Consider the following 52037-nt stretch of genomic DNA (forward strand, 5'->3'; position numbering starts at 1 on the left):
CCATTCCACTGCCACGGATGTAACCAACCATTTGAAACAATGCATCCTTTGTCTTAAATTTTCTACAGATTTTTCAATGGTCTTCTCTGCATGTAATCTCCCGTGGGCAGATTCTGCATGTAGACCAAGGGTACGTGCTATCGCGGACCCTTGGGACGTCCCTACCCTATTGCAGTTGAAATGTTAAATGGTTTAGGGTAGGGACATCCCAATGATTCCGTATAGCACTGACCGTATACCAAGGGAGTTAATTGCGCAGTTGACCAAATTATGCGAGATTTTACTTCTAGGTTACCGCGATAGAGAATGATAAAGGTATCTAGTGGCCAAAATGCCATATTTGAATGGGCAGCACCATTGAGGGCTTCCACCATTTTAATGTAGTCAACTGGTTGGGACTTCCAACTTCATTGACTGATCCCTCCTGGTGACCCTGTTGGAGATGTACCACTGGGTCATCAGGAGGGATCAGCCAATCGTGAAGAAAATGGACTACTTCAAAATGAAGATTGCTGTCACAGGCACTATAATGGCACAGATCCAAAGATGAGTCCTCTATCATCTATGGTTAACACACCCTTAGCGGAGTTGCAAGCAACCTGATGCATCCGGTTTTCAAGGCAGCTAGATTCAACCTACAGTAGCTTTCTTTTCCCGCTGAAAACCAGATGTGGGCAGTCTCTTTTTTACGCATGCTGCAGAGATTACTCTGCATATAATAAGGTTTTGTTCCACTAATTTTCCTAGTTCAAGATCTTTTATTGACCATTTTTTAATTAATTCTTGAATAGAAATCTAAGGAAAGGAAATCGGGAAATATATAGTGGTGCTCTCTAGATTAGAAGATATTCAGTTTATATTTCATGCTTAGAGAGAAACTCCCCGGCACACATCCTGTAAATGAGAGACCATTTCACAACGCATGAATTAGGCCACAGTGATAAAGGTAGATTTATTTTGTACCATTCTGATTGTAAATGTCCTGACTTGGGTCAAATAGCTTACATATCTCAAATATATTTGAGGTGCGCTTGATTTATCCCTTTTGGGATCATGTTCCATTGTAAGCAAACTACTGTAAATCAAGGGCAGCACAAGTAACATGTATTTGACACACAAATGCAAGTAGGATGTCTGCAAGATCGATTTACCCACCTGACATTGAGAATTGAGGCACATGCACAGACACAGCCATAGATGCACTAGATGTCTCTGCCAGGTCTTGTCACACTAATGGCTTCATCTTTGCCCAACCTTTCATTTGATAAGTTATTTATAGAGCCTCTTTTGTGATCTCTCTTTCCTCCCATGCAGACCTCCACCTGGCAGCTGAGCTGGGGAAGACCCTGCTGGACAGGAACAGAGAGCTGGAGCAGGGTCATCAGCAGATGTACTCCACCAATCAGGAACAGCTACAGGAGATAGAGGTAAGGGTTTTAACCAGTCAAGCTGTAACTACCAGGGTAACGATAACTCGATTTGACCAATCAGAAGTATGTGGACACACAGTCCCTAACTGCAGCTAAAGGCACTTTCGGAGAGCTATTGTAGTGTTTGCAGGCTTTTGTTCCAGCCCAGCAGTAGCACACAGTATCCAGGTAATCAAGCACTAGTTGGCAAACCTGAGGCCTTTCCGTTAGGCATCAGTGTGTTCCTTGCGTGTTGAAAACAATAGAAACTCACCTCAGATTTCTGCTCCTTTAACTCCTAAATAAAATCAAGTGTTCCAGATTTACAAAAGGCAGGCTTCCATTTTTTTTGTTTTATTTTACCTTTATTGAACTAGGCAAGTCTGTTAAGAACAAATTCTTATTTTCAATGACGACCTAGGAACAGTGGGTTAACTGCCTTGTTCAGGGGCAGAACGACAGATTTTTACCATGTCAGCTCAGGGATTCAACCTTGCAACCTTTCAGTTACTAGTCCAACGCTCTAACCACTAGGCTACCTGCCACCCCATTAACTTCCTTTGAAGAAGAGATTAGTGGGTCGGATCCTGATTAATTACTTAATCTCTCTGCTGGGCCTGTTGCTTACCATGGGTCCATGTAGGGTATGACCCTAGAAGCACAAAGGTCATGGAATAGAATGTGAAATGTATAATGCAGACGTTTTGACTGAAATGGTTTTGTCAAGACTGCAAAATCCATATACGAATCCTTGTCTTTCGATACTGTAAAGCCCCAGGGAATAAGTCTTTTGTTTTTCCATGTACAGGATTACAACACCACCATTATCAGACAGTAGAGGAACAGTGGGGCTCTCACTCCTTTGAAAACAACATACTTCATTGCTTTTCACCTTGTCCAGTGAACTTTCAGAGGACTAGGAAAGATAAAGATGGCCCATATCAGTTGTCCTCTTTTTTTTGGGGGGGGGGGATATACCTTTGAACCTTTGACACACTCACATAGTCACCATTGAATTGTTGTGATTTATAGCAACTAGAGATTAAATAGCCTCTCAATGCTAGAGAATCTAAATATTTAACCAGTTATGTTGTATTTAAATATCACATTCACAGTCTTTGTGGTTTCTCTCTTATATCACCAGTGAAACCATCTTGTATGGTCAGCAGCAGCCATTCACTTCCATATGAGCTCTGGATTTAATTTCCTTGAGTAGGGTCAACTCCTAAATCCTTCCCCTCATCTTTGAAACTGCTGACTACCAGAATGAATCTCTCTAACGTCGCCATCCATTTCATGACCTGACTGCATGTAGAAACAGCCTGATGCTGTAAATTATAACATTATCTTGCCTTTAGAACATTGACCTCTCTCACTCTAGGAAAAACACTATAGATAATTGCCACTTTTTTATAATTGTATGATTAACATGCAGAATTCCAAAGAATATGTTGTTCTGTAACTGAGTAGCATTGCAAGATAATGTACATCTCCCATTTAGTGTAGTAGTATTGGTGTTTTAAGTTTAGCTTTCTGTGACTGATCAGGATCTTAATGAGCTTAAGGTTCACAGCGTTCTCCATAGATAGAACTGTTATATTGTCTATGGCATTCTCCCTGTTTTACCCTGATAAGATTGCCCTTTTCCATTGAGAACAGGTTGAGCCAGAGAAGAGCAGGATAGATGGAAAGAAGAGTATAGGGAGAATGATAGTTATGTTATACCAGCACCACTGTGCTCGTGTCTTTAGCACCTCAGTATGAATCAACTTGTCTTAATAAGAAGAGCCTGACCTTTACTGTGTGTTGGTGCCGTTCTATATTCCTCATCAGAGGTGTTGCGCTCTTACAAATACTAATTTGGCCCAGCAGAGGCTAGTACAGACATGTTGCTATCAAAGCAATAATAGTCGCCCAGACAGGAGGTAGTTGTCATTGATTCTTGCAAGTTTGATCTCGTTCATGGTTTGATAAGCAACCAAAATAAATCATGTGTATGCCTTGGCTTAAAACCAATCGTATTGACTTGAACAAGTACAATGGTGTAATCTTGATTCAATGTAAAATTGTGAAGTTGAAGGTGGGTTATGTGATGATACTATGTCCTGGTTTTCTACTCCATCTTCCTTCTCCAGTACCTGACTAAGCAGATGGACCTCCTGAGGCATGTGAATGACCAGCATGCTAAGGTCTACGAGCAGCTTGACCAGTCTTCCAGAGAGCTGGAGCAGAGCAACACCCGCCTGGTACAGGACAACAGGGCCGCCCAGCACAAGATCCAGGGGTAAGGCTGTTGTTGGGTTTAAAGCCTGAGGCTGTGTTCCAGTTCTTCACCCTTCTCGCACACTTTTCTCACATGGATCTAACAATGGTGGAAACTCCCTCCAGCCAATGCTTATGCTAATCCTATTCATCTAAATCCATGGCGGTTTGGAGAATCGGGACGCAGTCTTTCTCCAGATAATTAGAGATGGAATGGAAAACAACATGTGTTGGTGAGAGGAGAGCTAAATGTGTGAGGATTATTTTCTCTCTTCAGGCTGACCGAGATGATCGACGCTCTACAGACCCAGATAGAGGATCTTCAATGTCAGGTAGAGGATCTGAAGACCACCCCTGCCAATCCCAATAGGAAACCCCTTACAGAGGCATGTCGGCCCTACGGAGCGCAGAGTGTGTACTGCCTGAATGACCTGCAACCCACACAGAGGTGAGATCACTGCACTCATGAAATACAAACATAACCCACTCAACACACTGATTTTTAGATCTGGACAATCTGTACTGTTCCTTGAGCTGGAATAGACACATACTTTAACAAGTGGGCCAGCACTGGTCTGTCGAAGATAGAATCTGTGCTCTCCTCTTACTGGAGCTAGTGTCTGGCTACTCTCTGTTACTTCCTGTCTGAACTCTCCTCTATACCCTCTCCTTCACCTAATCTTCTGACGTAATATAAAGCTATATAGATCAGTCAGGTCTGCATGGGGTTAAATAGACATGGCACAATAAGGTCAGATTCATCAAATGGAAAATGATGCTAAATTGATTAACATTTTATGCATTTAGAACTCAATAGCTTGTGCATTAATCATTGTTTTTAAGCTGTAGGTAAAAAACTTTTTGTTGAAAATACGTAGAAAAGACTAGCCCACCTGAAGTTGCCATTAGTTCTGTTCTAGATGGCCTAAGGCCCTAAACCCTACTCTAGATGGCATTCATTCAATTCCACTTTGACTTCCAAAAGTCCCTCTTGGTCCTGCTCTAGTGGTGTGATTTGGCTCTGTCTCTGTGTGTTACCTCTCTTGCCGTTCACACTGGTTAAGGAGACTAGTACTACTGCTAGTACTCTAGCCCTCTTCCTGCCCTCTGAGGCCATAGCAGTTCAGACTGTGTAATCCAGTTAGGGTTGGGCCCCTCCTTTAATCGAGGCCAAAGCTCGTAGGTCACTGATCAAAACACATGCCAAGCAGACTATAGTACTCTCTCCCTACTGACTTCACTGAAACGTGGTCACAGTTGTCACCCAAAGGTCATAGTCCACTCGTAAGGACACTAATCTCTGCCCTACACGAAAGATCACTTCTGATTAGTCTGTTTGATACAGGATATCTTGCTACCAATTCATCAAACGCATGCTTGAATAACTTGTTGGCAGTTTATCAGTAACTTAATAAGACTAATTAGGTGTGTAACTGCTGGTCTAGACTGAAACAAAAGTTGATTCCCAATACTTAAAAAACAAAGTTCGATTTTCCTCTGACCCCTCTCAGGTACTCGAGTTACAACTCTGGCGACCAATCTGATGACCGCTGGTCTCCCTCTGACCTCTCGTGGCTAGAGGAGGAGCAGGAGTCGCTACGGCAATCGCTCCGCTCTCTACAGACCCAGCTGGCCAATGAACGTGCTCGGAGGGAGGGGGCGGAGCGAGATGCAGACCTGCTAGCCAATGAGAATGTGGTGCTGGAGCAGCGCTTGGGAATGATGGCGGGGTGCCAGGTGAGGAAGAGAAGCAACTCACACAGAGCATAATTTTAAGCCAATGCAATCTGTTTGCTCCTACTGTATGTAGTGAAATGGTAGTTACGAGTTACATTACTGAATCCTCTCTGTCTCTCTCTGTCTAGGCCAGACTAGCGGAGCTGGAGTGTGAGGCTGAGGAGCTTCGTCAGCTGTGGAGAGCCAACCATGCCACCAAAGCTTGGAGGTCAAGGGTCAGCCTGACAATGCTGCCCAATACCCTCTTCTTCCCCCTGAACCAGGAGAGGGGGATGGGGGAGGATGGAGAGAGCGAGGAAGACGTGTTGGACGTCAGCTACCTTTCCAACCCGAAAGGTTGTGACGTCTTGAAGAGATGCAACAGCGAGAAGCAGCTGAGGTCACCACGGGGTGATGGGTCAGAGGTAGACGAGAGTCATGACCATGAGCGTTCGTGCGTCCGCCATTCAGAGGTGGTGAAGCAGCGTGGGATCTCCCTCCTCAACGAGGTTGACGCTCAGTACAGCGCCCTGCAGGTAAAATATGATGCGCTGCTGCGGCTCTGCCACCAGGGGGAGCCGTACCCAAACCAGCAGAAAAACCACAAGGAGCTCCAGACACCCAGCGTAGCCCCGTTCGACTGCCCACAAAGCCCAGCCCCAGCCTCCCTTCGCAAGGCTGCAGGCACAGACACGAATGGCCAGGAGGATGAACTTCACCAGCCTGAGTACAAGGCCCTGTTCAAGGAGATATTTACCTGCATCCAGAAAACAAAAGAGGACCTGAGTGAGAACAGAGGAAAGCCCTGGCAGTTGGCGTAGTATGGCTTTTGTAGTAAACACGCAAAAATTGCTCTGCTTTTGCGCTGGACATGCAGTTGTTTCTTGTTGGAGGTGAGCTATTAAGCAAGTGCCTTACAAATTGTTTGTAAGGCCTGGTAACTGATGTACTGTGTCTGTATCTGGTGGAACTGCAGCTGAATCGATTACCATCTCTAAGGGCTCATCTCTATCTATGCTGGAGCAGCCAGAGAAAGGCAACAAACATCAGCTGATACACCAGCTCTTTTGCATGGCACGAACTGTGCCTAACATTCAGTCTACATCATTCTGCCTCAATCAACCAGCCCTACCCGAGCCATGTTGCCCTTAGATTAGCGTCTAGGGGCAATGTTCTTCTACTCAGGAACCAAGAACCTCTGGAAACTTTCTGTGGACTAGTGCTTTTCCATGGTACCTCTATGCACTGTTCAATCAAAAGCTACATATCCTTTTAAAGTGACAATGTCTGAGCCTGATGGTCAAAACGGTAACTTTGTATCATCTTTTTTGCCTCAAACGCCACTGTTTCTTACTCTTGGTGATGAGTAAAGACAAATTATGTGAATTTACATCTCAGATTTGTACTGTATGTCTTCAAAAAAGTTAGCATGATCCTAAAATGTAAAAACTAAAGTATTTGGGTATGAAGACTGAGTTGTATGTACATGATTGATGTAGTAATTAGCAATATAATCTAATGAGGCTATACCAGAACTCAGCTATGTGCTATGATATTAGTGTGCTTTCCAAATACAATGTTGACATTTCATAAACTAAGTCTTTTTCCAATGGTTTGTCAAACGGTCCGGTTAATTGTTTTTGCTGCCTAACTCATGCTATCCTAATGTATCATGATAAACACCCCCTTAGTTGACATCACTGTAAAATCACATTGTAATGAGATGCACTTTAGACTTGCACAGGGATGTTATTTTCTGACACTTTATGTAGCTAGCCACTGTACTGTATAAGAAGTGCTGTTAATAATTCCTGTTCAATGTATTAGATACAGTACCACTCAAAAGTTAACACATCTACTCATTCAAGGGTTTTTCTTTATTTGTAATTTTTTTTACAGTGTAGAATAATAGTGAAGACATCAAAACTATGAAATAACACACATGGAATCATGTAGTCACCAAAAAAGCGACGAATCTAAATATAGTTTATATTTGAGATTCTTCAAAGTAGCCACCCTTTGCCTTGACAGCTTTGCACACTCTTGGCATTCTCTCACCCAGCTTCATGAGGTAGTCACCTGGAATGCGTTTCAATTAACAGGTATGCCTTGTTCATTTGTGGAATTTCTTTCCTTCTTAATGCGTTTGAGCCAATCAGTTATGTTGTGATAAGGTAGGGGTGGTATACAGAAGATAGCCCTATTTGGTAAAAGATCAAGTCCATATTATAACAATTCAAATAAGCAAAGAGAAATGACAGTCCATCATTACGGAAGACATGAAGGTCAGTCAATGCGTAAAACATCAAGAACTTAAAAGTTCAAGTGCAGTCGCAAAAACCATCGAGCGCTATGATGAAACTGGCTCTCATGAGGACTACCGCAGCAAAGGAAGACCCAGAGGATAAATTCATTAGAGCTAACTGCACCTCTGATTGCAGCCCAAATAAATGCTTTACCGAATTCAAGTAACAGACACATCTCAACATGAACTGTTCAGAGGAGACTGTGTGAATTAGGCCTTCATGGTCAAATTGCTGCAAAGAAACAACTAAAGGACACCAATAAGAAGAAGATACTTGCCTGGGCCAAGAAACACAAGCAATGGACATTAGACCAGTGTAAATCTGTCCTTTGGTCTGATGAGGCCAAATTTGCAATTTTTGGTTCCAACCTACGTGTCTTTGTGAGATGCAGAGTACAGAAAGTGAAAGGCTGATCTCTGCATGTGTGGTTCGCACCATGAAGCATGGAGGAGGAGGAGGTGTGATGTTGTGGGGGTGCTTTCCTGGTGACACTGTCAGTGATTTATTTAGAATTCAAGGCACACTTAACCAGCATGGCCAACACAGCATTCTGCTGCGATACACTATCCCATCTGGTTTGTGCTTTGTGAGCCTATCATTTGTTTTTCAACTGGACAATGACCCAACACACCTCCAGGCTGTGTAAGGCTATTTGACCAAGAAGGAGAGTGATGGAGTGCTGCATCAGATGACCTGGCCTCCACAATCACCCAACCTCAACCCAATTGAGATGGTTTGGGATGAGTTGGACCACAGAGTGAAGGAAAAGCAGCCAGCAAGTGCTCAGCATGTGGGAACTCCCTGTTGGAAAAGCATTCCTCGTGAAGCTGGTTGAGAGAATGCCAAGAGTGTGTAAAGCTGTCATCAAGGCAAAAGGTGGCTACTTTGAAGAATCTAAAATATATTTAGATTAATTGAACACTTTTTGGTTACTATATGATTCCATATATGTTATTTCATAGTTTTGATGTCTGCACTATTAGTCTACAATGTAGAAAATAGTAAAAATAAAGAAAAACACTTGAATGAGTAGGTGTGTCCAACCTTTTGAGTGGTACTGTAAATACATACAGTACATGTATAATCTTTGATAAATGCAAACTCAGAGGATTCTGTGTCACTATTGGTCCATTATTATAACTGCAAAGTCCCGTGGTTTGTCAAGGTGGTAGCTATTATTATCTATGTAATCTGAACAACGCGGTTCATACAGGGCGGCGGAGCATCATCATCACAAGACCGGGACACAATTCTCACTTTGCGACAGGGACATAATGGAGAGCACAGCAGGGTGGGAGATAGTGTGTTTTTGTCTACATATTAGTGACTGATTCACAGGTTAGGCACCTTATACAAGGGTTAAAGGTCAGGCTAGTCTTAATGTAAATGCCAAGTAAGACAAGAATCTGGAGATTTAGTACTTATCATTGTTTGATGGCATAGGCCTTACAAACAACCACACAAAGCAATCATCCTCTGTCTAAAAATGCTATTACGAATTGAATTTGCACTTAGATTTCTACCAGTACATAAATATGGTAATATGTCTTCTTGAGACTGGGGGATGGGGTTTAAGGTAAATTCAAGGAAACTAGAGTAATACAAAGGCATTTCCTCATGGTGTCATTTTTTATGCTTACTAATGATGGCACTGAATGTAATGTTGACAAACTTGTTGGTGAACAAGATATGGTTTCTCACTGAGAAATCAACTGCTTGAAAAAATATATATATATTTTTTCCTTTATTTAACTAGGCAAGTCCATTAAGAACAAATTCTTATTTACAACGCCAGCCTAGGAACAGTGGGTAAACTGCCTTGTTCAGGTGCAGAACGACAGATTTTTACCTCGTCAGCTAAGTGATTCGATCTTGCCTTTTGGTTACTGGCCCAATGCTCAAACCACTAGGCTACCTGCCTCCCCATTTGAACCATATTTGATAAGCAAATATGGTGCAAATAAACAAATGGTGAACTTCAGTGTCACTTGTTGCTTAAGGAGTGAAATATGACTGCAGGTTAACTTTCTGGTAAACCATTCATTCACTTTTAAGTCTTCATGTTTGTACTCATGTGCTTACTGTAGGCTGGTAATAGCAGGAGTCTCTCTGGGGGAGGAGAGGAGAGAAACCCTGCCTCCAAAATGAGTATTTCTGAGGAGAACAACTCTGATGAACCCATGGGGTGAGAGGAGTGTTTTTGATTGTGCTGGATTCAATTGAGTTTATTGCATGTTTTCTATGTATTGATAACATCCCCAAGTACCCTATCCTTCACTATTTATCATCATGGGAAATACATTTGTGATCAATAGTGTTTCTTTATTGTATCAAAGCAAAATCCAACTAGAGAGACCAGACTCACCTGTACCCAGATGTGTGTCCATGAAGAGTGAACCTATAGAGAGAACCTATAGAATTTAGACAGGGACCATTCTCTCCTAAAAATGGGTAAGTAGTTTGGTTTGGAAACATTTTAATACCCTGTATTTTCTTGTTTTTATTTTGTAGCTTGATTGCTGAACAGATGTCGATATTATGCTTTTGACAGGGATCGATCCAACTCCCCTGTACCTAGCTGTGTGTCCATGAAGAGTAACCAGTCCATTAGAGAACCTATAGCTTTCAGAGAAGGACCTTTTCTAACTGACCAAAGGTAAGTGCTTCAGGACCAGGTTGTCTCTCTCAAAATGTTGACATACTAACACAGACCCATTTTAAAAGTAAGTCTGTCTCCTGATTGAAGATGTCTGTTCTGGTGTTTAACAGGGTCCAGCAGGAGAGACCAGACTCCCCTGTACACAGTGGTATATCCATGAAGAGTGAACAGTCAAAGAGAGAGCCTGTAGAATTCCGGAGTGGAGACTTTCCTCCAAAACAAGAGTAAGAAGTCTTGTGTTGTCATTTTAAGAAATCAGTGCGATTTCCAGAGAAAAAAAAGCTAAGCAACGGTACTTGCCTTGTTCCTACACAGAGTTCCCAGAGACCAATATGAGAAGGCAGTCAGAAATTCCAAATGGTCAGTCTGCCCCAAGTCATGAAATGGACCTGTTCTCCATATTTAAGGTGGGCTGTCTTAATTTGCTCGTGCTGGAAAATGGCTTTGAAACCTCGATTCTTACCTCCAAGACTGTTGTGACTTAGTTCTCTATGTCATTTTGAATTGTTTGTTGCAATTGCTTGAATTCACTTTTGTGAAGAATGAATTGAAGAGGTTCCAGAGGATTCTTTGTAATGATTACACAGATAAACATACTGAGAATGAGAAGCAGGAGAGCAGTGCCAGAGAAGGGGCTCTGAAGATCACACTGCACGTACTGAGGAACTTGAACCAGAAGGAGCTGGCTGACTCGCTGGAGAAACGTAAGAATTCAAGTCTTTGTTGGTCGGAGGCTAGATCCTCTTTACCTACAGCAAAAAATCTGATGCATCTGCAGTTCTTCCCTTGAGCAAGGCAGTTAACCTCCAACAACAACTGCTCCTCTGGCACCGATGACGTGAACGTAGATTAAGGCAGCCCCCGCACCTCTGATTCAGAGGGGTTGTATTTGTATTTGAGCTGTGTCTGAGCTGTGTGCTAGTAGTTTAAACAGACAGCTCGGTGCATTCAACATGTCAAAACCTCTCACAAATACAAGTAGTGATGAAGTCAATCTCTCCTCCACTTTGAGCCAGGAGAGATTGATAATGTTAGCTCTCCCTGTATATTTTAGGGCCAGCCGTGCTGCCCTGTTCTGGGCCAACTGGTATTTTCCTAAATCCCTCTTTGTGGCATCTGACCACACGACTGGACAGTAGTCCAGGTGCGACCAAACTAAGGCCTTTAGGACCTGCCTTGTTAAAGAGATGGCAAATAGGAGTGGCAATATCATCCTCAGTCATTTTCCATCCAAGTTGTCAAACCCAGGTGGCTTGTTATTGGTGATAGACAACAATAAATGTTTCACCTCTTCCACACTCACTTTCCTGAATTCCAAATTACAATACTTGTCTTTCATAATTTGGTCAGTTATGCATGGTTGTGTGGGTTCAGAATGTGTTGTGAGCATGTTATGCCTAAGTGAGCTAACCTTGCCAATCATTAAAGTAGTTGGCATCAGTGGGTTTAGTGATGAATGAGCCACCCCCAATTATAATTGTATTTTTTACATTTTTTGGGACATTGTTCTGCGGGCCAACAAAAGGGCTTAGAGTGCATTCGGAAAGTATTCAGATCCCTTGACCTTTTCCACATTTTGTTACGTTACAGCCTTATTCTAAAATGAATAAAATTATTTTTCCCCCCTCATCAATCTACACACAATACCCCATAATGACAAAGCAAAAACAGGTTTTTAGAAATGTTTGCAAATGTATTACACATAAACTGATATCACATTTCCATAAGTATTCAGACCCTTTACTCAGTACATTGTTGAAGCACCTTTGGCAGCGATTACAGCCTTGAGTCTTATTGGGTATGACGTTACAAGCTTGGCACACCTGTATTTGGGGAGATTCTCCCATTCTTCTCTGCAGATCCTCTCAAGCTCTGTCAGGTCTGATGGCAAGCATTGCTGCACAGCTATTTTCAGGTCTCTCCAGAGATGTTCGATCGAGTTCAAGTCCAGGCTCTGGCTGGGCCACTCAAGGACATGCAGAGACTTGTCCCGAAGCCACTCCTGCGTTGTCTTGGCTGTTTGCTTAGGGTTGTTGTCTTGTTGGAAGATGAACCTTCTCCCCAGTCTGAGGTCCTGAGCACTCTGGAGCAGGTTTTCATAAAGGATCTCTCTGCACTTTGCTCTGTTCATCTTTCCCTCGATCCTGACTAGTCTCCCAGTCCCTGCCACTGAAAAACACCCCCACAGCATGATGCTGCCACCACCATGCTTCACTGTAGGGATGGTGCCAGGTTTCTTCCAGAAGTGACGCTTGGCATTTCTTCCAGAAGTGACGCTTGGCTATGTAGCTAGCTACATAGCTAGCTACATAGCCGTCTTTGTATCAAAGATAATTGTGTAGTCTAGAGCGATTTTCTAGGTTAGCTAGCCAGCTATTGTCGTTCTTTTAACGCAACGTAACGTAATCAACACTGCTAGCTAGCCAGCTAGCCCCCGAATAGTGTAGTGTTAGCTAGCTACTTAGTTGTCTTTGCTGTCTTCGTATCCAAGATAATTGTGTAGTTTAGAGTGTGTAGTTTTAGAGTGATTATCTTAATTTACCGAGGTTAGCTAGCCAGCTATTTGTCGTCCTTAACGTAGGAGACACTGCTAGCTAGCCAACAGCTAGCCAACGTCTACCGAATAGAACTTCCGCACTCAACAACCCGGTCGCATTCCGCTTCGCTCCACAGGTAGTATCACATTTTCATTTCATTTCATTACAGTACAACGGTTTGATTTGTTTGATCGTAGCTAGCTACATAGCTAGCTACATAGCCGTCTTTGTATCAAAGATAATTGTGTAGTCTAGAGCGATTTTCTAGGTTAGCTAGCCAGCTATTGTCGTTCTTTTAACGCAACGTAACGTAATCAACACTGCTAGCTAGCCAGCTAGCCCCCGAATAGCAGCACTGTAGAAACTATTACACTCAACGGAACGACTTGATTAGTGTAGTGTCAACAACGCAGCCACTGCCAGCTAGCCTACAAAGTCAACAACGCAGCCACTGCCAGCTAGCCTACTTCAACAGTACTGTATCATTTTAATCATTTTAGTCAATAAGATTCTTGCTACGTAAGCTTAACTTTCTGAACATTCGAGACGTGTTGTCCACTTGTCATTCCAATCTCCTTTGCATTAGCGTAGCCTCTTCTGTAGCCTGTCAACTATGTGTCTGTCTATCCCTGTTCTCTCCTCTCTGCACAGACCATACAAACGCTCCACACCGCGTGGCCGCGGCCACCCTAATCTGGTGGTCCCAGCGCGCACGACCCACGTGGAGTTCCAGGTCTCCGGTAGCCTCTGGAACTGCCGATCTGCGGCCAACAAGGCAGAGTTCATCTCAGCCTATGCCTCCCTCCAGTCCCTCGACTTCTTGGCACTGACGGAAACATGGATCACCACAGATAACACTGCTACTCCTACTGCTCTCTCTTCGTCCGCCCACGTGTTCTCCCACACCCCGAGAGCTTCTGGTCAGCGGGGTGGTGGCACCGGGATCCTCATCTCTCCCAAGTGGTCATTCTCTCTTTCTCCCCTTACCCATCTGTCTATCGCCTCCTTTGAATTCCATGCTGTCACAGTTACCAGCCCTTTCAAGCTTAACATCCTTATCATTTATCGCCCTCCAGGTTCCCTCGGAGAGTTCATCAATGAGCTTGATGCCTTGATAAGCTCCTTTCCTGAGGACGGCTCACCTCTCACAGTTCTGGGCGACTTTAACCTCCCCACGTCTACCTTTGACTCATTCCTCTCTGCCTCCTTTCCACTCCTCTCCTCTTTTGACCTCACCCTCTCACCTTCCCCCCCTACTCACAAGGCAGGCAATACGCTCGACCTCATCTTTACTAGATGCTGTTCTTCCACTAACCTCATTGCAACTCCCCTCCAAGTCTCCGACCACTACCTTGTATCCTTTTCCCTCTCGCTCTCATCCAACACTTCCCACACTGCCCCTACTCGGATGGTATCGCGCCGTCCCAACCTTCGCTCTCTCTCCCCCGCTACTCTCTCCTCTTCCATCCTATCATCTCTTCCCTCTGCTCAAACCTTCTCCAACCTATCTCCTGATTCTGCCTCCTCAACCCTCCTCTCCTCCCTTTCTGCATCCTTTGACTCTCTCTGTCCCCTATCCTCCAGGCCGGCTCGGCCCTCCCCTCCCGCTCCGTGGCTCGACGACTCATTGCGAGCTCACAGAACAGGGCTCCGGGCAGCCGAGCGGAAATGGAGGAAAACTCGCCTCCCTGCGGACCTGGCATCCTTTCACTCCCTCCTCTCTACATTTTCCTCTTCTGTCTCTGCTGCTAAAGCCACTTTCTACCACTCTAAATTCCAAGCATCTGCCTCTAACCCTAGGAAGCTCTTTGCCACCTTCTCCTCCCTCCTGAATCCTCCTCCCCCTCCCCCCCTCCTCCCTCTCTGCAGATGACTTCGTCAACCATTTTGAAAAGAAGGTCGACGACATCCGATCCTCGTTTGCTAAGTCAAACGACACCGCTGGTTCTGCTCACACTGCCCTACCCTGTGCTCTGACCTCTTTCTCCCCTCTCTCTCCAGATGAAATCTCGCGTCTTGTGACGGCCGGCCGCCCAACAACCTGCCCGCTTGACCCTATCCCCTCCTCTCTTCTCCAGACCATTTCCGGAGACCTTCTCCCTTACCTCACCTCGCTCATCAACTCATCCCTGACCGCTGGCTACGTCCCTTCCGTCTTCAAGAGAGCGAGAGTTGCACCCCTTCTGAAAAAACCTACACTCGATCCCTCTGATGTCAACAACTACAGACCAGTATCCCTTCTTTCTTTTCTCTCCAAAACTCTTGAACGTGCCGTCCTTGGCCAGCTCTCCCGCTATCTCTCTCAGAATGACCTTCTTGATCCAAATCAGTCAGGTTTCAAGACTAGTCATTCAACTGAGACTGCTCTTCTCTGTATCACGGAGGCGCTCCGCACTGCTAAAGCTAACTCTCTCTCCTCTGCTCTCATCCTTCTAGACCTATCGGCTGCCTTCGATACTGTGAACCATCAGATCCTCCTCTCCACCCTCTCCGAGTTGGGCATCTCCGGCGCGGCCCACGCTTGGATTGCGTCCTACCTGACAGGTCGCTCCTACCAGGTGGCGTGGCGAGAATCTGTCTCCTCACCACGTGCTCTCACCACTGGTGTCCCCCAGGGCTCTGTTCTAGGCCCTCTCCTATTCTCGCTATACACCAAGTCACTTGGCTCTGTCATAACCTCACATGGTCTCTCCTATCATTGCTATGCAGACGACACACAACTAATCTTCTCCTTTCCCCCTTCTGATGACCAGGTGGCGAATCGCATCTCTGCATGTCTGGCAGACATATCAGTGTGGATGACGGATCACCACCTCAAGCTGAACCTCGGCAAGACGGAGCTGCTCTTCCTCCCGGGGAAGGACTGCCCGTTCCATGATCTCGCCATCACGGTTGACAACTCCATTGTGTCCTCCTCCCAGAGCGCTAAGAACCTTGGCGTGATCCTGGACAACACCCTGTCGTTCTCAACTAACATCAAGGCGGTGGCCCGTTCCTGTAGGTTCATGCTCTACAACATCCGCAGAGTACGACCCTGCCTCACACAGGAAGCGGCGCAGGTCCTAATCCAGGCACTTGTCATCTCCCGTCTGGATTACTGCAACTCGCTGTTGGCTGGGCTCCCTGCCTGTGCCATTAAACCCCTACAACTCATCCAGAACGCCGCAGCCCGTCTGGTGTTCAACCTTCCCAAGTTCTCTCACGTCACCCCGCTCCTCCGCTCTCTTCACTGGCTTCCAGTTGAAGCTCGCATCCGCTACAAGACCATGGTGCTTGCCTACGGAGCTGTGAGGGGAACGGCACCTCAGTACCTCCAGGCTCTGATCAGGCCCTACACCCAAACAAGGGCACTGCGTTCATCCACCTCTGGCCTGCTCGCCTCCCTACCACTGAGGAAGTACAGTTCCCGCTCAGCCCAGTCAAAACTGTTCGCTGCTCTGGCCCCCCAATGGTGGAACAAACTCCCTCACGACGCCAGGACAGCGGAGTCAATCACCACCTTCCGGAGACACCTGAAACCCCACCTCCTTAAGGAATACCTAGGATAGGATAAAGTAATCCTTCTCACCCCCCCCCCCCCCCTTAAAAGATTTAGATGCACTATTGTAAAGTGGCTGTTCCACTGGATGTCATAAGGTGAATGCACCAATTTGTAAGTCGCTCTGGATAAGAGCGTCTGCTAAATGACTTAAATGTAAATGCCAAAGAGTTCAATCTTGGTTCCATCAGACCAGAGAATCTTGTTTCTCATGGTCTGAGAGTCCTTTAGGTGCCTTTTGGCAAACTCCAAGCTGCTGTCATGTGTCTTTTACTGAGGAGTGGCTTCCGTCTGGCCACTCTACCATAAATGCCTGATTGGTGGAGTGCTGCAGAGATGGTTGTCCTTCTGGAAGGTTCTACCATCTCAACAGAGGAACTCTGGAGCTCTGTCAGAGTGACCATCAGGTTCTTGGTTATCTCCCTGACCAAGGCCCTTCTCCCCCGATTGCTCAGTTTAGCCGGGCGGCGAGCTCTAGGAAGAGTCTTGGGGGTTCTAAACTTCTTCCATTTAACAATGATGGAGGCCACTGTGTTCTTGGGGACCTTCAATGGTGCAGACATGTTTTGCTACCCTTCCCTAGATTTTTGCCTCGACACTATCCTGTCTCGGAGCTCTACGGACAATTCCTTCGACCTCATGGCTTGGTTTTTGGTCTGACATGCACTGTCAACTGTGAGACCTTATATAGACAGGTGTGTGCTTTTCCAAATCATATCCAATCAATTGAATTTACCACAGGTGGACTCCAATCAAGTTGTAGAAACATCTCAAGGATGATCAATGGAAACAGGATGCACCTGAGGTCAATTTCGAGTCTCATAGCAAAGGGTCTGAGTATTTATATAAAATATTAGTGTTTTTCATTTTTAATAAATTAGCAAAAATGTTCTTTACCAGGGCCCGAGACTTTATGTCCGGACGTGCACCGCAGAAGTCATAGTAAAACTGTTTTTTATCTCACTCTAAAGTAGGAGTTGTGTTCTGATATTATGAGGGGGTCCCTGATGAATTTGCTATCACAAAAGGGGTCCCTGGTGCAAACCAGTTTGGGAACCTCTGACCTTGTCCATGTGGTTCCACAGATGAGAAGAGTTACTAACAGTCGCTATACATCTGTGATTGGAGCAGTCATAACCACCATATAAAATATCTTTTGACATGTAGCCTAAATGTTTTATGACTTGTTTGGTTTTTAGATGAGCTTGCTATGGTCTGGCGAGAAACTCAAATCTACCTTGAAGAAGAAGTTTGAACATGTATTTGAGGGAATCGGGGGATCAAGGAAATCCAACAAGATGTCTCAACCAGATCTACACAGACCTCTACATCACAGAGGGTGAAAGTGGAGAGGTCAACAGTGAACATGAAGTAAGACAGATCGAGACAACATCCAGGAGACAAGCAACACAAGAGACACCAATCAAATACAACAACATCTTTAAATCGTTACCTGGACAAGACACACCAGTCAGAAGTGTGATGACCAAGGGAGTAACTGGCATTGGAAAAACAGTCTCTGTGCAGAAGTTCATTCTGGACTGGGCTGAAGGAAAAGCAAATCAAGACATCCAGTTCATATTCCCGTTCCCTTTTCGGGAGCTGAGTTTGATGAAAGGAAACAAGCACAGTTTGATTGAGCTTCTTGGTCATTTTATCATGATGAAAAACGTTGATTCCTCTGACTATGACAAGTGCAAAGTTTTGTTTGTCTTTAATGGTCTGGATGAGTGCAGACTTCCTCGAGACTTCCAGAACAATAAGAGCTGTTGTGACGTCACAGAGTCCACTTCGATAGACGTGCTGCTTACAAACCTCATCAAGGGGAATCTGCTTCCTTTTGCTCTTATCTGGATAACCTCCCGACCTGTAGCAGCCAATCAGATCCATTCTCAGTATATTGACCTGCTGACAGAGGTATGAGGATTCAACAACCCTCAGAAGGAGGAGTACTTCCGGAAGAGAATCAATGATGAGAACCTGGCCAAAAGAGTCATCACACACATGAAGTCATCAAGGAGCCTCTTTATCATGTGCCACATAACAGTGCTATGTTGGATCTCTGCCACAGTTCTAGAGAGAATTTTGGATGAAGCAGTGAGTGCCGACATCCCCAAAACTCTGACTCAAATGTGCACGCACTTCCTGATTTTTCAGACCAAACAGTGGAATCAGAAGTACGTTGGAGAGCGAAGTGGAGATCCTCTGTGGATGAGAGAGAGCATCCTGTCGCTGGGAAAACGGGCATTCCAGCAACTAGAGAAAGGCAATCTAATATTCTATGAGGAAGATCTAAACGAGTGTGGAATTGATATCAGAGAAGCATCAATCTACTCAGGATTGTGCACACAGATCTTCAGAGAGGAGTCTGGACTGTACCAGGGGAAGGTGTACTGCTTTGTGTATTTGAGCATCCAGGAGTTGCTTGCTGCTTTGTATGTGTTTCTCACTTTCAAGAATGGCGACAAAAGTCCACTGGTCCAACAGAGATCCTTATCCAGTAAGCTTAGAAAATCATCATTTGGACACAAAACTTTGACCGACTTACACAGGAGTGCAGTTGATCAGGCCTTACAGAGTGAGAATGGAGATATGCACCTATTCCTCCGCTTCCTTCTTGGCCTCTCGCTGGAGTCTAATCAGACTATCCCACGCGGTCTACTGACAGAATCAGGAAGCAGCTCAACCAGCATGGAGAGAACAGTCAAGTACATCAAAAAGAAGATCAGAAAGAATCTCTCTCCAGATAGGTGCATCAATCTGTTCCACTGTCTAAATGAGCTTAATGACTATTCTCTAGAGGAAGAGATCCAATGCTACCTGAGATCAGGAAGTCTCTCAGAAGGCAAACTCACCTGCACAGTGGTCGGCTCTGTTGTTTGTGTTGCTGTCTTCAGAAAGGGAGCTAGATGTGTTTGACCTGAGGAAATACTCAACATCAGAGGAGGGTTTTCTATGGCTGCTGCCAGTAGTCAAAGCATCCAGAACAGCTCTGTAAGTACCAGATCAAAATCACAGAATATGAAATGATACTGGTGTTTTAATTACTTGCTCAGATTGAGTAACCCAATGTGTTTGTTGTTCAACACTATTTTGTATTTCAGGCTGAATCAGTGTAACCTTACAGAGAGATGCTGTGAAGAGTTGGCCTCAGCTCAAACTCCTCACACCTGAGAGAGCTGGACCTGAGTCGCAATAACCTGCTGGATTCAGGAGTGAAGCTGCTTTGTGTTGGACTGGGGAATCCACACTGTAAACTACAGATACCACAGTCAATATTCATTCAGTTCTGGGATAGATCATTATTTTTACAATATCTTGGTCATTTTAACAGTGAAAAACATTCCATCAACTATTTTGTATTTTAGGCTGAATCGATGCTACATCACAGAGAAATGCTGTGAAGCGTTGGCCTCAGCTCTCAGCTCAAACTCCTCACACCTGAGAGCTGGACCTGAGTCACAATAACCTGCTGGATTCAGTAGTTAAGCTGCTCTCTGCTGGACTGGAAAATCTACACTGTCAACTGAAGACTCAGAGGTCAGTACACATGGGATGTAAGATACACTCTGAGGTCTTGCTTTTAGGGAATATTAGTTTTACAGATTGTTTTACCTCTTGCAGGTTGACATGTTGCAATGTTACAGAAGAAGGCTGTACTTTTCTGGCTTCAGCTCTCAGTTCAAACCCTTCGCAACTAAGAGAGCTGGACCTGAGCTTCAATTACCCAGGAGACTCAGGAGTGAATCTGTTCTCAGCTTTACTGGCTGATCCACGATGTAAACTGAAAAATCGAAAGTAAAAATGAATGTGGTTGGGTGAATGAATTCGATTTTTGTAAAATAATATATTTCCCCTACCGGTTGCATGTGCCAATAAATCATTGTCTGTTTTTCAACAGAATGGACATTGCTGAAAAGAGCAGGCTCAACTTCAGGCTTAGGAAATATAAGTCATGTCTGATGTGGACAATATGGCTCTGAAGTCAGCAAAACAATAGTACAAACTGAGAACCAATTTGGTTGAATATCAGAAAACTAACATATTTTACAAGGCTATTTTTTTTCTCCTGTGGAAAACGATACATATTCGAGTTAACATTCAGTGCAGGGTTGAGTGGGAAAAAACTGATAGACGTTCTGTGAATGGTGTTTTTTTCCCTAAACCAGTTTCATATTTTCAATCAGATCACTGTGAGCTCACACTGGAGCCGAATACAGCACACAGACTGCTCTTGCTGTCTGAAGGGAACAGAAAGGTGACAAGGGTGAGGGAGGAGAAGCCATATCCTAACCATCCTGAAAGATTTGACCACTCAAAACAAGTGCTGTGTAGAGAGGGTTTGTTTGGGAGATGCTACTGGGAGGCAGACTGGAATGGGGAATGGGTCGTATAGGAGTGGCATACAAAGGAATCAATAGAAAAGACAAGTTTGATGACAACTGGCAAGGATGCAATGCCAAGTCCTGGAGACTGAACTGCTCTCATTATTTTACCCAATCAATTACTGGGAGGTTATATGTGGAGTGTGCGACTGTTTTTGTAGCTTAGTTTATTCACCGTTAAGAGAAAATTATTTTGTGTGGAGGTGCTGACTATGTATGTGCCAGCTCCTACTTTTTTATTATACTACACTGAACAAAAATATAAACAGAACATGTAAATTGTTGGTCCCATGTTTCATGAGCTGAAATAAGATTCCATATTTTTCTCATTTTGTGCACACATTTCTGTTAGTGAGCATTTCTCCTTTGCCAAGATAATCCATCCACCGGACAGGTGTGTGATGTCAAGAAGCGGATTAAACAGCATGATCATTACACAGGTGCACCTTGCGCTGGGGACAATGAAAGGCCACACTAAAATGTGCAGTTTTGTCACACGCCACAGATGTAAGAAGTGTGCAATTGGCATGCTGACTGTAGGAATGTCTGCCAGAGCTGTTGCCATAGAATTTAATGTTAATTTCTTTACCATAAGCCGCTTCCAATTTCGTTGTAGAGAATTTGGCAGTACGTACAACCGGCCTCACAACCGCACACTACGTGTAACCACGCCAGCCCAGGACCTCCACATCCGGCTTCTTCACCTGCGAGATCGTCTGAGACCAACCACCCGGACAAATTATGAAACTGGGTTTGCACAACCAAAACATTTCTGCAGAAACTGTCAAAAAACATCAGGGAAGCTCATCTGCGTGCTTGTCATCCTCACCAGGGGCTTGACCTGACTGCAGTTCGGTGTCGTAACCTACTTTAGTGGGCATATACTCACCTTCGATGGCACGCTGGAGAAGTGTGCTCTTCACCGATGAATCCCGGTTTTAACTGTACTGGGCAGATGGCTTCATGTGGGCGAGCAGTTAGCTGATGTCAATATTGTGAACAGAGTGCCCCATGGTAGCGGTGGGGTTATGGTATGGGCAGGCATAAGCTACGGACAATGAACACAATTTTAATTCAGAGATACCGTGACGAGATCCTGAGGACCATTGTCGTGCCATTCATCCGCCGCCATCACCTCATGTTTCAGCATGATGCACGGCCCCATGTCGCAAGGATCTGTACACAATTCCTGGAATATCCAGCAACTTCGCACAGCCATTGAAGAGTGGGACAACATTCCACAGCCTAAAACTATGTCCAACAATATTTGAACTTTTGTTGAATTAGCATCCTTTGAATTCAACAAAACGTAAATTTAATTCATCTCCCAGACATTCAATAACCGCAAACCAATCATTCTCAATAGTTTTTAATTCACATTTTCCATGAGTTCCACTTCCATGTGCTTCTCTGCAACTCGAAACAGGCCTTACCCGCCCTGACTGTCTAGTTTTCAACTGTATCAAATATAAAATAAATGTGTGAAAGTAAAATTCACCTCCACCTTATGGTAAAACTTTGGGTTAAGTTTCAAGGATTTGCACAAAAAACCTCAGGTCAAAACAGTTTTGTTTTAAATGATTGCGATCACTTCAACATCAATTCACTCCTGTAAGCAAACTCCTGCTTTTAGTTCACTCACAACAGTAGTTTAAAGTGCCTGTTGCTATATAGGTTGATCCAGCTATTGATTGATCGCTGTGCTGATCGCTCTGTATGGCCTTTATCAGTGACAGTGCGTGGAGTGAATATCAAACCAAAGTTATCATTCCTCCCTTCTCCCTGAATGAAAGTCAAGAAAAGAGGAACAAGAATAGAAAAAACTAAACTCAAACTAGCAATGTGCTACCCTAGTTAAGGCCTTAAACTGAATGGTAAAATGACTCAAATGTGTTTCTTTTTTCCCCAAAGGCCACCGTCAGGATAAAACTACAGGACTGAACTGAACTCCTTAGACTACCCTCAGTCTGGTAAAATAAAGTTAATTCAAAAACAAAATAAAGCGTCACTTTATGAATTCAAAATATAGTCTAGTTCTCAATGGCATAGTAGTGTTCCCTAATCCATTCTTCGAGTACCTCCAGGACTGCACATTTGTGCTCAGACCTTAACCAGCCCACCCACATTAGTTGAATCAAGTTGACCTGTTCTGGGCTAGAGCACAATGAGCTGTTCTTGGGCTACTAAAGTACAGATTGGGAAATAATAGCATTGTAAATCTAGTTTTTCAGTATTGTCTCACTCGAATACACAGACATCTGTGCTCCTGCTCCAGCCCTTGTGAATATGGAAGGTCTTCTGTCCACCAGGCCGCCTCCATTTGGACCATGCTCAAGTGTCTTATTCAGCTGCAATAACAAGCATTATGTTCTGACAGGAGCAGATGGACGTCTCAGTCCTCCAATCCAGGTCCTGAGAGCTGGGGGCAGGAGGGTTGCGATTGGTTCGTGTGTCTGACTGCCCTGCCTCCCCGTACAGAGCTCTCCCACTAAGCTCTGGGGGAGTGGGTTTGGTTGGGTGGTGGCGGCCACAGGGGCGTGTCCTCAATGTTGTCAGGACTGTTGGGTACCCTTGAGGTACCACATCCCACCTAAGCTCACACAGCACTCCTAAATAGACAGGACCAAACAGACAGTTTAACATTACCACATCTGATTCTTCAGACAGTTCTAAATGGTGTTCCTACAGCCCACTCAGCTACTCAATGCCAGTTCTAGAGCAGATTCCAGAACCGGTTCTGAAGATGGTTCCAGAACCTATTCTAAAGTTGGTTAACTTCTCTAGGGTAGGGGGCAGCATTTTCACGTTTGGATAAAAAACATACCCAAATTCAACTGCCAGTTACTCATCGCCAGGAGATAAGATATGCATATTATTAGTAGATTTGGATAGAAAACACTCTGAAGTTTCTAAAACTGTTTGAATCATGTCTGTGACTATAACAGAACTTAAGTAGCAGGCGAAACCCCGAGGACAAACCATTCAGATTTCTTTTTTTGAGGTCACTGTCTTTTCAATGAGTTTTCATTGGGACACCAGATTTCTAAGCAACTTGCTTGCAGTTCCTACGGCTTCCACTGGATGTCAACAGTCGTGAGAAATAGGTTGAGGTTATTCCTTTATGTAATGAAGAAATACGGCCATCTTGAAGTCGAGGCACTCCTGGTGTCCTAGACATGCGTTTCAATCAAACAGAAGGCATACTACATATCGTTTTAATCCTGTATTGAACACATATCATCCCGTCTTCAATTGTATCAATTATTAACGTTAAAAAATACCAAACGTTGTATTACATAAGTAGTTTGACATTTTTTGGCAAAGTTTAAAGGTAACCTTTGATATATTTTGTCGTCATGTTTGAGCAAGTTGGAACCGGTGTTTTTCTGGATCAAACGCGCCAAATAAATTGACATTTTGGACATATATCGACGGAATTAATCGAACAAAAGGACCATTTGTGATGTTTATGGGACATATTGGAGTGCCAACAACAGAAGCTCGTCAAAGGCATGAATTATATTTTTATTCTGCGTTTTGTGTCGCTCCTGCAGGGTTGAAATGTTTTCTCTTTTGTTTACAATGGTGCTATGCTCAGATAATAGCATCGTATGCTTTCGCTGAAAAGCCTATTTGAATTCTGACATGTTGGCTGGATTCACAACCAGTGGAGCTTTAATTTGATATCTTTCATGTGTGATTTAATGAAAGTTTGATTTTATAGTGATTTTCATAGTCATTCATTTTAATGTGGCGCTATGCATTTTCTCAGGCTTTTTGCCAATTGATACAGTAGCGTCTTGCCTAAACTCTGATTTTTGGATATAAATATGAACTTTACCGAACATAAAATACATGTATTGTGTAACATGAAGTCCTATGAGTGTCATCTGATGAAGATTATCAAAGGTTAGTGATTCATTTTATCTCTATTTCTGCTTTTTGTAAATGCTCTCTTTAGCTGGAAACATGGCTGTCTTTTTCTGTGACTTGGCTCATACCTTACATAATCGTTTGGTGTGCTTTCGTCGTAAAACCTTTTTGAAATCGGACACTTTGGCTGGATTTACAACAAGTGTAGCTTTAAAATGGTGTAAAATACTTGTATGTTTGAGGAATTTAAATTATGGGATTTCTGTTGTTTTGAATATGGCACCCTGCAGTATCACTGGCTGTTGATGAGGTGGGACGTTACCTAGAGAGGTTAACAGCCCATTCTAAAGCCAGTTCTAGATACTGTTCAGCAGTCTGTTCTACACTTTGTTCTGAGGCAAGTCGTACCTTGAGCAGGCGGTCCATGTCGGCCTTGGTAGTCTGGTCTCCCAGCTCCTGCGTCAGCCTGGTCTGGATCACGTTCCTCCTTACCCGGTAGTTCTTCATGAAGATCTCATACAGGACCTGACGGTGCTGGGGGGGATGACAACAATAATGAAGATCTTTTAAAATGTAGAGGCAGAAAAACGAAAAGGGAGCTCAAACACATCCACATTTCTGAAACTAAGTAAGGGAGGGCGTACAGTGCCTTGCAAAAGTATTCATCCCCTTGGCGTTTTTCCTATTTATTTTTATATTTAAAAAAAAAAATACAAAAATAAATATGAACCTTTATTTAACTAGGCAAGTCAGTTAAGAGCAAATTCTTATTTACAATGACCGCCTACCCCGGCCAAACCCGGATGACGCTGGGCCAATTGTGCGCCACCCTATGGGACTCCCAATCACGGCCGGATGTGATACAGCCTGGATTCGAATCAGGTACTGCAGTGATGCTTCTTGCACTGGGATGCAGTGTCTTAGACCACTGTGCCACTCGGGAGCCCATTTTGTTGCATTACAACCTGTAATTTAAATTGATTTTTATTTGGATTTCATGTAACGGACATACACAAAATAGTCCAAATTGGTTAAGTGAAATGAAAAGAATTACTTGTTTCCAAAAAAAAAGAGTCATAATTAAAAACAAAAGTGGTGTGTGAATATATGTATTCACCCCCTTTGCTATGAATCCCCTAAATAAGATCTGGTGCAACCAATTACCTTCAGAAGTCACATAATTAGTTAAATAAAGTCCACCTGTGTGCAATCTAAGTGTCACATGATCTCTAAATATACACACCTGTTCTGAAAGGCCCCAGAGTCTACAACACAACTAAGCAAGCGACACCATGAATACCAAGGAGCTCTCCAAACAGGTCAAGGACAAAGTTGTGGAGAAGTACAGATCAGGGTTGGGTTATAAAAAAATATCAGAACATTTTAAACATCCCACGGAGCACCGTTAAATCCATTATTAAAAAATGGAAAGAATATGGCACCACAACAAACCTGCCAAGAGAGGGCTGCCCACCAAAACTCACAGACAAGGCAAGGAGGGCATTAATCAGAGAGACAACAAAGAGACCAAAGATATGATCCAATGTCTCATTATTTGTTTAATAAATTTAAAAAAAAAGAGGACTTTTGTATTTTTGTATATATAATTAAAAAAAAAAATATTATGCTCATCTGTTACTGTCACTAATATCTTTTCATTTTTGTTTTGAATGTTCTTAATTGGAAAATGCAACAAACAAAAAATTTAAGAGACCAAAGACAACCCTGAAGGAGCTGCAAAGCTATAAAGCGGAGATTGGAGTATCTGTCCATTGAACCACGAAGCCGTACACTCCAGAGCTGGGCTTTACGGAAGAGTGGCCAGAAAAAAGCCATTGCTTAAAGAAAAAAATAAGCAAACACGTATGGTGTTCGCCAAAAGTCATGTGGGAGACTCCCCAAACATATGGAAGAAGGTACTCTGGTCAGATGAGACTACAATTTAGTTTTTTGGCCATCAAGGAAAATGCTATGTCTGGCGCAAACCCAACACCTCTCGTCACCCAGAGAACATCATCCCCACAATGAAGCATGGTAGTGGCAGCATCATGCTGTGGGGCTGTTTTTCCATCGGCACGGACTGGGAAACTGTTCAGAATTGAAGGAATGATGGATGGCGCTAAATACAGGGATATTCTTGAGGGAAACCTGTTAGTCTTCCAGAGATTTGAGACTAGGACAGAGGTTCACCTTCCAGCAGTACAATGACCCTAAGCATACTGCTAAAGCAACACTCGTGTGGTTTAAGGGGAAACATTTAAATGTCTTGGAATGGCCTAGTCAAAGCCCAGACCTCAATCCAGTTGAGAATCTGTGATATGACTTAAAGATTGCTGTATACCAGCGGAACCCATCCAACTTGAAGGACCTGGAGCAGTTTTGCTTTGAAGAATGGGCAAAAATCCCAATGGCTAGATGTGCCAAGCTTATAGAGATATACCCCAAGAGACTTACAGCTGTAACTGCTGCAGAAGGTGGCTCTACAAAGTATTGACTTGGGGGGTGAATAGTTATGCGAACAAGGTCAGTTTTTTGGTCTTATTTCTTGTTTGTTTCACAATAAAAAAATATTTTGCATCTTCAAAGTGGTAGGCATGTTGTGTAAATCAAATGATACAACCCCCCCCAAAAAAATATTTTTATTCCAGGTTGTAAGGCAACAAAATAGGAAAAATGCCAAGGGGGGTGAATACTTTCACAAGCCACTGTACAGGCCAAGACATGCAGACTTGTGATCAGAGTATTTCTGCATGACTTCAAAACACAGGTTACATCCAGTGGGTGCAGTGGGCATGTGGAATGATGAGTGAAAAGGAAAACAAAATTATTACAGACTTGACTAGAAGAAGAACCCTGACCCAGGTGTTGTTACCTTGTCGAAGGTCTCTCCTGTCTCCCACACAACAAACACCTTCTGCTCATCCGCAGCTGCCGTGCTCTGGGCTGGAAACTACAGGGAAAAAGAGACCAAACCGATGAAAATACATGGAGAAAGACAACTGATGAAACTGCAGGAGAGGGGACAGGAGTGAAACCACTGCAGTGACCCGAGTCTTATAGCACTGGGCTTTACAGACACGGGATACCTTATATTACAAGAAACTACACTTTGGATTAAGTTATTCCCAATCAACAAAACAGGCATGCTGTGTTAAGAAGATGACTAAGTCACTCTTGATAAGAGCATCTGCTAAATGACCAACATGTAAAATGTAACAGGATCTCTAATCCATCCCAAGACCATTAAGCAAATCCCTGATTCAACCCTCTCCACTCCCAGAAAGCATTAACCTCTGCTGGGATAGGATAAAGTTGCCCCTCGAAGCTGATCCAAAGTCAGTTTTGCGTTCATCTGACTATTGTTTAGTCAGTATTTGGGGAGTGGGATCTGATCCTAGATGTGTGTACAGGCAAATTCTACACAGGGCTTAATGGTTAACTCCTCCTGGAACGGTAATAGGCTTTGTGCTCTCAGCCAATAATAGAAGCTATTTAACAGTGGACAGTTTCCTCCATCCAACCCCTCCCCATACCTCCCTACCTCATTCCTCCTTCCAGGATCTAAATCCTACAACATCCCGAGGAGCGCAAGGGGGATAAGAACCTAAGCCAGGTTAAAAGGGGGGATTTGATACTCAAAAGGGAGGAGACTAGCTCCTTATCCACACAATAAGTAGCAGTGTCTCAGACCTGAATACAATAGGTAGCAGTGTCTCAGACCTGAATACAATAGGTAACAGTGTCATGGGTATTAATGCTAACAATGTAAATTCAACTACTTCTCTGATGCGTACTATGGCATTAAGACAACCATGAGAGCAACGTTTAAAGAGCCACACCTCATTAGGAAAATGTAGGCTTCCCCTAAGGTACAGTGTAGGCTGGTGGGGTGTAATAAAATTGAACAGTTAGATTCTACAATCACACAGCCATCAGGCTCTATTCAGAGAGCTGAACCTGAGAAGGCCAACCCTCCATCGCCTCACTGCTTTCACTCTACTTCCTACCTACTACCCTCAGGAGTAAAGCCGGTGTGCTGCTACAGGGATAGATCACACACCAAAACCACCGTTAGTTTGTTGTTCTGTTTAGGACATGTGATAGCTGCACTCCTGAGGCAAGCAAGAGACCATCATTGCAGCGGAGAAGAGAACCCGGGCAGGCTGAGTTTAATCTGGCCGGGAGCCAAAAGCTGATCTCTTTAGTCCAAGGAGAGGATCTTTATCTCTGGATATCCAGACTTACTCACCGGGTGGAAGACTGGGCCGATCTTTAACTGAAATTCTCCAGTACCACAGGGGGTTGTCTGTTTTTCAGGGGAACTGACCCCAACCCCCTATCCCCATCTAATGCCAGTTTCAAAACCCAAAACCTGAGGTAGCCCTGGTGGGGTGGTAGTCATGCAGCAGGGATAGGGTCTAATACTCACAGGCACCAGTATCTGTTTGCATTGGCTCATCAGTATAGTATCCTGTAGCAGGCGGTCTGAGATGGAGTGGAACAGGCTGTGTCCGGGAGGCAGGGAGGCCAGGTGGAGATTGAACAGCCTCTTGACTTCGCTCAGCGTCAGCACGTGCTGCTTCCTGAACGTGTTCCACACAAAGTCCCTCAGCTCAGGGGACGGTGAGGGAGTGGGGGTCCCGCCGTGCCCGTTACGAGGGTTCGAGGCGGGGCAGGTAGCGGAGGATGAGGGGTAACCGTTACCCAAACCATTAGGGTGCACGGATGAGCACGAGTCCATGGGTTCGTCTTCACTGACGGGTTCTTCTTTGACCCGAACCCCAGTTCCGCCACTCCCCCCGGCGCCACCCTGTCGACGAGCGCTCAGGTCCTTCTCAAGAGAGGGCTGGTTATGCCGTGCACGTTCATGGGCAGCCTTCAGCCGCTGCTCGCCACTCACGTGCACAGTTTCTGTAACGGACAGAGAAACAGTTTTCAGCTAGAGACAATTATAAAACACATTACGCTGCTATAAGCACACACACCTGTTTCTAGGTCCTTTTTGGATACCAGGTCATCCTTAGAAAAGTTGAAGACCTTCTCCAATCTGCAAACAAAACATGAAACATAAAATCAACAATCTCTGTCCATGTTACCTTACCAAGGGAAACAGTGAGTGATAATGTGTGTGTTTGCGTATGTCATGTCTTACTTGCTCTGTATCCCCATCCACAGCATGTGCTGCCGCTGGGCCACGTCAGGGTGCTTCTTGATGAAGGCGCCGTCGCTTGGCAACAGGAACTCCCAGCCACGGTTGATACGAGGCACCGCCATATGTTCCAGGAAGTCCTTCACGTCCTCCGGGGGGAGCTGGAAATAACGGAGGACAAATAGTTAGCAACACCCTCTGGAGCAGAGGAGGCTGGTGTGAGGAGCTATAGGAGGAGAGTCTCATTGTAACGGTGGAGTGGAATAAATGGAACAAAGTCAAACATGTGGTTTCCATTTGTTTGATACCGTTCCATAATTCCATTCCAGCCATTACAATGAGCCCATCCGCCTATAGCTCCTCCCACCAGCTTCAACTGCTCTGGAGGTAACGTATTGGGGGGGACAGATGTTTAGTAACACCCTCTGGGGGTAACTGTTACTGAGGGGAGGAACAAACTTAAACTTGAGTGGGTTGAGTCACTGACATGATCTTCCTGTCCGGGTTGGCACCCCCCTTGGGTTGTGCCGTGGCGGAGATCTTTGTGGGCTATACTCGGCCTTGTCTCAAGATGGTAAATTGGTGGTTGAAGATATCCCACTAGTGGTGTGGGGCCACAGTGTCTCCCGACCCCTCCTGTCTCACCCTCCAGTATTTATGCTGCAGTAGGTTGTCTCGGGGGGCTAGCGTCTGCTAAATGACTTAAATGTAAATGTTATATCTGGAGTATTTCTCCCGTCTTATCCGGTGTCCTGTGTGAATTTAAGTATGCTCTCTAATTCTTTCTCTCTCTCTCTCGATTCTTTCTCTCTCGGAGGACCTGAGCCCTAGGACCATGCCTCAGGACTACCTGGCCTAATGACTCCTTGCTGTCCCCAGTCCACCTGGCCATGCTGCTGCTCCAGTTTCAACTGTTCTGCCTGTGGCTATGGAACCCTGACCTGTTCACCGGACGTGCTACCTGTTCCAGACCTGCTGTTTTCAACTCTCTCGATACAGCAGGAGCAGTAGAGATACTCTGAATGATCGGCTATGAAAAGCCAACTGACATTTAGTCCTGAGGTGCTGACCTGTTGCACCCTTGACAACCACTGTGATTATTATTATTTGACCCTGCTGGTCATCTATGAACATTTTGGCCATGTTCTGTTATAATCTCCACCCGGCACAGCCAGAAGAGGACTGGCCACCCCTCATAGCCTGGTTCCTCTCTAGGTTTCTTCCTAGGTTCTGGCCTTTCTAGGGAGTTTTTCCTAGCCACCGTGCTTCTACACCTACATTGCTTGCTGTTTGGGGTTTTAGGCTGGGTTTCTGTACAGCACTTTGAAACATCAGCTGATGTAAGGGCTTTATAAATAATTTGATTGATTGACTTATAGGAACACTTGTGAAGTGTGTTACACCATATACTTTAAATAAAGTGGTATTTGAATTGGGCATCTTTGGCCAGGTGTGAGACACTGCAGGTGGCTTCAGTAGCACCTCCTGGTGCAGTGAACTGTTTAAACAGTTGATGATTACCTTGATGATGGCTGCAATCTCCTTCCTCATCACCGAGCGATCCTGAGTGAATCTCCACATCTGAGAAGAGAAACAAGAACATAAAACACACACATATATACACAAAACATGTTTCTATTCCCGTTTAAATTTCACCATGAAGTCTTGAAATTTGAACCTCTTGTCAATGAACATGCACAATTGTACTGTGGACCTGTGCAGGAAGATCTGCTCGGAGATATGGTAGGGGTATAAAAAGTGTGACTCACCACAAAGTCTCTTCCTCGACACAGCACCTCAGCAGGCACACCACTGTGGGCACTACAGCTGTTCTTAGGATACAGCACGTCACTGAAGGAACAAAAGAGTTCAACTGCTTTCAGGGACATGACCTGAAATATTTCTGGGACAATAGTTCACTTTTTTTTTTTTTTTTAAGTATCCAAGCATAATCTTTGTTCATGAAATCACACATTTAGATTTTGAATAATTAAACCAGAAGAAGGAAGACTTTTTTGGATCTATTTAATTTGGATCTGTAAACCTGGTCCGCCACAATCCTGCTCTGCTTGTCTCACCTTTTGACCACCCAGTTGCCCTGCACCAGTAGCGCCACCTGCTGGATGCAGCGCAGCACTGCAGTGGAGTCTGTCCCAGGGGTCAGCAAACCCATCAGGTTGGCAAACGGCATCACCTTAACTAGAGGGGAAGAGAGAAATGATGGAAAGAATAAGATGGAGAACATGGGCTCGTAAGCAACAATTTCACAGTTAAGTCTACACCAGTTGTATTCGGCACATGTGACAAATAAATTTGATTTGAAAACATTTCCCTTGGGGAAAATAAAGATTTATTGGAGCAAAAGTAAGGTTAGTGTACCGTTCTTCATCAGGGTCTTGATCTGGTCACCAAGCGGCAGCGTCCGGAGCTGGGCCATGGACAGCATGTTACTGGGACCTACGGGCCTCACACTGACACACACACACACCAAGGACTCATCAGTTTCATACCTGAAATGTTACATGGCTTAATACATTACACACCATGCAAGTTTGACTTACATCTTCTCCTCTGCGACAGGAGGCATGAGCATGGCCAGGTACTCCCTGAGGGAGAAAAGAGGGAAAGGGTTGAATAAAGGGAGCAGGAGAAAAGAGAGGGATGAATAAAGGGAGCAGGAGAAAAGAGAGGGATGAATAAAGGGAGCAGGAGAAAAGAGAGGGATGAATAAAGGGAGCAGGAGAAAAGAGAGGGATGAATAAAGGGAGCAGGAGAAAAGAGAGGGATGAATAAAGGGAGCAGGAGAAAAGAGAGGGATGAATAAAGGGAGCAGGAGAAAAGAGAGGGATGAATAAAGGGAGCAGGAGAAAAGAGAGGGATGAATAAAGGGAGCAGGAGAAAAGAGAGGGATGAATAAAGGGAGCAGGAGAAAAGAGAGGGATGAATAAAGGGAGCAGGAGAAAAGAGAGGGATGAATAAAGGGAGCAGGAGAAAAGAGAGGGATGAATAAAGGGAGCAGGAGAAAAGAGAGGGATGAATAAAGGGAGCAGGAGAAAAGAGAGGGATGAATAAAGGGAGAAGGAGAAAAGAGAGGGATGAATAAAGGGAGCAGGAGGGAAGAGAGAGAAGGAATGACACACAAAAGCAACTTGACAGTTCAAAAAACCAAAACGGCACAAAAATTAAACAAAAGAAGCCACTTTCAAATAGGGACACTACGTGTTAGTACTCACTTTGGAGTTTTCACCAGTTCTGTGTTCTCGGAACCTCCCATAGCCTGGCAGTACAGGTATTGCCTCTCGTGGTCCGAACGCCCGTCCTAAACACACACACACAAAGTAGGTGTTGAGTTGAGATTGGCTGTGACTTGGATGAACAGAGGTCACATAAAACAGTGTGTGATAGCGCCTCCTTACATTGAGGCCGTGGTAGTGCAGGTGAACCCAAGATTCCTCTGCCTGTTTCTTCTGAAGGAAGTCGTACGACTGGATACGCCTCTGACGAGCCTGCTCCGACTCAGGACGGGAAAACCTCACCTAAAGGAAAGAGACAGGTTTAATTTGACCATCCCAATACTGACAAAGAAAACAGAGCTCAACAATTGATTTAAGAGAGCCATTGTGTGAACTGTTATTGTGTGTGTGTTTCCTTACAGTGACGGCCTTGACATCTTCCTCTGCCTCATCCTGAGAGGAGTCTCCCCCCTCGTTAGCAGCCTCCCGCTCTCTGTGTTTGCAGTCAGCCTTGTCCAGATAGGAGAAGCTGGGTCGCATCTGGAGGATGCCCTGCAGCGGCGTGATGTGGAGCTCACCTGATGACATCATCAACACCCGTCAGTGACATCACACCGAGTCAGAGACAAACATTTAGATATCAAGACTAACATGAACACACGCAGGAGAGCAATGACAGTGCTGATGGATATGAATGTACAGAAACACAGCTACCTTTCCTGAAGATGGCAGCAGCGTATCTGGAGGTGTTGGTCGTGGACTGGATGGATGTGAACGTCTGCTTGTCCATCATCTTCCTGCAACGAGATTGATCAATGACCAGCATGTCACAGACACAGCATATGACAGATGACATACACAAATGAGACTAACACCGAGTACTAAGAAATGAACCAACACAACGTGTACAAAGTCATGGGTGGGCAGCATATGAGCCAATTCAATCTGGCCCGCAGGATATTTACATTTATATACATAGTATATGGGACTGATTAAGAAATTTTGCTTAATTCATTTGATTAATATTATGGTGTTTCTACTCCAAGAAAAACCCTCTGGGTTTCCGTTAGGATGGAATGTAAAATATGGTGCTGTACAACGTGACGGTCGGGAGTAGGCTACAGTGCTGGGCTATTGAGCTAAATGATCCCTGTGTCATGCGGGCACACGGGAGACCGGGGTTCAATTCCCTGGCGGTGGGGAAGGAGTAGGCTGTCCTTGTAAATAAGAATTTGTTCTTAACTGACTTGCCTAGTTAAATAAAGGTTACACTAAGAGCATAACATTTCAACACCCTAACTAATACCCAAACGGAGATTCAGTCAAAATAAAAATCTCATTGATTTATCAAGACCCGTCCCCCATGCTTGTCTCAGAGCAGCGCGAAACGGTGAGAAAATAGTTGTAGGCTATTGCTTCTAACTTCAATATGCTCTTTAAATAAATAAGACCTACACCACTTTTAACAGCACATTACACAACACTAGCGAGACTCGTGTCGCCTACAGTAGGCCTACAGTATATTGAAAAATATGCGGTGACTCTCCGACCATAATTACATATAGAGGATTGGAGGATTCTAAATTAAAACCAAAAGCCGCCTCATGGGTCTCCCAGTGGCGGCCGGCAAGGGTATTTGTAGCAAGAGAGGCCCCATCCACAAAGTATCAAAATACAGAGAGGTGTTGGTAAAGGTACATTGTCCTGCTACTAGCCGATAACAGGCTATTATAATACTGTACATGGTGTCCAGGTCAGGATAACCAAAACATGCATTTATTAAAGACTATCAGAAAGAATGTTGGGACTTATTTATTTTGATCCAAATATTTTTGAGGTTGCTTCGTTTTCAAAAAAACGCAAGTGAGCGATAGTAATCTGAATAAAGACCAAAACATTTTTTTCTGTTTTTAGAGGGCGAGAAACACTGGGCCAATTATGTACCGCTCTATGGGACTCCCAATCACAGTCGGATGTGATACATATTATTATTATTACTACTACATAGAACCTAACTTAGAAAAACATTTGACAATAGAATTATCCTCCTACCCTCCATCTTGGCAAGTCTATTGACCAGCTACCTGCTAGAACAGCAGGAACGTTACTCTAGTCAGCACTATTATTAGTGCAACGCCCCTTATAGTGTTGCTCTGTGCTACCCAGTGTGGCGGGGGTCCACCTCTCCTCCTCCGTTCCCCATGGGCTAAGTCTGTCTTCTGTGCGCGACGACTCTGCGGCTCATCCCGTGCCCCCTGCCCTCATCCCTTGAACCTCGCGCACTTTCCGTGGATACAGCTGGAGAACTGCAAGGCAATCCCATTTGTGCGCCACTCGGGAGCCATGACCAATATATATTGTCCTGCTAATAACAGGGTTAATAATATATCTGTGAGAATATCCAAGGGGCTTTTATATCATTCTAAATTAATAATAAATAATGAATCGCTTTGTTTAAAAAAATATATTTTGGAGATGATTTTGTTTTCAAATAACGTAAAATGAGGGAGAAAAAGGCCATTATTGAACATGGGGTGAGACATTGCTACTAATTTGTAAATAAAGCCAGTTTGTTATTTAGAATGATTCATTTCTGTTTTTAGAGGGAGAGAAACCAAAAACCTAGTCATCTCATGGGTCTCCCAGTCGAGGCCGGCACAGGTATTGAACCAGCATCTGTAGCAACACAGCTTGCACTGCTATGCAGTGTCTTAGACCGTTGCACCACTCAGGTGCTGTATAACGTGCCCGGACGGGAGTGGTCTACAGTACTACAGTAAGAGCAAAATAATCCTAACAAAATAAAATAAAAACCTTAGTGTAACAACAGTTTTAGTAAGTAATACTGAAGTTGTGCACAATTATCAGTTTCTATGTAGGTTTATGCCGCCCATTCATTGTCAGTTAGAGACACAGTAGGACCCCAAAGCATAATCAGTGCTCTAACTCCACCATGTGCTGGTCTGGAGCAATGAAGTGGTGACGCAGGGTACCGTACTAAACCACAAATTACCTCTAAGTACCACAGCATAATCGCAAAACTTTCAGTGGAGCAACCACTGTATGTAGTGCACTCACACAGAGTAGGTGTTGGAGTCCTCTGAGGTAGTTCCGTCCACATTGAGGGCGATCTGCTCGCCTTTACTTCGACAGTAGTTAGGACTCAGAGTGTTGATGGCTATCTCCAACTCCACCTACACAAAGACACAAATGATAAACTGAGAATATTGTTTAATAATAGGACAGGCTAGGGAAGATGGATAATATGGTTTGGCCTTCATACAGTACCAGTCAAAAGTTTGGACACACCTACTAATTCAAGGGTTTTTCTTAATTTTTTACTATTTTCTACATTGTACAATAATAGTGACGACATCAAACTATGAAACACATGGAATCATATAGTAACCAAAAAAAGTGTTAAACAAATCAAAATATATTTTAATTTTAGATTCTTGTAAGTAGCCACCATTTGCCATGATGACAGCTTTGCACACTCTTGGCATTCTCTCAACCAGCTTCACGAGGAATGCTTTTCCAACAGCCTTGAAGGAGTTCCCACATATGCTGAGCAATTGTTGGCTGCTTTTCCTTCACTCTGCGGTCTAACACATCCCAAACCATTTCAATTGGGTTGAGGTCAGGTGATTGTGGAGGCCAGGTCATCTGATACAGCACTCCATCACTCTCATTCTTGGTCAAATAGCCTTACACAGCCTGGAGGTGTGTTGGGTCATTGTCCTGTTGAAAAACAAATGATAGGCCCACAAAGCACAAACCAGATGGGATAGCGTATCGCTGAAGAATGCTGTGGTAGCCATGCTGGTTAAGTGTGCCTTGAATTCTAAATAAATCACTGACAATGTCACCAGCAAAGCACCATCACACCACCTCCACCATGCTTCCCGGTGGGAACCACACGCGGAAATCATACGTTCACCTACTCTGCTTCTCACAAAGACACGGTGGTTGGAACCAAAAATCTCACATTTGGACTCATCAGACCAAAGGAAAGATTTCCACCGGTCTGATGTCCATTGCTCATGTTTTATGGCCCAAGCAAGTCTTCTTATTGGTGTCCTTTAGTTGTGGTTTCTTTGCAGCAATTCGACCATGAAGGCCTAATTCCCGCAGTTTCCTCCTTGAGATGTGTCTGTTACTTGAACTCTGAAGCATTTATTTGGGCTGCAATTTATGAGGCTGGTAACTCTAATGAACTTATCCTCTGCAGCAGAAGTAACTCTGGGTCTTCCTTTCCTGTGGCGGTCCTCATGAGAGCCAGTTTCATCATAGCGCTTGATGGTTTTTGCGACTGAACTTCAAGAAACGTTCAAAGTTCTTAAAATTTTCCGCATTGACTGACCTTCATGTCTTAAAGTAATGATGGACTGTCGTTACTCTTTGCTTATTTGGGGCGGCAGGTAGCCTAGTGGTTAGAGCGTTGGGAGTAACCGAAAGGTTGCTGGATCGAATCCCCGAGCTGACAAGGTAAAAATCTGTCGTTCTGGCCCTGAACAAGTCCCACTGTTCCCCGGTAGGCTGTCATTGTAAATAAGAATTTGTTCTTAACTGACTTGCCTAGTTAAATAAAAAGGTTAAATAAAAAAATAAGAATTTATAATAATTTGAGCTGTTCTTGCCATAATATGGACCAACAACTGACTGGCTCAAACGCATTGAAAATGAACTTTTAACAAGGCACACCTGTTAATTGAAATGACTAACTCATGAAGAAGGGTGGCTACTTTGAAGAATCTAAAATAGAAAATACATTTAGATTTGTTTAACACTTTTTTGGTAACTACATGACTCCATGTGTTATTTTATAATGTTGATGTCTTCACTATTATTCTACAATGTAGAAAATAGTAAAAAAATTAAGAAAAACAACTGGAATGAGTAGGTGTCCAAATGAGATGGATATCCATATGAGATGGAAATCTCTTAAACAAGGGAGCCCCGTCACACCTTCTGCTGCTTGGGCTTGATCTTGGCAGACAGATGAGTGATATCATCATAGGTCATAGAGGAAGGGCGTACTGGATACTATGAAGGAGAAAAAAAACAAGCAAACTGAAGATTAGATAGCTGTACAAAATCTTAACCAGGAACATATCAAATCCATACAGCTTGTTGCAGAGTAGATGCAGAACTTACCTGGAACAGATAGAGCTTGTCCGCAAGGCTTTTGGCCAGGTATACATCAATCTAAAAGACACAGAAAGAGAGAGGAATCTTAGGTTCATATTCTTTCCATCACTTTTCTCTTTCTCACCAAGACAATAAAACCTAGGTTTGGGAAGAAACAGACTGGTAAACAGGAGTGCTGGGGAAACTGGTCACTCACCTCTTGTATGATGGGGTCATCGTCCTCCCCGCTGGCCATGGTGAGGGGAGGGGGCTGGGGGAGATGTCACAGAAGAGCAGCAGGAGACCTCCGGAGAGCCAACCTAGGATAACAGTGATGCTGAGTGACCGACAACCTAAGTAGCAACGTAATACAGTGTCACTACTCATTACTATGGCTGTGTTGAGCCAGGTTGGCCAATTCTGAGCAATTATTCTCCATTTGGTCTTTTGACCACACACAGCTCATTTTTATAACTCTGCTTGTGACTATTGTCTGATGTGAGTGAGTGACCGAGTGATGCTGCCAAAATATGGTGACGTAATAGGACAGTAAGTAAATTTACATTTACATTTAAGTCATTTAGCAGACGCTCTTATCCAGAGCGACTTACAAATTGGAAATCTAACGTTAAAGGAATTGTTAATAGCTAACGTTACGTGAGCCAGAAACAGTGACACTGGCTATCTAGCTAGCAGTCAATACATCATTCAAAACGCCGACATTCCAGTACCATCGAGCTCGTTAGACAGACACATCACATCAGCAACATGGCTATTTTAGCCATCTAGCTTGCTAGCTAACACTTGTGCAATGATGTAACGTGTATAAGTGGTATGCCGAAGCTGAAAAACTTGAAGTTGATCGAACCCCGTCAAGGGAGGAGCACATTTTTTGGTATATGACAGTAAAACATTCTTATGATGACTATACAATTTGTTGGCATCTTAAATTCTTGCACATAAAAAGTATATTTCTAACACTGTCTGCTCAGGCAAATTTGCCGAACAGCTAAACTTGGAACCAATCAGAAATCCTGTACATACACCCCGGGATGAAGGCAGCCAATGGCCTGCTTCAATCTAAAACGTAAACAGCTTCTTCTGAAAACGCAAGCTGCTGTCTGATGAAGAGGAACAGATATAGCTAGCTCCCAGACTGAAATAAGATAAATATCTGTTTGAGTGCACTTGAAATATGCAGCATGCAATACAAATTGTCTTGACCACTTAGCCAATTTATTGAAAGCTAGCAAAAAGTCCGTTTGACTAGCCTAGCCGGCTACTGTAAATGTCAATGTGTTTCAATAGCCATCTCTGTCAGTAAATTACATTTTTGAATCATGGTTGTATTGAGGCAAAGATCTGGGGAAGGGTACCAAAAAAATGTCTGCAGCATTGAAGGCCCAGAAGAACACAGTGGCCTCCATCATTCTTATATGGAAGCAGTCTGGAACCACCAAGACTCCTAGAGCAATCGGGGGAGAAGGATCTTGGTCAGGCTGGTGCACTGACAGAGCTCCTGAGTTCCTCTGTTGACATTGGAAAACCTTCTAGAAACCTCAGCAGCACTCAACCAATCAGGCCTATGAATACTTATGTAAAAAACCTTTTTTTGCTTTGTCATTATAGGGTATTGTGTGTAGATTGCGAAGAAAAAAACCAATTTAATCCATTTAGAACAGAATTTGGAAAAAGGGGTCTGAATACTTTCTGAATGCACTGTACCGGCAGGCTAAACAGAAACATTCAATCATATACAGTTCCTTCAGAAAGTATTCAGACCCCTTGACTTCTTCCACATTTTGTTACGTTACAGCCTCAATCTAAAATGTATTCAATTGTTCCCCCCCCCCCCCATCAATCCACACACACTACCTCGTAATGACAAAGCAAAAACAGGTTTTTATAAATTCTACCAAATTTATTTAAAATAAAAAACAGAAATATCACATTTACATAGGTATTCAGAGCCTTTACTCAGTACTTTGTTGAAGCACCATTGGCAGCGATTACAGCATCAGAGTCCTCTTGGGTATTGTGCTACAAGCTTGGCACACCTGTATTTGGGGAGTTTCTCCCATTCTTCTCTGCAGATCCTCTCAAGCACTGTCAGGTTGGATGAGGAGCATTGCTGCACAGCTATTTTCAGGTCTCTCCAGATATGTTCGATCAGGTTTAAGTCCAGGCTCTGGCTGGGCCACTCAAGGACATGCATGGACTTGTCCTGAAGCCACTCCTGCATTGTCTTGGCTGTATGCTTAGGGTCGTTGTCCTGTTGGAAGGTGAACCTTCACCCCAGTCTGCGGTCCTGAACGCTCTGGAGCATGTTTTCATCAAGGATCTCTCTGTACTTTGCTTGGTTCTTCTTTGCCTCGATCCTGACTAGTCTCCCAGTCCCTGCCGCTGAAAAACATCTCCACAGCATGATGTTGCCACCAACATGCTTCACCGTAGGGATGGTGCCAGGTTTCCTCCAGACATGACGCTTGGCATTCAGGCCAAAGGGTTCAATCTTGGTTTCATCAGACCAGAGAATCTTGTTTCTCATGGTCAGAGTCTTTAGGTGCCTTTTGGCAAACTCCATGCGAGCTGTCATGTGCCTTTTACTGAAGAGTGGCTTCCGTCTGGCCACTTTACCATAAAGGCCTGATCTGGTAGAGTGCTGCAGAGATGGTTGTTCTCCTATAAGGTTATCCCATCTCCAGAGGAACTCTGGAGCTCTGTCAAAGTGACCATCAGGTTCTTGGTCACCTCCTTGACCAAGGCCATTCTCCCCTGATTGCTCAGTTTGGCCTAACAGCCAGCTCTAGGAAGAGTCATGGTGGTTCCAATCTTCTTCCATTTAAGAATGATGGAGGCCAATGTGTTCTTGTGGACCTTCAATGCTGCAAAAATCGACACAATCATGTCTCGCTGCTCTACGGACAAATCATTCGACCTCATGGCTTGTTTTTACTCTGACCTGCACTGTCAACTGTGAGACCTTATATAGACAGGTGTGTTCCTTTCCAAATCATGTCCAATCAATTGAATTTACCACACATGGACTCCAATCAAGTTATAGAAACATAAAGGATGATCAATGGAAACAGGATCCACCTGAGCTGAATTTTCATAGCAAAGGATCTGAATACTTATGTAAATAAGGTATGTTAATTTTTAATACATTTGCAAAAAATAAATAAACATTTGCCTTTGTGATTATGGGGTATTGTGTGTAGATTGCTGAGGATTTGTATTTATTTAATCCATTTTAGAATAAGGCTGTAAACGTAACAAAATGTGGAAAAAGGTCAAGGGGCCTGATTACTTTCTGAAGACACTGTACTTTGCATAGAAACCCAAATAAATGCATGTAGATAGAAAGGGATGTGTGTCATGTGCATATTAGCCAATACAGATGGCATAGCCTACACATATAGCATACCTTGCAATATAATCTTCTCTAAAAACAGTTGTACAAAGTGCTCTGTAATAAGATGAGTGTTCTAAACCAGATGAGTTCTCCAATACCATGGTGGACATGCATAACGTTGGATGCACTGGGATATAAGGTACGGAGAATATAGATATAGATTATAGAAAAAACAGTTGAGAAATGAACGTGAAATACTAAATGTTAAATGTGAGTATATTTAAGTGTTTAAATTATTAACTTTCCTACTAACCCAAAAGTTGTCAGTGCCAAAGTCTTGCCAATCCATTCATTATTCTACTAATCATGACAGTGCGAGACAGGTTTTCCATAATGTACGTTTCATGCATATGAATTCAAACAAATAACCATCAGAAAGTGTTTCACTATTCATTGAGTACGAAGACAAATACAAAGGTGTCTCAGGCAGTATTTGAAATATCTAAATATAGTGAACCAAATATTGAGTTGCACCCCTTTTGCCCTCAGAATAGCCTCAATTTGTTGGGGCATGGACTCTACAAGGTGACGAAAGCTGGCCCATGTTGACTCCAACGCTTCCCACAGTTTTGTCAAGTTGGCTGGATGTCGTTTAGGTGGTAGAACATTCTTGATACACACAGGAAACTGTTGAGCATGATAACCCAGCAGTGTTGCAGTTCTTGACACACAAACCGGTGCGCTTGTCACCTACTACAATATCCCATTCAAAGGCACTTAAATCTGTTGTCTTGCCCATTCACCCTCAATGGCACACATACACAATCCATGTCTCAATTGTCTCAAGGCTTTAAAATCCTTCTTTAAACTGTCTCCTCCCCTTCATCTACACCGATTGAAGTGGATTTAACAAGTGACATCAATAAGCTTTCAACTGGATTCACCTGGTCAGTCTATGTCATGGAAAGAGCAGGTGTTCATGTTTGTACACTCAGTGTATATCAAGTGCCGTGGGGGGCACAATCTTACAATACTGCAGTCCAGAAATGAGCACTTTACAATCTACGCCAAAAGCCTGGACTTCTGATGGAGACCATCGAACTGTCATCAACTCATGCAGTATTACCCTTTCTCTCCAGGAGCATGTGTGTGCCCAGGCCCCATAGGCGTATCGAAATGATCCCCCTGGTCACCAATGTAACTGACCGATGTAGAGAGTGACAAGTGCCTTAGCAGAATGAAATCTAAGCCGTGTGTGGTCCAGAGACGAGAACTCTCATCTATGGCACATGTCAAACTCATTCCACAGAGGGCTGAGTGTCTGTGGGTTTTCGCTCCTCCCTTGATGAATTAAGGTCACTAATTAGTAAAGAACTCCCCTCACCTGGTTGTCTAGGTCTTAATTGAAAGCAAAAACACGCAGATACTAGGCCCTCCATGGAATGAGTTTTACACTCCTGATCTATTTCAAAAGCCTGGGCTCCTGACAGGAACAATAGAATTCTCCCCACTGCATGTTACAATAGTAAAATAATCTGTCACCCGCTAAACTGATTCAATAATGAATTTAGTCTTTGAGATGCTCAAACAAGCACGTGTATCTGTAGTTGGAGTTCTTCAACTCTAAAATGCATTAGACTGTCTAAAACTAAACCCACAAACAAAACACAACAGGGAAATGCATACATGGTCTCAATGTCTATATAGTGACGGAAAGGCTAGTTCAAACTGCAGCAGGATGGTTCTCACATGCGAGTGAACCAGCCCAAGCTTGGTGAACAGCACTTGTTTGATCTCTGGGAGCAGGACACAGGGAAGCTGAATAGATCATGTGAGACAAAAGTGCGAGACAAGAATGAATAAAATAATGTTTGCAGACATGTAAAACGTAAAACTGACTATCCTACCGATCCTTGACTTTGGCAATGTCCAACACTCTACTCAGCAAACTGAATGTAGTCTATCACAGTGCCATCCGTTTGGTCACCAAAGCCCCATATACTACCCACCAACGAGACCTGTATGCTCTCGTTGGCTGGCCCTCGCTTCATATTCGTCGCCAAACCCACTGGCTCCAGGTCATCTGTAAGTCTTTGCTAGGTAAAGCTCCGCCTTATCTCAGCTCACTGGTCACCATAGCAACACCCACCCATAGCAGGAGCTCCAGCAGGTATATTTCACTGGTCATCCCCAACGCCAACACTTCCTTTGGCCACCTTTCCTTCCAGTTCTCTGCTGCCAATGACTGGAACGAATTGCAAATTGCAAAAAACACTGAAGTTGGAGAAATATCTCCCTCACTAACTTTAAGCATCAGCTATCTGAGCAGCTTACCGATCGCTGCAGCTGTACACAGCCCATCTGTAAATAGCCCATCCAACCAACTACCTACCTCATCCCCATATTCGTTTTTGTTTTTCTGCTCTTTTGCACACCAGTATTTCTACTTGCACATCCTAATCTGCACATCTATCACACCAGTGTTAATTGCTAAATTGTTATTACTTCGCCACTATTGGCCTATTTATTGCCTTACCTCATTTGCACACACTGTATACAGATTTTTCAATTGTGTTATTGACTGTACGTTTGTTTATCTCATGTGTAACTCTGTTGTTTTTGTCGCACTTCTTTGCTTTATCTTGGCCAGGTCGCAGATGTAAAACCCATACGGCAACTGCTCCGCCCACAACCGTAAGGCTCTCCAGAGGGTAGTGAGGTCTGCAGAACGCATCACCGGGGGCAAACTACCTGCCCTCCAGGACACCTACACCACCCGATGTCACAGGAAGGCCATAAAGATCATCAAGGACAACAACCACCCAAGCCACTGCCTGTTCACCCCGCTATCATCCAGAAGGCGAGGTCAGTACAGGTGCATCAAAGCAGGGACCGAGAGACTGAAAAACAGCTTCTATCTCAAGGCCATCAGACTGTTAAACAGCCACCACTAACATTTAGCGGCCGCTGCCAACATACTGACTCAACTCCAGCCACTTTAAAAATGGGAATTGATGGAAATTATGTAAAAATGTACCACTAGCCACTTTAAACAATGCCACTTAATATAATGTTTACATACCCTACATTACCCATCTCATATGTATATACTGTACTCTATATCATCTACTGCATCTTGCCATCTTTATGTAATACATGTACCACTAGCCACTTTAAACTATGCCACTTTATGTTTACATACCCTACAGTACTCATCTCATATGTATATACCGTACTCTATACCATCTACTGCATCTTGCCATGCCGTTCTGTACCACCACTCATTCATATATCTTTATGTACATATTCTTCATCCCTTTACACTTGTGTGTGTGTATAAGGTAGTAGTTGTGGAATTGTTAGGTTAGATTACTTGTTGGTTATTACTGCATTGTCGGAACTAGAAGCACAAGCATTTCGCTACACTCGCATTAACATCTGCTAACCATGTGTATGTGACTAATAAAATTTGATTTGATTTGCTCTCAACTGGCCTACCTGGTTAAATAAAAGTGGGGGGAAATTATATATATAATCACGTTTCTATAACTAAATAGTATTTTTCTTGTTGTAATCTAACTAACTGATAACAGTTAGTCTGAAGCAGATCTCTGTCTACTACCTTAAATACGGATAACGTGATTGGCAGATGTGATCAGCAGAGCTACTACCAAAGATTTGTTATACCGAAGCCAAGAGACCCCAGCCTGTTGTTTCAAATGGGTCATTTGAGTCATAGTTGGCAGACCAAGCAAGGTGGGCAGAGCCAAGCACGAGCTAGCAAGATCCTATTTGCGCGTTCTACCACTATTTGCATATGTATGTTAAGGAACGCCCACTCTGAAGTGAGCGTGTGCAATAACTAAATTCGCCTTGGTACTCCTAAACAATTTTTTTAAACTTTGGCAAAGGGTAAAGTCCACTCTGTTCGTAACATATTATAGTTTTGGGAACAGAAAACTGTAGAGATCAGATGTTTCATCGGTCAAACCCCATGTTGTTCCATCTTCTCCCATATTTGGTAGCGAATGGAAACGCCAAGCGGATGCTTCACAATTATACATCCGGTGAAATCTGTCTCTTTGTTCTATCTGTGATAGTAACGTACATGATATTACGAGTTGCTCGGTTTTACAGTTTAGTACTCTGCGGCGTTTGCCTGTCCAACTAGCTTACATAAAAGTAAGTATTTTGAAAAAATGTGTATGAATTGACATTGCCAACAAACGTATATGTTTATAAGAAATACATATGCACAAAATGTTTAAAAAATAAAATTAAAAAACAGCACCTCCCTCAGATCGATCGTCTTAACGTTACCATTCATCTAACAGCCCAGCACCAAGTAATACATTTTATCATCGTGAGTAGTCCTCGCAGTTCATTGTAAGTTTAAGGTCGCTAAATTAACTAGCTACCGTACATTAGTTAGCTAATTTACATTGACAACATGACAAGTCATCTGCTAGAGGCGACTAATAGGTAACTACTTAGCATAGCGGCTGTGTTGGTGAGCTACTTATTCGATCAAACCGTTTGAGCCAAACCAACGCTAAAAACAAAACTAATCCGTAAAATAACCAGGGTAACACGTAAAAAAATCTATAACGTTAAGTAATTATGGATAACCAGCTAAATCTTTAGATATGGCTGTTTACTTAAGTACTGGCTAGCAATTTACCCGGTTGTGTTGGCTAACGTTTACTCGAAACTCTAGCTTGCAAGCTATCAAATATAATTGGAAGTCATTTGCCAGGCCTCGATTTTGTGAGTTTTCCCGGTATTTCAATAATAGTTAAGGGCTAGATCTCACCTGCACACTTCACCGTTCCCCTCAGTTTATTTCATTGACGTATGTTAATGGATGCTATGTTGAAATACTTCATGTGATCGAGTTAAAGAAGTGAGTAGCTGTGGCTATCTGAGCGCTGCCATGTCGTTGCTTGGCTCCACAGAGACACGTGGGGAGGAGCTGCTATTTGTATTCCCACAATGCAAAGCGATAAAGGTTTACGTTTTTAGCCTACATATGTCGCAAAGGCGTTTAACATGAGATTGTGTTAAAATGTTTCATATAATCCATAAGGATTTATGACCATGTCGCGATTTCCAACTCACTGGACTGGAGAAGTAGATAGCCCGCGATCCGAAAAATCTTCCTGACAGCGGTGGGATTCGAACCCACGCCCCCGAAGAGACTGGAGCCTTAATCCAGCGCCTTAGACCGCTCGGCCACGCTATCATGTACCGGTACCACCGAATATGACAAGATTAATAGATTCATAAATGTTGTAAAATGACTTCCAGCTAGTAGCTCCAAATGCGATGTGACATGACACATCACATCAGTCCGCTAAGTATGGTTATGTTATTTAAGTGATAATGCCGGAAAAGCAGGTGTTTGGAGGATATATTGGCAATTGTCGATGGCCGGGTTGTGCGGATAAGCTCCCCCTGCCAGAACCTCCCCCTTTCGCGCACGCACTCAATTCTTCATTGCTGCGACTTGTTGCTCGTTGAGATTTCTGAACACGTTAGGCTGCGTTTCATTTAATTATTTATCTCTATTTATCTCGCAGCTTTCGGTTTGGCTATATGTTTCAAGTGTATTAGTCTAAATAAATCTCTTTGCTAAAATTCGTCATCTCTCACATGTCTTATTTGACTAGTAGTTGTTCCGAAATGTTTATTGCTTGCCTACATTTTACTCCATCTATGTTTAATATAACACACATACATCAACTATTAATTTCAGTTGCCTATCCTGACGTGAAGTTTGTTCTATAGAAAGTATTTTACTTTGATGTGTGCCACAGAAAGTATTTGACTCTAGCCACAAAATTAAGGAAATTAGAAGGGGGGGATTTTGGCAAGGCTATTTTCTTGCCGGCCTAAATTCTCTCCCCCCTTCTATCTTGGGACTGCAAGGCCTGGCACACTTCAGAATCCTTTTGGTAGCTCATGTTGACCAGTAGTGTGTGCCACAGGAAGTATTTGACTTTAGCCACAAAATTAAGGAAATTAGAAGGGCAGGAGGATTTTGGTAAGGCCATTTTCTTGTCTGCTGAACCCCCCCCCCCCCCCCCCCCCCCTCTATCTTGGGACTGCAAGGCCTGGCACACTTCATAATCATTTGGTGACCTATCATGCCCTCTGATGTGTGCCACAGGAAGTATTAGACTCTAGTCACAAAAGTAAGTGGTTATTTCAGCAATAATAGTTTTCAGAGCCCTCTACTGTTCTCTCTACCCATTCCTCAATCCCCCATCCCATCGTGATTTTCCCTCTAAAGGCTTTTCCTACATTTTTTTACACTTTTTCTGTTTTCGTTTTTAAGAATGTAGGTACAGTAGTAATAATAATAAATCAAACATTTGTACTCTGGACAAAAAAATAAAGTTCAAATATATAAGTCAACATGAGCGCATATCCATAATCACAGTAAACTGTTATAATAATAGAACATTAAAAATATTATATTATATAATAATATAATAAACAAAACTATGACTGAATGTGCCTCCAAGAAGAATCCCCTCCCCAATAGGTCCCTTCGCCCTCAATAGGACACCCCCAGCACATCCATTATCCCCATCAACCTCCCCCACCTCTCAACCACAAAACACAATAATGATAATAATAATTGAAATAAAAAAATATATATATATACCAAGATATATATACACATACACAGATGTACAGTACATATACATATCCACAGGACACTCAACTTATTTATTTTCCTACATCAGATATGCAGGTGACATTTCCACCTGGATGACATCGCATAATCAGCAAGATGCTCTTCATACGAGGGAATGCCTGCCCATTCTCAGATGTTAGATAATCCGAGATGATCACGTCATTTACATTTCAGGCCTAACATGAACGTTCTGCTTCTTCTTCCACACCATCCAGCGATGCCCCCAAGATGCTAAGTCAGAGCCTTGTCAGCTCCAGATTTGACTACTTGTTGAGGGAATTAAATAATTCCTCTAATGTACTCATTAATTAAAATCAATCTGTCTATTTATAAGAATTTGTAAGATACTTATTAACATAAAATAGACAGGATACAGTCTTATTAAAATTAGATAATAGTATTTATTCTCGGAGCACGCTACCATTTGACCATAAACAACAGTTTATATACAAGATATGACGTCATAGGTTACAGAATAAATCTCCTCGTCCTGACCAATATAAAACAGGTTCAAAAGTTCATTCCAACTTCCCAGCGCACACACATGACACACAATATAATCTATTCTCCTGAAGCCTCACTATAATTTATTACCACTTTAGCAGACAACTCAAGATAATGGAAGACCTAAAAAGTTACTCACTACCTTATCTAAACATCTCAGGGCTAAGTTGGGTCAGTTCAACCATAGTTTAACGACCCTTTCTGCTTACTTTATAACCCACAGCACAAATCTCTTTTCACTAGGCATGCAGAGTTCAATTAGTTACAGTTTTATCTAAATCTAGAAATTGTTTTAATTATTATTAACAAAGTTCCTAACACTACTTCAACTCACACCCTGCTGGAATCCCTGCATTCTCTGATTCCCCTCCACTGATTTGTACCCTGGATGGCCTCCCTATTGCAGCTCACATTATGTTCAGGATTCTAATTCTAGCCTACAGGGCCAGAAAATGACCAGCTCCTTAATACCTCTTGGTCTGGATAAAGTGATGTACTGTTTTTCTTTTTCTGTGATCTACAATTGTGTCATTCTTGAAGTTGTCTTCTCTTTAAGGATTCAGTGGACAATCACCAAGACTTCACTGTGTACTGTTGCCTAATTGGTTGAATAAGTTGAGCTGCAGGCATCATAACTGCAAAGTCCCTTGCTGTTTGTAAATGCTGATTCAATAACCACCTAACCACTTTGATTCTGATTTACTTTTGGTCTTGGAATACACTTCTACACCTGTTGCTCTATGTTTATAATAAAAACATATGTTTGTTGTGCTTTTACTCTAGCAGTGAACAGGTTAGGTAGCAGTTTTCTACATATTGCATATCATTTACTGTATATGTTACATTTTAGAACATGGTAGATTTCATAATGTAATATGACATCTACCATAACATGTATTTATGGTTTCAGCATATACTGTACAAATTGATAACTCCAAATATATTTGATTTGCTAAAGGTACATTGATACTCCCCTGATCCTTATCAAATACGGTCAAAGATGTTAACATCATGAGAGAAGAAATAGCAGTCACTCTCCTCCAACACTGGTATGTTCAATTTATAATTCAATATAATTGTAGATAAAATAAAAATTTATAAGCATCTTTCAAGGTTATCATTGATCCAACTTCTGACTAGATGGCCACTAAAACACATGTATTTAAATAATTATGTTACAAGAAACCTATACTATTCCCTTGTTCCCTGTTCCCTGTTTGCTCAGAAAAATACATGTAAAGATGTTATAGACTACTTGACATTATGTTTTGCTACATGACCTGAGCCAACTGTGCCGCTTCTGTGGGGAGGTGGACAATAATGAGGAAGACACTAACTGGGTGATTGCTTGTTCACTTCTAAAGGCACATTTTTAGGAGTACGAATTTGTATAAGCAGTAATATTTATAGGAGGTAGTATCATCCACTTTGTCTGAAAATGAAATAATTGTAATTCAAGAAAATATATTTAATGTTTTAAATATATTAAAACTTTTCAACATAAATTACCGATTGTGATGAAAACTTGAAATCAACCCTAATTAATTGGCCATCCTGATTAATCGGTCGACCTCTAGCACAAACCCACCGTCGCTGGACCAGACAGGACTGGCAAAAAGTGCTCTTCACTGACAAGTCGTGGTTTTGTCTCACCAGGGGTGAGGGTCGGATTCGCGCTTATCGTCGAAGGAATGAGCATTACAACGAGGCCTGTACTCTGGAGCGGGATCGATTTGTAGGCTGGCAGGTGTGTTTAGGGACATATTCAACCAATCCCTATCCAGTCTTGTCCCCACATGCTTCAAGATGACCACCATTGTTCCTGTTCCCAAGAAAGCAAAGGTAACTGAACTAAATGACTACCGCCCCATTGCACTCACTTCTGTCATCATGAAGTGCTTTAAGAAACTAGTCAAGGATCATATCACCTCCACCCTACCTGATACCCTAGACCCACTCCAATTTGCTTACCGCCCCAATAGGTCCACTGACGATGCAATCGCCATCACACTGCACACTGCCCTATCCCATCTGGACAAGAGGAATACCTATGTAAGAATGCTGTTCATCGACTACCGCTCAGCATTTAACACCATAGTACCCTCCAATCTCGTCATTAAGCTCGAGACCCTGGGTCTCGACCCTGCCCTGTGCAACTGGGTCCTGGACCTTCTGACGGGCCGCCCCCAGGTGGTGAAGGTAGGAAACCACATCTCCACCCCGCTGATCCTCAACACTGGGGCCCCACAAGGGTGCATTCTCAGCCCTCTCCTGTACTCCCTGTTCACCCATGACTGCGTGGCAATACACGCTTCTAACTCAATCATCAAGTTTGCAGACGACACTACAGTGGTAGGCCTGATTACCAACAACGACGAGACAGCCTACAGGGAGATGAGGGCCCTCGGAGTGTGGTGTCAGGAAAATAACCTCTCACTCAACGTCAACAAAACAAAGGAGATGATCGTGGACTACAGGAAACATCAGAGGGAGCACCCCCCCATCCAGATCGACAGTAGTGGAGGAGGTGGAAAGTTTTTTAAGTTCCGCGGCGTACACATCACGGACAAACTGAAATGGTCCATCCACACAGACAGCGTGGTGAAGAAGGCGCAACAGTGCCTCTTCAACCTCAGGAGGCTGAAGAAATTTGGCTTGTCATCTAAAACACTCAAACTTTTACAGGCAGCGATCGGTTGAAGAGCATGCATTTAGTTTTACTTGCATTTAAGAGCAGTTGGAGGCCACAGAAGGAGAGTTGTATGGCATTGAAGCTCATCTGGATGTTAGTTAACACAGTGTCCAAAGAAGAACCAGAAGTATACAGAATGGTGTCATCTGCGTAGAGGTGGATCAGAGAATCACCAGCAGCAAGAGCGACATCATTGATGTGTACAGAGAAGAGAGCCCTCAGTGCAGTGGGCAGCTGGGAGGAGGTGCTCTTATTCTCCATGGACTTTACAGTGTCCCAGAACTTTTTGAAGTTCGTGCTACAGGATGCACATTTCTGTTTGAAAAAGCTAGCCTTTGCTTTCCTAACTGCCTGTGTATATTGGTTCTTAACTTCCCTGAAAAGTTGCATATCGCGGGGCGTATTTGATGCTAATGCAGTACGCCACAGGATGTTTTTGTGCTGGTCAAGGGCAGTCAGGTCTGGAGTGAACCAAGAGCTATATCTGTTCCTGGTTCTACATTTTTTAAATGTGGCATGCTTATTTAAGAGGGTGAGGAAAGCACTTTCAAAGAATAACCAGGCATCCTCTGCTGATGGAATGAGG

At 43.4% G+C, this 52037-nt stretch overlaps 2 protein-coding genes, 1 non-coding gene and 1 pseudogene across 6 annotated transcripts in view; 2 read left to right on the plus strand and 2 right to left on the minus strand.

The window, feature by feature from the left end:
• The window catches only part of LOC139571314 (cerebellar degeneration-related protein 2-like), a 9698-nt gene extending 895 nt beyond the window's left edge, over positions 1-8803 (plus strand). Inside the window, exons 2-6 of the mRNA XM_071394073.1 lie at positions 1315-1427; positions 3545-3693; positions 3949-4119; positions 5183-5408; positions 5537-8803. Of these exons, the coding sequence (XP_071250174.1) occupies positions 1315-1427; positions 3545-3693; positions 3949-4119; positions 5183-5408; positions 5537-6208 (1331 nt within the window). The 3' untranslated portion in view covers positions 6209-8803. The remainder of the gene's footprint in view (positions 1-1314; positions 1428-3544; positions 3694-3948; positions 4120-5182; positions 5409-5536) is intronic.
• An 8453-nt stretch (positions 8804-17256) lies between these two features.
• Positions 17257-22729, plus strand: LOC139571313 (protein NLRC3-like; annotated as a pseudogene).
• Positions 22166-46962, minus strand: polr3e (polymerase (RNA) III (DNA directed) polypeptide E). Of its 4 annotated transcripts, none has more exons than XM_071394068.1 (20): positions 46671-46962; positions 38415-38517; positions 38225-38275; positions 38036-38113; positions 36146-36261; positions 33782-33864; positions 33488-33645; positions 33251-33370; positions 33068-33153; positions 32396-32440; positions 32214-32305; positions 31913-32033; positions 31604-31685; positions 31356-31415; positions 29838-29995; positions 29671-29732; positions 29115-29596; positions 27558-27635; positions 25094-25219; positions 22166-23421 (listed from the first exon to the last, which is right to left on the minus strand). In XM_071394068.1, the coding sequence occupies exons 2-20, from the start codon at positions 38451-38453 to the stop codon at positions 23365-23367; spliced, it is 2094 nt and encodes a 697-aa protein (XP_071250169.1). In that variant the 5' UTR covers positions 38454-38517; positions 46671-46962; the 3' UTR covers positions 22166-23364. The 4 variants fall into 4 exon arrangements, with proteins under 4 accessions (XP_071250169.1, XP_071250167.1, XP_071250168.1 ...); XM_071394066.1 differs by lacking the exon at positions 46671-46962 and adding an exon at positions 46366-46551; XM_071394067.1 differs by lacking the exon at positions 46671-46962 and adding an exon at positions 46366-46551 and having other exon boundaries at positions 38415-38550.
• Positions 46713-46794, minus strand: trnal-aag (transfer RNA leucine (anticodon AAG)). The gene has a single exon. It is a non-coding gene; the product is annotated as a tRNA-Leu (tRNA).
• Positions 46963-52037: the final 5075 nt, after the last annotated feature.

This window comes from Salvelinus alpinus, chromosome 3 (assembly GCF_045679555.1).
Source record: "Salvelinus alpinus chromosome 3, SLU_Salpinus.1, whole genome shotgun sequence".
In the NCBI taxonomy this organism is placed as follows: domain Eukaryota; kingdom Metazoa; phylum Chordata; class Actinopteri; order Salmoniformes; family Salmonidae; genus Salvelinus; species Salvelinus alpinus.

Coding starts and splice junctions, on each gene's coding strand:
- polr3e (XM_071394068.1), bottom strand. CDS start 38,453: ATGGCCAGCGGGGAGGACGATGACCCCATCATACAAGAG. Junction 33,865..36,145: donor GACTCCAACACCTACTCTGT/GTGAGTGCACTA, acceptor ATCTCGTTGCAG/GAAGATGATGGACAAGCAGA. Junction 32,306..32,395: donor CCTGTCGCAGAGGAGAAGAT/GTAAGTCAAACT, acceptor TGTGTGTGTCAG/TGTGAGGCCCGTAGGTCCCA.